Source organism: Onychostruthus taczanowskii, unplaced genomic scaffold (genome assembly GCF_017590055.1).
Source record: "Onychostruthus taczanowskii isolate IOZ18803 unplaced genomic scaffold, ASM1759005v1 scaffold16, whole genome shotgun sequence".
In the NCBI taxonomy this organism is placed as follows: Eukaryota; Metazoa; Chordata; class Aves; order Passeriformes; family Passeridae; genus Onychostruthus; species Onychostruthus taczanowskii.
Window position 1 is genome coordinate 10,476,016 of NW_024498795.1, and position 71,912 is coordinate 10,547,927.

A 71,912-nucleotide genomic window follows, 5' to 3' on the forward strand; every position below is an offset into this window, starting at 1 on the left:
TCCTCTGGCAGCTCTCTGTGGAAACCCCAAGCACTGGGCCAGAGGAGGAGAGGGCTGAGACAACACCTGGTGACGTGGATGAACAAACACGAGCCAGCAGTGTGCCCAGGCGGCCAAGAAGGCCGGTGGCATCCTGGCCTGTGTCAGAAATAGCGTGGCCAGCAGGATCCTGTACTTGGCACTGGTGTGGCCATGAGGCTTGGGCCCCTCACTTCAAGGACATTGAGGTGCTGGAGTGTGTCCAGAGAAGGGCAGCAAAGCTGCTAAAGGGTCTGGAGCACAGGTCCCATGAGGAGCTGCTGAGGGAGCTGGGGCTGTTTAGCCTGGAGGAGGCTCAGATGAGACATTATTGCTCTTGACAACCACCAGAAGGAGGTGCAGCCAGATGGCGGTCAACCTTTTCTCCCAGGCAACAAGTGGCAGGACAAAAAGAAGTAGTCTCAGATTGTTCCAGAGGTGGCTTAGTTTGGACATTAGGAAGAGCTTCTTCACAGAAAAGGTGATTAGACATTGGAATGCCCAGGGAGGTGGTAGCCACCTGCGCTGGAGGTGACAAGGAGAGGTTGGATGTTGCACTTAGTGCCGTGTTCTAGTTGACACGGTGGTGTTAGGTCAAAGGCTGGACTCGACGATCTCAGCGGTCTTTTCCAACCCAGTTCATCCCGTGACCCTGTGACTATGCCACCCCTGCCACCCGAACTGCCCGGCGACTCCCGGGCCGGGGCACTCACACCCTCACGCTCCCCTCTCTCTCGCGAGAGCCGCGCGGAAGCCTCGCGAGAGCGGCCGGCGGCCCCGCCTCCCCGGGCAGGGCAGGCGCTCGCTGCGGTTTTTCCTTTTTTCCCGCCGCTGGCGCGCGGAGCCGCCGGGAGCCAACCAGGTAACGGCGCGCGCTCCCCTCATCCTCCGCCGGGGAGCGGCCGCCAGCGCGCCGCCCCCGCTCCGCCCCGGGGACGGGCCCGCCGCAGCCCCTCCGGCCCCGGGTCCCCGCCGGGCGCTGCCCCGCCTGCCCGAGGGAGCCCCGCTCTCGCCGTCTGGGAGGCTCCCGCCGCTCGGGAGAAGCGGCGTGTGGGACATGCCATACCGCTCCTCTGGCGTCCCGGCGGCGGGGTGTGACCCGAGCGTGGCGGGAAGCTCCCAGACGTTGGTCATGGCAGGATTTCCCAGAGCATCCCGGAGTGTCTATCGAGTGAGTTTTCTGTGCGGTGCTCGTGCAAGAGGGAAAGGAGAACAAAGTTCACCGCCGGGAAGTGCGGGAGAGTTGAGTTTGTAGGAGCCGCCGGTGGGGATCAAGGCGCCGTGTGCTCCCCCGAATCCCGGAGGGGCGGCGTGACCCCGGCGGGAAGGTATCAACACCGATAAGCAGCCCCGGCGCGTTTGTCGGTGCTGATGGATTCATGGAGGCAATCACTGATGAAGCCGTGGAAAGCCTGACCGTGCCGGAGGGAGCTGGTTTGTGGAAGAAGAGGGAAATGGGCGCTCTTAGGTGGTTCTATGAAAGCGGCAGCCGGCAGGATAGCAGCAAAGCAGGACATCCGGGAGAGGGGCTGGCGCTGTGCTTCCACCCCCGAGCAGCTTCCAGTTCTGTCCCTGGCTGCAAGTGTCCGTACATCCAGCTCTTTTTCCCCCCTTAGGACTGGAAAACACTTCCTCAGGGCTGGAGACTAAGCCATCACTTTTACACCTGTGCAGCTCCCCAGGCCTGTCAAAGGCTCGACTTGAACGCTTCTTGCGGGCCCTGTGCTTTAAGGGAGGTTGAACACCTGCAGGAAGCAATGGATCATTTTGGGATCTTGAAGCAGATGCAGCTTGGGAAAATGCCTTGCTCTTTTTTCCCTATTTGTAGTCGGTTGATGCACTAATAATTTGCAGAAACTTTGAGCGGGTTTTGTGCATTTGTTTTTTTTTTTCTTGCAGTCATCTTGGGGGAAAAAAACCCAAAACAAACACCACGGACACCATTTACTGTCTAGAGTCAGGTGACTTTTCCATGGGGATGACATCCCCATCTGACATCCTTAAATCTGAAACAGTAAGTGAAAGCAAGCGTGCAGTTTTCACTGCCCTAGTGCTTGATAGAGAAAAAGCTTGATCCTGAAACATCTGTTGAAGGTGCAAAGCAAGAGTTTAAAGCCCTTTCCTAATTTCACTAGGCAGTTGGTTCCACAAAGAAGCATCGTAAGATGGCTTAATGTGGCTGCACACAAAGTGGACCATTTCAGCTGCAAAGATGCAAGCAAATCACTGTTCAGCTTCTGTTGAACACTTGTAGGCCTTGCTAATTTCAAAGGGTAAATTTTTTTTCTATTAAGGATTTCTCTGGAGACAACATCTGCTAAAATGAAGCCATGTCCTGAAACAGGCTATGGACAGAGCAGGTTAAAGCAAATGTGGAGCTGCTGGCTTCATTATTGTAACAGTTAAATATCCTTATACTATAGAAAACATAGTTTTCTATATGAGTTCGAGTGCTTCTGTTGAGAATGTTTTGTTCCATTATTTTTTAGTCCGTTGTAAAGACAGTCAGACTGAAAAAAAAAGGTGACTTAAAACTGTGCACAGAGAGATGAGACAGGAGAGTGGAACCAAAGCCTCCAGGCCCTACCCTTGGTTACTGAGCACTGGACTGAACATTTTATTGTGGTGAATCTGGGGGACCAGCTAAACCAGCATTCAGATGTTCTAAGTTGTTTGAAGGCTTTCAAGATAGGAAATGCAGCTTCTTGACTAATCATAGACCTTGTATCATCTGAACTATAACTTATACCTCAAAAATTTGAGAGCAAATTGTTCCTTCCATTTGGCAGAATAGGCATAATAGTTTGCTTGCTCAAGTTGCTAATTTAGGAATAGTACATAATACCTAGCTTTTTTTTTTTCCTTACTGCATTTTATATCTAAGATCATAGTGATAGCTATGTCCATCTGGTAATGGTCCCTGTTCTGAAGTGTTTGTTTAAAATTGACTGCATAAAAATGGGGAAAGCTCAGAATGTCCAGTTTCACACAGAGGGAACTGGAGGACAGAGATTACAGGAGTATTTCAGTACTGGATACCCAGTGCCAATAGAATTGAATCTTGCCTTGGCTCAGAGCCAGATCTGAGTACCATGCTGCCTCTGTAGTTTGCCTGAGGGCATCATCTCTGTAAAAAACCCTTCAAAACAAGTGGGAATTATGGGTAAGATTTTCCTAAATTTTGTAGGCAGTCAAGCTTCCAAGACAGAGCTATGTGACTTTGATTATTCTTCTCAAATATTAATGCTTTGGAGATTTTTCTCCATCTTTTTCATCAGGGAATGGGAATCATTTTAATATAGAATTATGAACACTTTGAGGGGATGTGAGTTTTCTTTGCAAAAGGGTGTCATTTGAATCCAAGTTTATATAAAGGATGTATATAGACAAATCCATCTCTGATAAAACTTTTGATGAATGCTTTTGCTGACAACCAGATTTTGGCACTATGGCTTACTTTTGGAAAACAGGAATTTGGTATAACTCTATCTTTAGAGAGGAAAAAAAATAAAGACTCTTAAGTGTTTTACTCTAATTTTAAGTTGATAGCTTTTTAAGGGGAGGAAAATTCTGTTAGTTTGTAATTACCTGCAGCAAAATACTTAGCAGTGTCCAAGCTTTCAGGGTGACTGTCAGAGTGAAAGTGTGTAAATAAATATCCTCAGCAAGGATAGACAGTAAACTTTGCATTTCATCCATGGCCACAAGTTATGCTCTGATAAATTCAAATGTGTTATTCTGTCATTACAGATGTACACCCCTCTTCAGAAACAGTTTCATAACTATGTAATTTAAAATATAAAGTTTGAGAGTGAGCCAGTTCTGCAAGGCAAAGAAGCTGGGAGCAGAAAAAAGCAAGATGAATGCATCTGGAGGAAGCTGTGGCAGCCCTAGTTCTGCAGAACCTACAGGAGATTTCTTCAAAGAGCTCTGGTCCAAACTGAAAGAATGCCATGATAAAGAAGTACAAGGTAAATCATTGAAGGTTGGGTTTGTCAGGTTAAAGTTGGTGTTTGTCAGTTACCACAGGAAAACTTTGAACCAAAATACTCTGCATGGAACTAAATAGATTTTTAAAGTTTTCAGTTATGCAGAAAGTTGGGCCTGCATGATCCTTACAAATGATCCTTAGGGATTGACCACCTTAAGCCTGGTTTAACAGGATTAAACTATCAGCACAGATAAATTATTTGCTAGGTCAGTGAAGAAAAAGTAACACAATGTTACCTGGAGTCTCTGCTTGCCTACAAAATATCTGTGTGTTACTTTACCTTCAATGGATCATAATGCAAATTTCCAAACCATGTTATTCAATGGATTCTTTTCTTTTGCTTTTTGCTTTGGTTGTTTCAGATACATTAAAATTATTTCCATTGTTTATTTCCCCTAACTTGTGCAAAATCACACTGCAGATTAATGTCACTGAAGTGAAAATTATTTCTTTAGATTTTAGTGTTCTAAATTTTCTCAGCAAAATCTGTAACGTTTTTATAATATGATTATTCTTACATTATGTGACTCATAATAACAATTTTACTACAGATTGGCTGTTAGTGTCTGTTCATTGTTCAGTAATTCAGAAAAGATGAATTATTGCACTATATGTATTGTTATTGTAATATTGTTTTACAAAGAGTACTCATAAGGGGTTTTTGCTAAAAACATTAAATAAGTTCATATTTTGTTCTGCTAATCTAAAGTCACATGATCCATTCTTTTTGGATGGAATTAAAACAGTATTAGACTGTGTCTTCTAAGAAGTTATCCTTATGTATGAAATAGTGTTCATATTAGACTGGAATAAAAGTGGGTGAGTTTTTGTGATTTAAGACCTGTAGTTATGCAAATGGATCTTTACCCAGAACATTTCAGTGGCCTTGGTTGTTTCTACCAGCCTCAAGACAGTTTCAGGTCTGTCCATTTTGGCTAGTTATCCATCTTCTTGGTTTCAGAATCTCTTGGGGATTGTTTTATAATTAATAGATGTTACATGCCTCCTACTGAAAGTCTTGATTCAATTATTTGCAGCACTAGGCCGTGACGCTTTGCTGTCGATTATTAAAAGAACCAGACCAAACAAGCAACCAAAAAGCATATACCAACTTGGCAACTGGAAAAAAATATAGCAGACAGTAGCATTTCTTTACATGAACATATGGACTACAATTTTATATTGTGTTCCAAAACACAAAAAAATTAACTTTTTTAATAATTATTTTTTAAATTGTTGATGGTTCTTTTTGGTGTGGGTGTGATGTCAAGCACAGATAAACGCGGAAGTACTGACAGAATGGGATCTGGCAATCCGTGGCATGTCTGAACAACAAAAACTTAACAGACAAAAAGCTCTGATGTCGAGACTTCTGTTAAGTGACCCTTTCTCTAGTTTCTTGGGGTGTGCAGCACGTGATTTTCAAGTTTAGGTTTTCTTTATGCAAGCAAGATACTCTTTAGAATGCATGCAGGGTGTGGCCAGGTAATTTTGCCACCAGGCAGTCTTTTTCATGCCTAGCCCTTTGTCAGTATGTCCCACACTGTGTTAGGTAAAATTAGGTCTTCCATGATAACATCAAAGACATGCCTGAAGGATAGTTAATTTTTTCAGAAGGTGGGGATCCTCTTGTAGAAAATGGTACTGGAAGATATTTTAGAAACATCAAACACAGACTTGCCTAGACTTTGCTTGTTTCTGAAGTCTATAAATAAGAATTAAAATTGACTCATGAGTTTCCAATCTGAATGTCAGCAAAAATTATTTTAAAAGGTGGTAGAAGGTGGATTAAGGGAAAGTTAGTAGTTGTTGAAAAAGCTTCTTGCATGTAGAATGTACTGAACACTGAAATGGTGGAATTCTTCTTATTTAAAATTCATGAAAAGTGTGTAAAAAGAATTTATGTAAAGAGATGTAAAGAATCAGTAAAAAGAATTTATGACACATGAACTTGACGTGGTCAGACATGCTATACAAGTTATATCTATAGAATGTAAACCGAAGAATACTTTAAACTCATGCAGTTTGAAAGGGATTTTATTGAAATTCGATATTACTGTATTGTAAAGGGTGTGGTTTTTCACCATTATGTGAAGAAATCCAGCTTCTTGTTCTTTTAAACTGATCACTTCCAAAGAAATCCAAATGTTGGCCTTCTTCAGCCAAAATTCCTATTACTTAAATTCATTATGAAACAATGGGTAGGACACCTATATCCCAGTTTGCCAAGATGCTGGATATGGTCAGTGTCAGTTGACTTTTCATGGAGTTCAGAAGTGCTCAACAACTCAGAATAATGGTCATTAAAACTATTTGCTTTTATTTCCTATCTGTAGAATGTGTTGGATACTTCCATAGTGCCCAGAAGAGTCAAAGGAATTTAATAATGCTTTTTGTGAACTGATTTATTTCTACAGGTGGCAATTCTTACCTCTTGCTTGAAATAATTATATAGATGCTTGCTGGATGTGGATCAAGGTGGTTTCTGAGGATTAATTTAAATCTAAAACTCTGTACTAAAAATATACATCAGCATAGAAATGTGAGCAGTGTTTTATGTACGAGAAATAGCCTAGTTTTTTAATTTATTGCTTACCTCTGAAAAGCAGAAGATATCAATGGACAAAAACTGTAGTCATAGAAGGAGAGAAACTATGAGGAAAACAATCTCATTGATAGATTGCTGTAGGAAAGGAAGTGGCTGGAAGTTCCTCAAAAGTAAATAATTATAGAAAACAGAGCTGGAAGGGACTTTAGAAGGTCATCTAGTCCATCTCTGTACCCTTGAGGTAGGATTATGTCTGTGTTATTGCTGACAGTAGCTTGTCCAACTTGTTTCAAGAAATCTTCAGTGATAATGATTCTGTGGTCTTCCCAGGCACTGTCAGCTTTAAGGAAGTGCATTCAATGCTTTTGAAAATTCATCAGAACAAAAATTATCATAGCCATTAATTGAAATATTACAGCAATATAGTCTAATCAAATAGCAAGTTTCATAAATTAGTGTTTAATTAATCTGCCTAATGACAGTTTAAAGACGGTCTCTGTTGCTTTAATAGGTGTAGAGTGTCATTTACTAATGCACTTGCAAGCTTTAGGTAATGTAGATTTATATAGTCTGCAGTTTGTCTATTCCATAGAAATATTGTGCAAAAGATGAAATTGAATTGGGAAGGGACAAAGTGTAGTTCCACAGAGTTTTATGTGCTCCCTATGTTAAATAAGGAAACCTGAAAAAGCAAAGCTCCTTAAATGAGCACGCTTAAAAAATCTTAATGCTCTGGAAAAGCAAAAGGAAGAGACTACAGCAGAGGTAGTAATTCAAGGCTCTTGGATAAATGGAGCAGGCTGGTTTCCTGCCTTCTCATTGCAGTCATTCGAACTAAGAAAAAATGCAACCTTTAAGTAACTAGTTTAGTTCCTCCTGAATTCAGGTGAGAGGGGAGATACTGTTACCTGTAGCACAGTGCTGGGCCTTTTGAGCCCTGCCTCTTCAATTGGTTGCTCAGGTTGCCAAAGTTACAATCCTAAATACTTGCTGAACAGACTACCTGTTCATACAGGAGATGCATTGTTGTGCAGCTTCATTCCTTCCGATGGGCGTGGAGCAGCTTTAAAGCAAGCTTTATAAGGGTTCTAATTGCAGATGCCTAATTGACTTGATGAATAGCAACTGCTTAAAAAAATAAACCCTCTTTCTGTGCTGATCTGCATGATAGAACATAACTTCTCACAGGTGCTGAACACTTGGAGATAAAAGAAATCTTGCTGTATTTCCTAAGAATGTTTTAAGTAGTCTGTCTGCATTTTTAACTCATTGTCTCACTGGCATCTTGTAGCAAGTTTGGGTTCACTGAGTCTGTGGCTGGCGTGACATTTTAAGTGGCCTGAGGAGTGAACCTTCTCAAGCAATTAATTTTTCCCTTAGAGCTGTTCCTAGTTCATTGTGGTAGTGGAGAAAAAATAGTCTGTTAGCTGCCTTAACCTACATTTTCTGTAGTAAGATGTAGTATCAGCTCTGTGTTTAGGCTAAAATTCAAAGTAGTCTGAAGTTTTCTTACAAGTGTTCTGGTTTTAGGAGTTTATCCTGCTATTCTAAATGCATAATACTTTTTCAAGAGAGCTTACAAGACACCTAATTTCAACCTGAAGTTGGTAGAGACCTTCCATAGTTAGAAGAAAATAATCATGCTAGGAGATGTTATTTTCTGATGTGATATGAAAATTTCTCTTGGATTTCTGTTTAAGAAACTGTTCTGTCATTGGGGTCTGATTATTTCTGTTTATTTGGAATAGGAGTGGCCAGCTTGTGTGTGGGTAATATCACATAAATTTCCATAGCACTGTGTCCTGCTCGTTAAATTGTTTTGTGCATGAATATCTCCTTGCCTCTGTGCACATATAAATGCAGCCAAGGCCTTGCGAGCAGACTGGCTTGACAGTGTTCTGTCTCCTGGCTGTCACCTGGCCCCTCCTGCTGAGAACATCAGTTATATTTGAAAACCTTTTTCCTTCTGCTCAGAATATATAGCTAGGAGCACGGAACTCTTAGGGGAAGAAAGGCCACAGATGAAATATCATTCATCAATTCACCTTCAGATAGTCCAAGGAAGCTTTGACTGAGAGAGTGCAGTGGCACTTCTCCAAAGAAGGATGTGTTCCTTCTCTGCTTTAAAGCCTTGAATCACATATTTTTAATGTTTCATTTATGCATATACACTGTAAAACATTTCTCAGTTCAGTGATTGGATGCTTCATGCAGTGTTGCATTATGAATTTGTGTGCACACAGAACATATTTTATGCTACTTGTGTGGGCATAGTCAATGAAAATATGTTGACGGTGCTGGCTATTCATGTGTAGTTATTTCACAAAGGTGTTTGTTTACTTGTGTAAGTGGAAATCTGTGTGTTTGCTTAAGAAGTCCTTATTTCCTGGAGATCACAGTGACTATATTTGTTTCCAAGATCCTGTAGAACACACTCAAAAAGCCCAGAAGGAACCTTTTTCTCTCCAGATTAGTGACATTTTTTGTCTCTCTGCAGATAACAGTGGCAAACGGGGAGTTAATTCATTGTCTCACTCATTTTTTAAAATCAGAATTCTATAACATGTAATTTCTTCTTTCCACTTTTCAGGCTTACAGCTGAAAATATCTAAGTTGAAAAAGGAAAGATGCTTGTAAGTACTCATCCTAATGATATAATTTATTAAAGGAGAGTCAGAGTCCCATTCTTGTAAGATCAATTAAGGTTTCGTGGATTCTTCCTTTAGATGTGTAAGAAACTCTGCTAACTTTAATAATTCAGCTAAAGTTGTCTGAAGCTGTACCTCTTTACAGGGTGTGTTATTTTTTAAGTATAATCTATAAATTAAGTAGTTGCTCATTTTTAATCTGAAATGATTAAATTATCTCTTGCTTTTGATTTTAGCCTGCCGTATCATAAGTTGCTTCCACGTTCTGGAATCTTAAATTGATCAGTCAGTTTTCTAGATGAGAAATATTATCAGTGCTGTGACTGAACAAATACCAAATAGGTTAGTCATTGTTTGCTGGAATCTTTCTGCAGCTGCCACATTGTGGATACAGTACTGTTACATAGGAGGTCTTGTTCTCCTTGCTGCATCTGAATACCTGGGGTTTAGTATTTCATACTTGGTAATCAGCTGACAATGAGCACCTTATTTTGTATCCCACTCCAGCGTTGGAGCTAATGACTTGTAAACCCTAGGTCAGAGACTGGCCATTATGCAGTGCCTTTGTAGCCAGTCGTCTATCATGTTTGTCAGGTACAATGGAATTTTAAGGAGAGAAAACCCAACCAAGAGCCTAGTTCCTTCTGTCCTTTTACTGTCTTCATGGGGCATTTTACAGGCTTTGGGTGAAAGGCATGTAGTTTGGGTGAACGTTAATATTTATTGCAAATGACTTAATGCTATAGAATGACTTAGAATTATCTAGAAACAATTTTTAAATTTGCTATTTTAAGCCTCCTGTAAGTGGCATAAACAGAAAAAATGAGGGTTTTTTTTTGTGGTTTTAGTTTTTTGTTGGAGGGATTTTTTTAATGTCCTAAACATCAAGAAAATACAGCTTGCTTTTGTCAGACTTCAAATTTTGCCGTGGCTGGCTGTACTTGGTTAGTGAACTGAGGTAAGAGAACTTTAACATTTTGAGTTTCCCAAATAAAAGTACAAGCCTTAAATGGTTCCTCATGCTGTTTGCATGTAACTGTTTTATAGGCTGAATATGCAGTTGGAATGGCCTATATGAGTCTGTGTGATAGTACAGAAAAATAAAGCATCTGTACTTAAATTTAAAGATTAATTAAATATGCTTGTGATTGTACACTGTAGAATCTTCCAGCTGCCTCATTCACTTTATGATTCACTATGATTGCTAGTTTCTTGTACTGCTGTAATGCCAGCAATATGAAAATGTGGTTGACTAAACATATGTTAAAGGGATAGTGCCAATTTAAAAGTTTGTTTGTGTAAAAGAACTGTATCAAGTTACTAAATATGTTTTCATTTCCTGGTGTGTGTGTGTGCGCTTAACAGCTTTTCATGAGCTAATTTCTTGACTTCCACAAATAATCCATCTCAGGCACACTGAAAACAAACAACTGCTTTCGTGGATATATACAAAGGATTCCATGATAGAAAGAAGAACTGGGAATTTCTCAGAAGTTAGTCATTGTCATGTTGCACAGATTCAGGTGTTCAGCTTTTATTGAACATTAATATCCCTGTAGAAAATAATCATGTGCTTGTCACTCGTGCCATGTTTGCAACTTGAAGAGATATTGTGGTCTGATAATAACATTGAAAGGGAGCTAAAATTGAGAAGTTAACATTACTATTTTTCCTTAGCTCTTTTAAGGAGAAAATATTCTTTGTTAATTAATTAGTTCTGGTTTTTAGAGAAGGTATTTTCCGCAAGATCAACTGCTTCTGAGGGCTTTGTAAAGAGACTTCTTTTGTCTTTATTCGTACTATGGGAATACATGCTCTATAGAAAATTCCTTCTTAAGGAAGTAAAGCTCTCATGGATCTAAAGACTTTTCAGAGATTTCCAAACTTAATGTGGTTTGCCAAGCTGCAGAATTTATTCACTGATACGACAAGACCAAAATGACCTGATTGTGAAAACTCCCATTAGATTCCCCACAGCTCCACAACACAGTAAGGTGTAAGAGAAGTGTTTGAGTTTGTTCTCTGAAATTGTTGCTTGAACATTGTTAGCTTTTATGTCTTGACTGTCATTAATTCTAGTTCTTACCTGAACAAAAATCAGACATAACAGAAGGTCACCTGTATTATGAATTAGAAACTAGCTGCATCTTTCCTCTGTCATTTGCAAATTATTATTAATCAGAAACACTAGCTTCATGTATCTTCAAGATGATATTTGTGCTGATGATAATCACATTTCCCGATGATATGAAAGCAACATGCCAGAGAAAATTCTTTAGTGAAAAAGTAATTACTGCAATTTAAAGCTAGAACTAATTTTTCCTCTTTTTCTTTTCAGGGATGCAGAGAGGCTTGAAGAGTTCTATACCAAAAACCAACAGCTCAGAGAACAGCAAAAAGCACTTCATGACACTATCAAAGTTTTAGAAGACAGGTGAAGTAGTATCTTCTGGCTTTTGAGTTTGCTGAATTTTGCTCTTGCAGAGTACCTCTGGATACTTTGCAAGTTGAGTTTATTGTGTTTTGGTCTGGGATTGTTGATTTTTAAAAATTTTTTTTCAGTAAGCCAGTCCTTTTCTAATGCAATCCAAATAGTGTGTTGTAGAGAAGGTGTAGAATTTACATTTTTCTGAAGAGCAATCAATAAATATATAACATATATATTTATCTCTTCTATATAATTATAAAATCAATAATGAATATAAATAAATAACAATTTCTGTTGTATTGTTATTTTCAAAGTGCTTAGCTTGTTTAGTTCAGTTTCAGTAGAAGTTAGACTAGAGCAGCTTGGAAGGCAAACATACATTTTAAGGTTTGTTCTTTTATATCCATCTTTGTAGAGTTAAATTTTATATTTATACAAGATGTAATACAAGTACAAACCCAAAGGCTATACTATGTTGTGAAACTAATGATATAACTCACCAGGAAATGTTTCAGATTTGAGGGCATCTTTTTTACCAATTGCCTGTTTTACCTAAATTTGATCACAGGTTCCATCTGTTCCCCTTTTTCAGACTTAGGTGATCTCCTCACATTTTGATCTATTCTGCCTTTTCCTAATTTGTTTCTGTTTAATCTGGTACAGCAAAGCAAAACTAATATAGGTGAAATTACAGTGCATTTTTTCTTCTTTAAAAACGATACCCGTTTTGGAAAGTATATGTTAAATATTTGCTGTTAATAGGCTCTCAGAAGCTTTCTGGGAACAGGAGATCATTTCATAGTAAATGGTTTTCCACTATTCCTGTGTTACCTCAAATTTCGAGCTGTGATACTCTACTTTTACTTTCAACTCCATTTCTCTGTGAAAGGCATTAGGGATGAGCTTGTAGCCATGCAGGTAATAAACTTTCATACCATGTAAGTAGAGAGGCATTCATGGTGTGGATGGATCTTTCTAATCCCTTGGCAGATTAATTGCTCACATTGTGAAAAACAAAAGAAGTATTTCAACTGATTTAATACAAGAAGATTGTAATTCTGTGTTTGTTACACATTCAGATAAGCTAGTATGAAAAGGCATTTCAGTATTTTACTCTTGCCATATTTCCACAATATTAAAACACCAATAAACAAGTATGGTTTTTACTTCCAATATTCAGCTCTGAAATTGGAAAGTGACATAGTTTGTTTTGTTGGCATTTTTTAATACTTGATGTAGTAGCATCAGCAGTGCAGAACTTTTGACTAACTGGTTTCTTATTTAGCAGGCAAAAGAGAGTCTGGTTTTCACTTCACTGTTACCTTTTTTGCTGTATCCCAGAAATAAATACATTCTGTTTATCAACTATAAAATGAACGCATATTTCATTGCACGAATGAATGTGTTGGGTAAGATGGAGTGATTCTAACCAGTCCTTTTCTGATCATGGATGTGTTTTAAACAGCTAATCTAAACTATTAGAGGCAGTGGAGTCAACACCTCTCATGAGCTTTTGGATCCACTTCAATTATGGGTGCTTACATAAAGATAAAGGGTTTCACATTTGCTTGGCAGCTGTTAAGAGTGAAATTACTAATTTGTCCTTTTTATTATTTTGCTTAATGACAGTACATATCCTTCTTAAATGAGGTAGTAATTCTATTTACTGAAGTGATTTGCTTATTTGTATTTTCTTGAATGAACTTTACATAAAATGGTGATTTATATCCGACAGTGTTTTTAGTAGGATGCCTTACAAAGGATTTCAGTGGAAAAGTGTAGCATGCTCCACTTTATTATATAAAGTAATGCACGTTGCTTTAGAAGTATCCAGTACCTACAATCATTTGTGCAAATGTTAGTGCATATAGTATTGGATTATTCGGAAATCTCAAAACATTGCTATGTGAACATATAAAACCACAATACTTAGTGGTGTTCTGCATAGTTGTCAGAAGTTTTCTGGTTTTCGTTGTTGAAAAGGTCTGTTAAACATTGGTATCTGCTTCATGCATGGCAATATTTTTTTAACAGAGGGACCTTTTTCTCTTCATTTTATTGTAGATTAAGAGCGGGGTTATGTGATCGCTGTGCTGTAACCGAAGAACATATGAGAAAGAAGCAGCAAGAGTTTGAAAATATCCGGCAGCAGAATCTCAAACTTATAACTGAGCTTAGTGAGTTTTATCCCCAAGCCTGAAGACAAAACATGCTATTTTGTCAACTAGTTCTCCAGTAATTCCTGTAACTTGATATAATTTATATGTGGTGTGTTTAGTAAGCCCAAAAAGTTCAGTCAGGGGATACTTAACTGTACAGTCTGAAAATATGTAACATACCAGTGACTAGTCATTTGACCCACCTTCTTAGATTGAAGTGCTGATACTGAAAGTGAACTGACGTGGAAAATCTTACACTGTAAAGTAGCTACTTTAGATAAAATGTGACTGCTTCTGTTTATTCCTACAGCTAGAATGATTGCCAGCTTTCCTAAGAAAACCCTGACTTCAAAAGGAATTGGTGATTGCAAAGTATCAAGCTCAGACAGAAGTGGGTCCAGCTTGTGTCCTGTAGTTGGTCTTGGACTTTAAATGCAGTAAACCCATAACTGTCTCATAACCAACTGAGGCCACAAAAAATAGCTTTATACCAGGCAGCTTGTAGCCAGTTCATTTTGAAATCAAGAAATAGAACATGTGACACAAATTAAACTGTTTGTTTCAGGTGATACACAAGCAGGACAGAAATATGTTCATAAAGAGAGTTTGGAAAGATTGACTGTATAAAGTGTAGAATAATAAAGGACAGAATTTTTGAATGTTAATGTTATCTTTGCCATTAAGTATTTTGTATCATTTAGTTGTCTTTATTTGTCAAGAACAAGCAGACATTAAATGAGATTTAAATAGGGGTAATGCCGGACAAAAATAGCTTTTTGGTGCTTAATTAAATTATGGAAATATTAAATTATGGAAATACTATGCTAATACAGAACACATCAGTGTTTCAAGGACTTCTACGATTGAGCACTTACATAAAATTATTCTGAGTTGTGAGTTTAATGATGAACAGCAAACAGGGTACAGCCAATCTCTAAATATAGCTCTGAACCTTAAAAATCAAGGTGGCACCTATTAGGTACAAATCTTGAGCTGTGACACAACAGTAGGCTCCCATGGGTTTGGGTTGAGATCTGTGTAATGATGGAAAAAGATCATTTGAGGAATCTAGAGGCAAAACAGACAGAGCAAAATAAAAACAAAACCATAAAAATTAAAGTGGACTGAAGAATTGGAGTTATCACTACATTAGTTTGAGATAGCATGGAAGAAAGGCTTAATGGTTACTTTAGTGGCTAAAACCAAATTCAAATTGCTTTGTATTTCATAGGTTATCCTTAGCCTAAGGTAGCAATTTTGTCCATGGAGACAAGTGAAAAATTACTCATCTTTACAACACAGCCTGACTTGTGTGTACGTGAACAAAAGTAATTAATGATTGTGTAGAACTAATGTTGTGATAGAGTAGTTGTGCCACCTTTGTCTTTTCCAACATGTCATTTTACTACTTTTTAAATTGCTAGCTTGAAACTTAATTTTTGTAAACCACAGAGAAGGTGTATGGTATTACATTTTACAATTGGTTCTGTTTCCTTCAAGGACCTGACAAGATTATCATGTTAACGTGTGTATATTGATTTTTTAATACTTTTTTCTGTAAATTTCAGTGAATGAAAAAAACAACTTACAGGATGAGAATAAAAAGTTAACTGAACAGTTCCAGCAATTACAGAAGGAGCTAGAGTAAGTTTTGGGTCGTTTGGGATATTCCCCCATTCCTCTGTAGAAATGTCTGGGAATATAAATATCAGCTTTTAAGTCTTTAAATCTTGTTTCCCCTGTGTGACAGATAGTGTGATGAGATAGCCTACTGCCACAACATAACAACACAAGCCCAGTTGCCTTCTATTGTGCAGATTTTTATTTTCTTTTATCTGTGTGCATCTTGTTTTAAACTGGGAGTAAAACTCAGAGAAGTGAATTTATCATAGAAATTTTGCTTGATTTCTGATCACAGTGTGTAGCAAAGCCTTATGTCTCATGCTTTTATTCCTTGGTCGCCTCTTTACCTTTTGTTTCCACCTAGGCTAAGATTTCAGAAAAGTAGTTATTTAGATAGTAAGTCCCAGGATCTTGCAATACATTTTTAAAATAAGCTTACTATAATTTTGCAATTTTAAAAGAAAAATACCATAGTAAATTTTGAAAACAAGACATAGAAATGGTGAGCTACAAATTGACTGTGAAATTTTAATCTGCTGTAGTAAGAATGTGTCATCTAATGTTGTGGTTAATATGTGAATGTGGTTGTACTGTGCAAGGCAGAGGTAGTGTTCCTTTCTTCTTGTGGTCTGACATCATCTGAAACTTATCTCACTTTTCCCTATCTGTGACTAAGTTGTGTACATGCCTCGGAGAAATGGGACAGGATGTGTGGACTTGATACAGGAGTTTATGCATGTGGTTTATTTCTTGTCTCTGTCAGAATTCAACTTCAATAGCGAGTGAAACAACTAGAGTTCAGTACAGAATGACTGTAGTCCTATTCCTTTGTATTTCTTGGTTTGTCTCCCATCTTTGCACCTTCATTGTCCTTTCTTTTTTCTGTATGCACTTAATCTTCTTGGGGTAACATACTTCATGACCCCAGCTTCCAGTAAAAATCTGTGGCCAAGTGAGGAAAGCTGACAATAACCAATGTAACAATTCGTTATTTGCTCTGCATGTTAGGTGATCATTGAAATAAGTGCAGAGTTGAGTGGATAAACAGTAATTTACAAGGATAGTACTGCTGTTGTAATACAGTCACTGCATTTGGTTGTTTTGGTTGAGCTATAATCATGGTACTTTATTTAGAATTAGCAACTTAGATTGATATAACATCATCACATTGTAGGTGCAAAGTAGCAGATTTTTTCTACTGTATGATATGAAATCACATTTTTGCAGTCTTCTGTATTTTGTAACCAAGTTATAATAGGAATAAAAATCTGAGAATTCTCCATATAAAATCTCCATATAAAATACAAGAAATCAGAAATCAGTGGAAGTGTAGAAAAATTGTATTATCTGATGCTTTATGACATTGAGATTTCATTATGCTCGGCTGGGAGCAGCAAGGAAATTTCTGCAAAAACCTCTTCTGGGGTCTCAGATAAATCCATGATTCAGAAGTTATTTATTACATAGTTATGATGTACAGTATGTATGGCAGCTGCTTCATTTGATGGTTTTTTTCTGTGATGGTAAGTAGAAACTACCTCTTGGTTTATATAGAAGTAAGGTGCAGAAAAATGTATTTTTAGTAGGTTCATTTGTCAAACAAGACCGCGTGTGCCAGTAAATTTAAAGAGAACTCTAACAGCTAACTTAAATTTGAAAAGTAAATTGATTAATATATTTCTCTGTTGCTTATTTTTAATTTGTGTCTTGAGATATTGCTAGTAGATAATACAGTTTTCCAGTGCTTTCTTTGTAAATGTGCTCGAAAAAAGGAATTACAAAATCACACAAGGGATTCGTCAAGACTTGAGAACATCAGTGCGTCAGTATTTGTCATTAAGTGTTCAAAGTTAGTAGTGGTAAAAAGCCTAACTGCAAAAATGCTTTCTGTCTCAAGCCAGACAGCTTTTTAAAGTTTTCCATTACCTTATTTTATAAAAGATGTTGTGGTTCAGCTTCAATGCAAGCAAAAATTTATCTGTATTTCCTCTTCTTCCCTTAAATCAAAACCTTATATCCTTCTCTTTACAGTTAGGAAATTATCTTTTGGCCTGTGTTTTCTCTTGAGAATCGTAAGGAAAAGTGCAACTGCAGGAAGAAGGCTGTGTTAGATTTCTGTGTGCTTTTCTTTTACTGCCTCTTCCATGTCTCACTGCCACCACCATAGGGCAGATAGCCTCTTATGAAGTACTAAACAAACTATTTAAATTCAAAGATCCAAAATCAGTCCTTTTTTGTTGTTATTTCCTCACTATGGTTAGATAGAGTTTTTGAAAAGACAATGTATTTTATTACACCAGTTATTATATACTGACTCTCCAGCAGGTAGCTAGAGCTGACAGTGTGACAGGCAGTAACTTGTCTTCATAACTTGTCTTGTATTTTACATTACTTGTTTTCCATGCTTTTTTGCATTATTCCATGATGACCTTTTTGGGTTGAGTTAGAGGTAACATCAATGCTTTGGAGAGTGATTGCTTTGAATACAGTGCTATTCAGTACTATTTAAAATTGTCCAAAAGCTTTTATTTTGTGTTTAAGGCAATATTTCTAATCACTGAATATATTCTGAATTGGAAAGGACCCAACAAGGATCAGCAAGTCCAACTCTTAAGCAAGTGGCCTATCCAGGGATTGAACCCAAAATCTTGGTGTTACCCAGCACCATGCTCTAGCCAACTCAGCCAATCTCAGGGTCATAAACTGTGAAGATGTACAGGGATTTCCATACAAGGGGGAGACACTGATCCATCAATTTCACCATTCTCTTGTTAAAGAAGCACCTGCTTGTTCTGCTTCAGAGAACAAGCTGTACCTCTACAGTACCTAGCTTCTTCTGGGAAAAAGGGCTTCCACAGTGCAGTTGTATGCTGACTTCAAATATGAAGAGCTAGGGTTGTATGCTGTTCTTGGGCTTGATGGAGCAATGGTCAATCTTTTGTTAAATGTATCTAAAAACTGCGTTGAGTATTAATTTTTTACAGTGTAATGTTTCTGAGGTGGCTGTATTTCCAGAATTGTTGGGTTCTTGTACTGCGTGATTGTCCTGCTTGCTGAAGTGAAAACTCTTCATCTTGCTGACTTGGGGTTTTATTTTACCACTTGGTTTGGTCTCCAGGGTGCAAAAGCAACAAACAGTGGATGCAGAAGAAGCTATTCCAGATTCTCCAGTTGTAACATCTTCATTTTCTGTGGTTAATCGTATGAGAAGGAAAAAAGAGAATAGGCATGTCCGATACACAGAACATACACCTCCAGATTTGGAACTTAGGGAAAGCAATGGTGGTAAGAGGGTTTTTTTGTTGGTTTTTTTGGGGTTTTTTGTAATTAAGGGCTAAACAGAAAGATGGTGTATAAACTTGATTGCAAAGGGAAAAAAGTAAAAAAAAAACCAAAAACCCTAGTGCTTTTTTTTGCTCTACCTTTTATCTTTTTGTGTGATAATGCATGAGTCCAGGGAAGAAAGTCTATAGCAGTAACTGTTACATTAGAGATATGCTCAGAACTTATCTCAGCCTTCTACTTTTATTCATCCATGTGCACATGCAAATGTAACAGTTTTCCAGCCTATTTTTCTTCTCTACTTGCAAACTGGCTAAAAAAGCATCTGTTCAGGTTTGACTTGTGCATGCAGCAATGTCACCACCTAGTGGAGTGTGAAACAGATGTTTTGCCACATTCTGAAATTATTCTGCAACTGAAGTAATGTAACTGAAACTGGTAGATATCTACATGATCTCTCTGTATTCCACACTGTTTGCACTTGTTTTGTGTCTTAAGTTCAGAAGTATTGTGTGCATTTAATTTCCAGACTTTGTTCTGTAGTGTCATAGAAATAACTCTAATATATTTTGTCTACACAAAGTATTTTTGTGAAATAAGGCAGTTTGCTTGTATTTTATTGATACACAGCAAATATCATAAGCCAGGTCAATTTGTGGTACTTTAAAAAGGTATTTTAAGTATGAATAAATATGACTAAATATTAGTCTTCACTAAAAGCCTCTTCCCAAGAATAAAAATAGGATAACTGTGGGGTGAAAAGGGTGGGCTAGTTGTTCATGCCCTTTATTTTGCATTTGAAATTTTTAGTGCTGTGAGTATTTTCTCCTTTCTAAACATACCTATGTCTCTCCATATTCTGTATAAAAAATGGAGCTACTAAATGAATCCAAAGTTTAATAGTAAGAAATAGTATGAATAGCTATCACAGTTAATGGCTTTGAAAAGCTGTTGATCATCAAGGAAGAAAGGACTACATGGCATATGTTTGTCATGATTCAGATCTCAGGTTTCTCACCTTTTTGTTACCTTAGCTGATGCAGAACATTGTTGACTTGGATGGTTTACTCTTCAGTAATTTCATTGCCCTATTAACAGGTCAAATACAGCTTTAATAACTATTTTTATATGGTCAGACTAGATGGTGGTGTCATTTTGTGTTAGTATTGTTTTAGGGCTGACTGGCTGAACTCATATTTTTGAGGAAAAGGATTAATATAAAATATTTATAATTTTATTTATATTCTGACATATCACTGTCACAAATTATCAGATGTGCTTACATTGCTAGATCTACTGAAATAATAAATCTCGCATTTAAGTGCTTTTAAGATCTGGGTCATTGTCTGCATCTATGCAAAATTATCACAACAGGATACCTAATTTCACCATGTGAAAATGTTTCCACATCTCCTAGAGTTTGGAAAGATTCCACTCTTTTCCACACAAGTGAGCACTCACCACGGAGGAGAGATACTAGTGACAGACACCTGTGATCCACAACTGTCCCCTGTGCCAAGTAAGTATATCAATAGATTTAGTTCTAATTCCATTCAAAATAAGGCAAAAATATTGTAAAACTGAGGTTTCATCTCTTTAACCCTTTTTAACACAGAAACTTAATAAAGCACAAACTTTTTTAAATACTCTAATGACTGACAAGCAACATGGAATTATTCAGGTCTGTGGCAAGTCAGGGCTGTGGTGGTTGCTGTTCTTGTTCTTTCCAATCTTATTATCTTGCCCCAGTTGAATGAACTGAGTAATGTTAAACCCCTCAAAGAAGGGAAACTCATCTCTCTGTTTTCCTAATAAAAATACATGAAAAATAATGGTTACTGTCAGGAAATATGCAAGACAAGTATTGCCTTATAAATACACATTATCTCCGTTTTTTTGTCAGACTATTTATGCCCTGGACTGGGAGTGTGAAAAGAAACTTATACATTGATTTTTAATTCTGGGGAGCTGTATTATTCAAACTGGACACATATTTCTCTGTATCAAACTGACACAGCAGTTTGCTCGCATCGGAAATTCTTTTGCCACTTACTGCTTCCAAATACAACTTTTATCTGATGGAGTTCAAACGATATCCATAAATGCCAGTTTTAATTTGTGATCCTTTTCGTTGTGTGTGTGTACCATCTCTGTGAGTCGAGCAAGATACTATAATGCATATGTAACTTACTGTGACCTTCTTTCTACTCACAAAGATAAACCAAGGGTGGGAGGATACCCTGTTCCAAAGCCATCTTTTAACTTGGCTGCGGTCGTTGCAGAAACAATTGGACTTAGTGTTGAAGAGGAATCTGTAAGTATTCCCAAATTTCTTTCATAATCAACTTTTTGGGCCAGTTGTTTACAAAAACAGTGTTTTTCTCTTTTGCATTAAAATTCTGCAAAAGTATTTTGAGTTCCAGTAAGCTCACTTTGGTTTGCTTTTGCTTAGTCTTTGGTGACTGGAGCATGAAGAGATATAACTGTGCTGACCTGTCTTGGGGAGGTTGAGGAGGGTGGAGACATGGTTCCTCCTTTCAAGTTTTATTAGTACAGTGATCTAAATCCTTGGGTCTGATAAATTCCCGTTGTGCAATAATCAAATCTAAGACATTGAGAAATGTTTCTTGGCTATGAGACTGGTTGGTGACTCAGGTGAGATTATTTGATGGTTTTGGTTGGTAACTACCATGAAAATTATATTATGAAGAATATTTTTTGTGTCCATGCATGTGAATGTTTTTTTTCAGTTTCCATAAGATTTCTTTAAAGCTTCTGGTCCAAATTTCATCTCTTAGCTTTTATGATTTTTCAGAGTTTTGAATGTTTTGATTTGAATGGGTGTTCAAAGTATTTATGTGCCAACTGAGCATATTTCTAATTTTAAATCCTGTATCTTCTCACACTTCTTTTCTTTGTTTTCCTTCACCACTTGCAAGGAGTCCCAGAGTGTACTGAATCTTCCCCTCACTAATACAGTTCTGAGCCAGGCCTCAGAGAGCATGCAGTCTGAAGACTCAAGAAAACATCCAGCTTGTGAATCAAGAAATGACGACAACAATTTAGGGTGTGTTTCCACTGAGTTATAATAGTTATAATTGTTTTAAGCAGGCTTAAAGAAGTTTGGGTCTTTGTAGAATTTCAAACCATGCAGCGTTTTGCTTTAAAGGTATAGAAATGGAAATAAGTATTTTGTATCAGAGGGGTTTCTTTCAAGTAAATAACATGAAAAGCAAAGAAACTGATAGAGTGCAAAACTGTAGGCTTTTACTTAATTCACAAACTTCTGGTTTGGGCATCTTGTGTACATAGTCCCTTCTTTCCTAACTTCTCATTATTGCAAGGTATCTTCTGAGGCCCATAATCCTGTTGATAGTGGGCATGGAGCTGGAATGAAAGAAAGATTCTGTTGCTGTGATTAAGTGTCAGACCAATTGACTGTTGCCCTTCCCACTCTCCTCAGGATATTGAGGTGTAAACTGATTTTTTTTGGCCCTATTTGTTGTCTTGAATCTATGTTTTGTTGATGACAAGCAAAAAACAGTCCCTGAAAGGAGCTTGCACTTTTTTCCTTCACTTGCAGAAGCTTTGAGAATCCATTGTGGTTTTAAGATGTTTATGAGAACCTAAATAGACTTCTATTGCAACCATTCTCGCTTTCTTCCTTTTTATTGCACTGAAAGGTAGGGAGTCCTTGGATAGAAGAGAAACTTAGGCAAGCTTAACTCTGTCCTTGGTTCTCAATTGAATGTGAAACAGAATTTCACACCATACACCAAAATCAAGGACAAGATCTGTATTTTGTTGGGCTTCTACAGCTCTAAGTACAACAGTACCTATCCCTAGAATTGGTGAATTTTTGTTTTTCTTTCTGTTTTCAGTTAACACTAGCAGCTCACACAGCTTTAAGGCAGATCAGCAATAGGAAACATTCTATTTTTTTATATCTCTTTCTCTTTCCCTCTGTACACGAGAAAAATCTCTCATGTCTCATTGTATTCAGTATTTCAGATCCATCTCATAACACTCCACCATGTGATGACTGGGATTCTCGGGTAGCTTCTCCAGTTTTTGGAGCTGCTAGCAGTGTGAAGAACAACTCAACTACAGTTCATGCTCCTTGTATTTTAGATTCAGGATTGAAGCCTCATCTCAAAACCAACCTCTTCAACAATCCATCCAGTTCCAGATCTCATAAAAGTAGATCAAAATCTGAAGACGTTGCTTTTGTTGCACCACTGAATCTTGGGTCGGAAATCAACTCAGTTATCAGCCAGGGCTCTGTCCATAGGCAAATGGTTGTGAAAAATAATTCTATTGAGGCTGTAACCTGTGTTGGAAACACCTGCACAGCTAAAAATGAGGTGATCAAGAGCGATGTCCTTCTTGTATACCAGAAGCAGCTAGAAGGCAGGTGTGCTAAGAGGAAGAAAGCTGAAGATGATCATGCAGTTAGCTGTGAGAAAACATCATTCAGCAAAGAGAACTCTGTGCCCTTTCGATCTGATGTTCAGCAGGTTAATGGGGAACACGCAGGGGATAAGCCCTTGGATCTGTCTGATCGCTTCTCTGCAGTTCGTGGTCAAGAGAAAAAACAGGGAAGTGAGGAGACGTATAAAAACAGACTGAAGCAAGTGACTCTGCATGACATTTTTTCACACATAGGGAAGACCATTCCTGAAGGTTCATCATCCTTGCAAAATGCCAACAATGAGAACTGTTTGTTTGGCAGAGATTTACAAGAGGAATCCTGTGTACAAGAGGCAGTACTGGGAAAAACATTCCCTGACAGGAAAAACCAGATCCCAATGAAAGAAGAAGTTCCTCCCTTCAAATTTGCACCACTGCCAAGTTCTGCAGAGACAGAGGAACTTTTTGATGATGTAAAGGTATGGTTTTCTGACTTTTTTTTTCTTCTCCTTTGAAGTATTTTATTTAAGTTTTGGGTAATAGTAAAATTGCAATATGTTGTTAGGTTGCCAGTGGCCATGTACCAAATAGAAAGAAAACAAGGACAGGACATGGAGAGTCTGAACCAGCATCTGTACTTCAGCCAAACCCTTGTAGACTATCAAAAAGTAAAGCACAGCAAAATGAGCAAGGTAACTTGATGAAAATGTTCCTTTTACTGCCTGCCTACCCCCTCAGCCTGTGCTCAGATTGAATAGAATTTTTTCCTATCTTCCTTTCTTCTACTTTAATCCCTTTGTTCTGCTTCTAACTCAGTCACATTCTATTTGGATTTCTCAAGATCATCCCCAACATGTATCTGTATCTTCCTGGCATACTTTTGCCACTGTATAATAAATATATCATTGGTATTCAGGTGCACATTCAACAGGCTAGGAATCTTGTTCTTTCTTGTTTGTTTAGCATTGTTATTTGTTTCAGTGTAATAATAAAATCTCATTAAGTTTGAGTTTATCTATATCAAATACTCGAAAACTACTCAAGAGTAAGCATAAGTAATTTTCTTAATATTTTTCATTATTCCTAATGATCTCGTAAGGAAATTTGTACCTTCATTGATAATGAACACAGCCTGTCATATATTCTTTCCAGAGCATGTATCTTCTTTCCTCCTAAGTGCTCCCAGTTGGAAAACTAAATTTTTGAGCTAGTGTTTTAGAATCAAAGCTTCTGTACTCCTCAGCCAAGCTGTTACTCTGCATACTTTATTTAGAAATAGTTGCATCATGAATTTAAAAGATACTTGCCAGTAGTTGGTATGGCCATGCTTGGAATCTAAGTATTCCCCTCAGAGATAAATCAAGAGGTATCTTCGGGGCAACGACCAGACACTTTTGTACTCTTTGCTTAGATGTGACACTTGTCATGGACCTAACTTCAATAGTGAACCAACTGAGGAAGCCACCCCCTGGATCTGTTGTTTGTAAGCAGAGAAGGACTGATAGGTAAAGTGATGGTTGGGGGCCATCTTGAGTACGACAGTCACAAAAGGATAGTTTTCCATTCTCAGAGAAGTAAGAAGTGGGAGGTAGCAGAGCTGCTACCTTGAACTTTTGGAGGGCAGACTTTGGCCTGTTTAGGAGATCACTTGACAGTCCTCCCTTGGGAGGCGGTTCTGAAGGGCAGAGGAGTCCAAGAAGTGTGGTCATTCTTGAAGGAGAGAATCTTAAAGGTGTAGGGGCCGGCTGCCCCTTGTGCTGCAAGAACAGAGAGCATTGGCTAGAACTCAGATATAAAGAGTTTATGACTTTTGGAAGAGGGGGCAGGCAGCTTCATGAGAACTAGAAGGATGTTGTGAGGTTACACAGGATAAAAATAAGAATGACCAAAGTCCAGCTAGACCTTAATCTGGCTACTGCCATAAAAATATTTCTGTAAATCCATCAGCGACAAAAGGAGGGCTGAGGAGAATAATCTTTATTGGATTTGGGGGAAACATAGGGACAAAGGATGAGGAAAAGAATGATGTACTTAGTGCATTTTTGCCTAAATCCTTAATAGTAATTCTCATGGTACCCAGGCCCTGAGCGGGAAGACTGGAATAGGGAGCAGAATGAAGTCCCCGTAGTCCAAAGGGAAATTGTCAGTGACCTCCTGCACCACTTAAACACGAATCCATGGGGCCAGATGGGATCCACATGAGGGTACTGAGGCAGTTGGCAGAAGTGCTCATTGAGCCACTTTCCATAATTTATCAGCAGTCCCAGATAGCCAGGGAGGTCCTTTTTGACTGGAGGTGAGCAAATGTGACACCCGTCTACAAGAAGGGCTGGAGTGAGGATCCAGGGAACTACAAGCCTATCAGCCTGACCCAGGCTGATCCCAGATCACCTTGAGTACCATCATAAAGCACATACAGAACAGCCAGGGGATCAGATGCTTCTGGCAGAATTTGATTCTAATTATTTGTCCTTTTTTTCTCGTATTCTGTACATACAGACCTGAAAGATAAACCTTCTTTAGAAAACTTCCAGTGGAGCATAGACCCAGGAGCTGACCTTTCACAGTACAAAATGGACATTACTGTGATTGATACAAAGGTGAACTTTTATAATAAGTCTGCATGTTCTATGATGTTGGAAATGCCTGCAAAGCAGTATCATGAACATTGTTCTGGGCAGACCAAACCCACTTTCTAACAAAATTTGAAATTGGGCTCATTTGATGTTTGATCATGCTATAGTTATCCTAAAACATGTCCACTCTTTAGTTGTACTTCATAAACTCAGCAGGCATATTCTCAGTATGAAAGTGGACAAATAGTTGTGAGAGAGATTTCTAAGGAGGCTGTAACCTGCAGGAGAAAAAATAAATCAGTGTCCAAAAAGAAGCCACTAACTGCTTTGAAAGTGTTTCAGATACACAGCACTGACACTGACTACACCAGTTGCTTCTGGGTACAATTGTCATGCTTGCTTTTTTTTTTCCCTAGGGTGGTTCTCAGACCAGAGTTGGAGGGGAAGTTGTTGATATGGATTATACTTATGTTAGTGACAGTGTGCTATTAGAAATGAAAAATCAACAGGAAAGCAGTCCACGTAAGTTGTTTTTTTTTTTTTCTCTTCAGTTTGGTTTGCTTTTTTGTGGTATGGTGGAGGTTTGGGGATTTGTTGGAGTTTTTTTGTTTGGTTGGTTTTTTGAGGAGGACAAGGAAAGAGTAAAAGAGCTCTTTTTTTTTTTTCTGTATGGCTAGATAGTAAAAAATGGTTTGCAGTAAAAAAGTGGTGATGAATTTTTATAGGTTACACAGGGTCAGTCTGCTTACTAGAGAGTTGGTGGTGGGTTTTGAGGTTGTTTTTTTTTTTTAACATAGTTTAAGAAAAAATACAGGATTTGTGCTGAGAGCCAATAGCTAGCTATTCCTTTACAGTGCTTAAAGGGTGAAATACTTAACCATATAACAGTTCTAATCTCACCTGCAGTAAACAGCTTTGAAAGTTTTCTATGAGAAAGTTTGTATGAGAAGACTAATTTTATTTTTAATGACATAAATAGAACTAGTATGTTTAAAATAAATCCAAATGTGTTTATATCACTTTTGCCATATGGTATGTGGTGAATCATGGCTGCACAGCAGTGACTATTTCCTACCCACAGCAAGTGTTTCCTTTTGCTTGGATAAGTCCATGATTACAAGAACAAAAATTTCACGTATCCAGTATTAAGGATAAAGGTACCTCACGGTGATTTAGCAGTTAATCAGATTTAAGAAATGGGATCCAAGGTATCTGAAAAATAGATGAGCATTGGCCACATTTGAAAGATTGACAGAGAAGTTTCAGCAAGAATTGAGGTGTAGCTGGTTTTGAGTACTGGAGCAGTAAGTAAATGTTAATTCTTTTGATACACATTTAGTCAAAATGCAATTTCTTGACTAAAATCATTGAGACACTGATTTGGATGTTCTTTGTGCTTTTAATAACAGGAGGAGAAATAACAAATATATTTGATCAGACGACCCATGAAGAATATGAATCCTGCCTACCAGAAGATAGTCCTCCTACATGTGATGAAAAAGAAACTCTTCATGATGAAGAGCAGGATAAGGGAATAACAACAGCAAGCAAGAAACTAAAGAGTGGGATATAATTTGGTTTTGTCTTTATTAGCTTACCCAAACTACAAGAGTTGATTTGAAATCAGACTCTGTTCTTTAGGAACAAATATGCCAAATTAACCACCAGTTCTTTTTTCATAAATTTGTGGTAAAGTTGATTACTTGTAAGGACAAAACATAAAGTAATATGAATTTTTTTTTTTGGTCGTTCATTTATCACCACACAAATGTGGAATGCATAGTGGAAGTTGGCACAGCAGCAGAACATTAAATTGACTCTTAAAAGAAACACCAGGTTTTGGCTACAGTTATTTACTTTCTTTTTTCTCACTATTCTAGGTTCTGTTGAAGATTTTACAGTATTTTGTATTTTAAGCAGCTTTTCCTTTGATGTTCTTCCTGTCTTTTTTGCTTGTGTCACTGCTGCTTTCCTTCTGCTCCAGTAATGCTTCTTGATTGATCATTCTATCAGTTTTGTATTATTTTTTGTACCTATTTGAATCTGTTGTCTCAGACTGAAATGTACATGGCATTTTCTTAACAGTTAATTTACAGAAATTTCTGCAGGCAGTCTGATAACCTTATATGTTGTTTTGCATGTCTGTTTACAGAACATGAGGATAAACAAGATAAAGCCAAGCAGAAAGCTTTTGTGGAGCCTTATTTCAAAAGTGATGAGAGGTAATTTAGTTTGTTCTCTATGGGCATTTTAAGGCTCTTTATATCTTCCCTATAGGAAACTTGATCCTCCATAAAATAAAGGTGTTTGTGTGTAACAGCCTAGCAGTTGAAGATGCAGAAAATCTACTACATTAGATAAAAGACTTTAGATAAAAATTGGGGTAAGGGAAAAAATGTTGAGTTGCCCATTACATTTGCTGAAGAGAAGGGATTGCCTCCTCTGCTTTTTATAATTTTAGTGAAAGCAGTATTTTGTAATCTGTGTGGTTTCTTACAGGCGTGTGGTCATGCCTGAATTTATGAGGCAAGGACCTGTGGGCTGCTTGTACAAATGAAAACCTTCTCTGGTGTTTTTGTCCATTGCTCTCTAGGCAATAAATGGTGTTCAACAATTGCACCTCTTAGTGCCTCCTCTGTTGCCTTCCAGTATAATCATAATTAGACGTCTGAGCCTTCCTTTTATAATGATACCAAGCCCTTCAGTTAGCTTATATTTTACCTGTGCATGTTTTCTTTGTATGGGAAAACTTGTTTCCTGTTTTGAAAGCAGTTAAGTTGAAAAGAACCTACTGATCTTGAACCCCAACATATGTTCCTCTCATGGAAGTCATTGCAAGCACAACTCTGTCTTGGACAAAAATATTCTATGGAAGATCTCTATTTGAGTAATTTCTATATAGTAATTACTTTTACACTGTGAAAAGCCGTAATAATGAGACACACATCTCTGGTTATGTAAAAGTTCATTTTGCATTTGAAAACTGTTTTATTTATAGAAATTGCCCTATTCAACTATGAAAGGCAGTATGATTTGGGTTTTGTTTATGTTGTCTGAATTATTTTTTTAATTTGTCTGTCGATCATTGTGTTCTAAAAGAATGAAAAATTCCAGTCATGTAGAAGAAATAAATGTACTATTCCATGAAAACATTTTTGTTTTTCAGAAAGAATACTATGTTAGATTTTCCTCATATTGAGGTTATTCGAAAAAAAGAAGAAAGAAGAAAATTACTTGGCCACACTTGTAAGGAATGTGAAATAGTAAGTAGAGCTTTAAAATTTGTCAGTCTTCAATTCTTCTAACTCCAGACAATATCTAAGTGCTGAAGTGCTGTTTTTAATTATTAATCTGGTTGCATCATCATCATTACCTACAGTAGCTGGGAAGTAAGTCTTTACCAAAGCTGGATAACCAAATTTGCAGGTGGTTTGTTTAATTTTAGTGCAGTAACCACATATAGCATACAAAGATTTGGGTTTGATTTTTTTGTGTGTATCTGCATGACAGAAGAGCTTCTTGCATCATGGTTCCAGTGAGATTACTGTTAATAAAAAAAAATACACGTTAATGCTTGTCAAAAGGTATGAAATTTTCGATTTCACATTACACATTTTTTTCCTCCATTTGTATTTACTAAGCTGCTTTGGTTACAGATACTTGGTGTAGAGATAAAATATTGATGTAATTACATGTGTAATAAGAACACATTTTATTTAGCCATTAATAGTTATGATCTAATAAATGATGACTCAGTAGAAGTGTGGATTAATGACTGAACAATGGTGAATTTTCTGGAATCTTTCCACTTAATTTCCACATGTATATAGAACCAACATTTTTCAGAGATTCTCCTGCTATTCACTTTATAGTCAAGTCCCGTTTACTTAGCTGAAGAAATTTATTAGAGTATGTTTCTCGTGAAAATATTTTCTGAAAAATATTGGTAGAACTCATTAAATACAAATACTTAATTTTTACAGTCAACTATAAATACCATTTTTAAAAATATGTTTGATTTAAAGAGTTTGAAAGAAAACAAAACAGCCCCCAACCTTCAGTCTGTTTCATGGTTCCAGAGCCATGTGTTAAGCATTTTAATTTACTGTTTCTGTAAGCTACAGATCTTCCTTCTGTAAATCCAATTTGTGTTGCTTTCTGTCAAATTGGAGTAATAACTATAGTGTCTGGAAATATTCACAGCTCCAGTTTTGTAACAGTAGGTTTCTACATTAAATGCTAGGAAAGTTTGGGTTTGTTGTTGGTTTTGGCTTTTTTGGGCTTTTTTTTTTTAAGTCTACACCATTCAAAATTAATGTCTTGGAATGTGTGGAATTCTTGGCTGTGTCATTGCACAATAATAAAACTAGCTTTGAATTAAATGGCTGTGGAAGAAGGGAGTATTGGATAAAGCATAAATGATGCTTTAGAAAAGTCTTGGCTTGCTGATTAGCCGTATGGGTTTGAAAAGCTGCCAAAGTCTAAGGGAATATTTAGGGAGTGGATAGAGATCAGTAAATGGATGCTGGCCCTGTACTGCAAGTGGTGTCAGTGGGGTCACTTACTGTCACTCTGAGAAGACCTGGGGTTTAACTTCTGCACGTGCCACAGCAGACTGATATTAAAGTTCTTTATAAGTGCTTATCTTAAAGCTTTGTGGAAGCATCTCATTCACTTTACAGTGTAGAACTTTTGATAAGAAGTCTTGTTTTGTTTTTTTTTATGACCTTGTGATGCTATCAGAGAAAGATTGTAGGCAGAAGTTACAAGTAGCTTGTAAAAGTAACATTTGTTAGTGTGGTTATTTAGTGTAGCTACACTTAGGTGAGTAGGAGGATCACTCAGATGTATTTTTATAGGAGTTTAGATTACAGGAATTATTCTGTAAATTTTTTGCTAAACTAATGGGAGGAATGTTTTTAGGGCTTGTTTACTTTCTGAAACTGCAAATTGTAGAGTTCTATAAACAATTCTTTTACAGGGAAGACAGGATGAGATTGCAGTATCTTCACACATGGAAAAGCCTAGCTCAAATGTTTTGTGTGGATTAAAAATGCTGTGGACAGTGAGATCAATCTAGAAAACAGCTGAGAGTTCTTTTTGCTGTTTAGCTGACATGCCTAACTCTCATTCTCTGTCAACCCTAATAGATTTCTAAAGAAGCCAAAGAAGAAGTTTCTTTCTAATTTATTTTTAAAACATGTTTATCTTGATTTTTGATTGTTCTTATTTTCTGTTCCTGTTAAACTGTACTGTATTTTTCATTGTTGGATCTGTAAATATTCCTTACTAATCATAAATTGTTTAATTAAAAAAAATGCAACACACTAACAACTTTTAGTAAATTAATTTGTAAAGTTTCAGGCTATTTACAAGACAAAATAAGGAGCACTGCTAATTATCCCTAACTAAAACTCAGTAATATTTTTCTTATACGGACACTCTAGAATTCTTATAGTTAATTTTGTTGACTTAACACCTCGTTCTTAACTTCTGTCAGTACAAGTTGAATGAGCATACTTTACAATTCCAAGTAGGTTTTCTGAAATCATGCCAGTAGCTGAGAGCATGAAATAATCTCTTTTGACAGAGGTATCCTGTTCTCTTCCCTAATTCCCCAGTCTAGGTCACTTTCCGTCTGATTGAATGAGTTATAAACTTTAATTTGCCTTTTTGAATTGTAACACTGCCATTTCAGTAGAATTGTTTCACCATTTTCACAAGGGTCAGGTTTCTTGTGTGGCTGTAACTGTTCCTTACCACTTGAATCAAACAGTGCATTCACTTTTAAAATATTTTGACCCTCTGCTCTAAGGTCCAAATTTGTATTTTTAGGAAATACAACTAGAATTACAAATTAAAACAGTAGAAAACTGCATGGAAGAAAATATACTCTAACTTTCTATGATGCTACTCAGGGAAACACCCAGTAAAAAGGTTTGGAGGGAGCATATACTTTTCTCATTGCAGGCCCCAGTACAGCTGGCAGGGGTGATAGAGTGTAGCCAATCTACTATAGAGAATGCTCAGCTGGCAGATAATTTCTGGAGTCCCAGTGTCAGTCCACTACTTAAACTTACTCTTTATTTACTTCTAATTTGAGGCTAAGTAAGTAGGAACCATTTTGACTTAAGTTTGCAGCTACTGCTGTAAATTTGGATACTGGAAATAATTCTGCAGCATGGGGTTTGTTGTGGGGTTTTTTTTCCTTTTTTTATTTCTAGATGCAAGCTGACACTTAATAAATTTTAAAATTCAGATCTCTTTCAACACCTGTGCTACTTAGCTTTGTAAAATGAGTCAGTAGACTATTGATATAAGTAATTGTACACGTGCCTCAACCTTGTTACTTATGGTATGTTAAAAGACAGAAGGTTAACAAATTGTAAGCCACGATAAATTTGTTATACTTAGTCTGTAAATTCAGTAAGCTTTTAGGATAATTGCCAGGTGTTTGTCACTTGGATAATGAATCTCTACTCTGGCTGTCCTCACCATTGTTTTTAGATAACTGTGTTAATAAACACGATGATTGATAATGTCAATTGTGTGAAGCAGTCACTCTATTATGTATAAATTTGTTAACTGGGATTTTTTCCCCCCTTACATTCAGTATTATGCAGACATTCCAGAAGAAGAGAGAGAGAAGAAACTAGCTTCCTGTTCAAGACATAGATTTCGCTACATTCCTCCAAATACTCCTGAAAATTTCTGGGAGGTTGGATTTCCTTCCACCCAAACCTGTGTGGAAAGAGGTTTGTGCCAAAAAAAGCTTGAAAAGTACTTTTTAAAGCTCTTTTTTTTTTTTCTCCCTGAAATTATCTCTAGTTCATATAGCAGCCTTTCTCACCCATTCTTGTTGAGGTCTGTTTATCAGCAGCCACTGCAGCCACCATTGTCTGGCTTTAGCAGTTCCTGTACTACTAAGAAAGGAATATAAGGAGAATTTCTTAGAGTCTAGATAGAGAAGGCAGAAATAATTGGGATTTTCATAGAACTTAATTTAAACCCTATATATCTTTGACCATAAGCAGCAATTGGATTTTCAGAGGTAAAGGCCAAGAGATTGTACTTACTTAGGAGAGACAGCACTATTGATGTCCTTTGGCAGTGTTTTTAGTGTATCATTGTACCAGGTGATGGAAATGTTGCAGGCATGGTGTAGTGAAACAGTTTTTCATACATATACCCTGCTTGTTAGTGACAATGAAAAGATGTGGTGTTTGGTTTTGGGGTTTTTTTAAACTCATCTTCACATAGAAGTTTGTTCTTTTTAAATAACTTTTCAAAATCTTAGAGCCTAGTGTAAAAATGAGGTTTTACAAATTATGTTAAAACACGGTGAGTTTGTAGTATACTCTATGTACAGTTCTTCAGAAGTGGTGAAGTGCTGGAGTGAGGAGGCCTATAGAAACTCTCTGAGTTCCTTATATCTTGAAACATTAACATTTGCTTTTATCTGTTCCTGTAACAGTGTCAGGTCAGGCATAGGAAAATGTAGCCAGAATTGTGTATGTGTATTCTGTGATAGTGTTGCAGTATCATCCTTAATCTTTCACAACAGGGAGCTTTGATTTTTATGGACCATATAACTTGTTACTAGCCATTTGGAATCTGCTTGCAGCCTCATTAAAAATTAGCTTCTTGGCTCTCTCCTTGTTCTTCTGGAGTAAGAGCTGTCCAGTTAATGGTCTCAACAGCATATCAGAGGCAGAATTTAGATCAACCCGCCCTTGGAAAAGGAAATATTTTATAGCAGTGCAGCAAGTGAACTAAAACACAAGAGAGAGTTCCCATGATGAGCAATTGCTCCTGCCACTCCAGTGTACTGGGGTACAACAAAGGTATTTTCTACTCCTTATTGGTATCTTAAACCATCTGTTTGTGTTGTTTTGGTTTTTTTAAAATAACTGAGTTATGTAGACATAATTTTCCAACTATGAAGTGGAAATCTACTACTCTCATTTTGGTGGATGTTGTTGCTGATCAACAGTAAGGAATTGACAAAAGCCAGGTGCTGAAATTGATTTGCATAAAATGTCTGTTCACTGTCAGTGTTAGCTACGTTGAGAATGTTATAGAATTTTTCTATTCACTTTTCTTATCAGAGAGCTTTCAAGGTGTGTTTAATCTATAGGCTCATGTTCAGCTTTTCCCAGTCTTTAATGAACCTGGGTGCTCTTAAAACAGAGGGAGGTACTGTTTATTCCTACAAAACACATGTGCCTGAAGTTTCCTCTATATGACTAGGATTTACATTTTCAAAAGTGATTTTTATTAGTGAATTGAATTGGCAGTTATTGCATACTTTGTTACTCTTATGTAAAATCCTTGGTAAAAGAAAATGGCAGTGCAGTTTTGTTTTGAATAGATGAACAATTCATAGTTTCCATTCTGTTTTTCATTGTCAGCTGTCTGTATTGCATTATTGTGCAGTCACCTACTAGAAAGCAGCTGTGTATTTTAATGAATAATATTTGCACAGTGGGATCTCCAAACTTTTATGTGAAGTCAGAACCACTTGCCCCAAAAGGAGAAAAAAATTCACAAGTTATTTTTTGACACTAAACACACAGTAAAGCTAAAGTTATGCCTGTTTTTATATAGTATTTCTTACCCTAGGTTTTTTCTTTTTAAGGCTACATTAAAGAGGACCTTGCTCCCTGTCAACGTCCAAAAAGGCGGCAGCCCTATGCAGTGATGTTTTCCCCAAAAGGAAAAGAGCAGAAGACATAAAGGATGGGGAAGTGAGAAGTGCCAGCCTGAAGTGGATCTCTCCTGCCCGTAGATATTTATAGTTAATATAAACTTGAAATAAAGAACTGTGTTTTCCACAATTATAGATAAATTGTTTAATTGAATATGTAAATTTTATAAAATTCATTTGCAAGTCTGATGAACCAGGAAACAAAACTATTTAATATATGTTTGTTTCATATTGTGTTAATACATTTTGTATTCGTTTTTGCACCTGTCAGAGAAGTCTCCTACTTTTTTTTTTCTTTAAGGCCAACAGCTGAAATTCCAGCAATTCCTGTCTGAACTTTGTGTCAGTGAGTAACTGCTTTGAAGTTACTGAAATCAGTTGTTCTTGCAAGAGTAAATGTCTGTCAATGGGAACAGAAATGACAATTTTCTAGGGTGCTTTTATTTTGCTCTGGATTTTCTTGTATTTCTTTTCTCTTGTTGCAATAATGGTTGTATCTACTTGGAATAAAGCTGTATTAAATATGATATGTATCTACTGTTCATAGTTTGGAAAACCAGGAAGTCTAAGTGTCTTTCTTCAATTCTGGTGTTAAATGTATAGCACCATGTTTTCCTCAGTTTAAATTAGAATGTCCAATATTCCTTTTATTTTTCCCCTGAAATGTCTTTGCATATATGTGTCCCATTTATTGATAGAGATAAGCATTGTTATTTCTAAATTTGGGTGGCGGCTCTGCCCGGAGTTCTCCTAGTGGACGGCAGTAGTCATCACCTAGGTTACAAATGATTGTCCTGAGATATTTTAAATTAATCTTTTGTAGCAGGGGATATATTTCCATACTTGTATTGGGAAAGTAAGATCATACAGTATCACAGAGACAGGATAATACCTACATAGGTAGGCAAGCCAAAGATCACCGTAGGATCCTTAGGAATAAAGGAGCTACAATCAGAGTTGGGTTCAAGCACTGAGAACTCTTTTAAAAAGAGATCATAAAGCAAGCAAACTATTGAAATGCCTGAAGTAAAAATAAAACAATAGAAAGTACAGATACATCTGGGGGTTTATCTATATATATATTTATATATAAAAATGTATCTGTAATTTCTATTCTTATACTTTATGTATGGGTATAAAAATATATTTAAAAACTTGGTGGATAGGACCATTTAAATTCAGCTGTATTTATCTAGGAATGGTGGCAGTAGGAATGGTGGCAGAGGTTGTAGCATAGGCCCAAGAAAAAACTAAATCACATGTGATCAATTTAACTGTAACTCTAAGAGACAAAAAATCCTTTAAGGCTGAAGTAACAGGCCTTGCAGAAAAGTAGAAGAAGGGGTGAGAGGAGGCACTGTCCCCATCCTACCTGCTTAGTTGGTTTACTTCAGCATTTCACAGGAGTATATCCTAAGGAATGCCAAAGGCATAAAGCCAAATAACAACGAAAGTCTTTAGTCCTTCCCATAGATACTAATACATGCTGACAATAAATGTTTACAACACTGTAATATCATTTCTTGGAACAGACAGTCAAAGAACTCATTCCAGGGTAAGTCTGGTTTCCTGGAATTTTTTTTAATAGGAAAAAAAATTGAATTCTTGCAGGTATCTTGAAAATTGTTTTAGAACAACTATTACATGGTCTGCATAAATATTTATCCATTGAAAAATAAGTTTTAGCAAGAAGAATAGGGTAGGAGACTGCTTTTTACTAGGGAGAGCCTTTACACAGTAGAAGCTACATTCGCCAAAAGAAAAGTAGAACACTGTAACTTGTCAAATGTAAATTTTGCTATGAAGCAGGCTGTTTTGATGCCTTAAGTTTTAGCTTTCATATTTTCCAGATTCTGTACTGCATTAGTATTTAACTCTGAACTTCATATAAAGTGTTAGCAAGTTTTCTTCACAGCTTAGTTAGACAAAACAATCCTTTTCCACTCTGAGAACCATGGACATCATTGCAGCTTCAGGCCCAAAAAGTATAAACAACAGCAAATTGAGGAAAGCAAGCTGGGAGGATGGGACTTCATAACCTGAAGCTGTAATTGGACAATTCACCCAAATATGTAAATGGACCAAAACTTATAAAAGTGTGAAAACTCAGGACCCACCATCCATCTTGGCTGGAGCCATGGCAGGGCTCTTGTACAGCCCAAGGTGTATCCTTGATAAATAATAAATAATAAATACCTTTTAATAAAAACCTACTTTATTCCGTTAACACCATCTAGCCTCTGTTCTAGGTAGCCTCTCAAGGCATCAGTTTGAGACAATTTCTGAAAGAAATAAAGTGAAAGGTAAAGTAAAAGATCAAACAATAATGGGAACATTTAAAGGTAAGATGACAAGAGCAGATGGGATTTTTACAGCAATGTTCATTATGGAAGTGCCTGGGAGCCTTTCTTTGCAGGGTGGGTGGGCAGAGCTGTTGGAAACTGAAATGGCAGAAGAGATCAATGATGTGGGTGTTGACAAGTGGACAGGATTGGAGCCTGCTCCCATGGATTGGAAGGTGAGAGAAGCAACTCCTAAATCCCTCACTCTAGCATGGAACGTGACAATCAAACCAGCTGTGGTGGCAAAGGAGAACAAAGTAATAATCCTGTCTGGAGGCTTTAAAGAAGACTCCAAGGAGATCAGTGTGGCTGCAGCCTGGTGAGTTTTGTGGAGTCACAGGAGCTGGGCTAATTCGCATCAGTGTAACAAACAAGATTTTCAGACCTTTATAAATACAATGTGAAAGGATGACTTTTTACAGCTGCCATTCTGATGGCCTTTTAGATACTTTGAAGATGTCAAAATGTGATTTATCTGACAGTAGAACTAACTTGTCTTGGTGCAGAAGTTCTCTCCTAGAGGATGCCTGTTGAAAGGTACATAAGACATTACAGTGGGATCCTAAGTACCATTTTATTCAGCCTATTTGTGTTCTGAGAAAGGGTGAAGGGAGAAGTCTGTTAAATTATTAACTGAACAAGTGGAACTGGGGTAGAGAAGAGGAAGAAATTGCAGAGCAGAACCCCTTCACACACAAGAAGGGATGTGATGGATGCTGATGAAGTCATGAAGAGGAAAGAAAAGAGCAAGGATTGCTCTCCAAAGGCAGCAGGTTTAGTCACAAGAAGAAAGGAGCACGTAGTGTCTATGGGGATATTACTGCTCCACTAGAGGACAGTAAGGAACTGCTTTTGAGCTTAAAGCAGTGTAAGAATTACTCTTTCTTACCCTTTGATAATTGGCCAGTTTTATAAGATTTATATTGATTTTAAAATTGTAGATCTCTTGTCTAGCTCTGCTAATGCCAGAAAAACTATTTTGCTTCATCTTGAGAAGCAAGAAATCAATTGTAAATATCAAGAAAAAAGAATAGAAACAGACTGATTTCTCCTCTAAAAATAAGAATAAAGAAATACCTGAAGTATTTCTAATAAATACAAAGCAACATTTGTATACCAAAAAGATTATTGGAATTTATAAATTTTAAACATTTGGTTAAATATTTCTATTTGCAGAAGTTACTAATTATGACTAACCTGCATTTTTAGGACACTCTTGGAATAATAAGCATCTTTTGCCCAGAAGGAATGGAAGAAAAAAAAGAGCAAATCAGAGCCAGCAAGGAAAGTCTGCTAAAAAGAATCACTTTAAATATAGTTACATTTATACATATTGGCTGTATTTGTCCTCTTTATAGCATGGCAGCACATTGTTATTGCAGTCAGCTGTGCTGTCAAGAGGAGTGGACTGTATTCTTTGAGATTTGTGGGGTTTTCCACAGTTGATAGTGGAAAAAAAATCAGATAAAAACCATAAGCTGGAGTAGGTTTTTGTCTTTGGAGGAGATTGGGGCTAAAACCAATGTTTGTGAGCTAAATATTCAATGGCTTCTTACCTGAAGGCATTACTCAGAAGCTGAGACAGTGGGAGAAATTTCTTCAGGTGTATTGAAGTCTCAGCATCCAGATGGGAATCTCTGAAGAGCAGTGCCTATTGGGTCATACACCCACCACCTGGCAGAACAGCCAGGATAGCCACAGCTGCCTTCTAGTTTCCTGTCTGTGGCTGGGACTACATCTTAGGATCCATGCTGCCTTTTCTCATTTTATGAGATAAGGGAAAACTTAGTAATCAGTGCTAGGATTTGTGCATCTTGCAGTTATGTAAATAAATACTGATATAATATTGATCATGACTGCAAGAGCTTGAGGATTTGACACTCATGTAGGAAGTGCCCCCAAAGAAAGAGTAATCTCTAGGAACTCATCCATTTGACAACAGTGAAAATCACCCTCCCTGGAATGGGTTGAAAACTGGAATGGGCTTCTGAATTTTTCTGAACTTAGATCAAGGTAAACCTCTTGGCTTCCAGTTGAGCTTATGGCCTGCTGGAATACACACATTCCTAGTGATTCTTAGCATATATTCCAGCCTGTGACATTCAGATGCTGGTGTGGACCCAACAATTGTACAACTTCAAGTTGGTGGCTTAGTGTCATTCCCAAAAACATAAAGATGGCAAAGTCATGGCTTTAGCACTTCCAAAGTGTTATCTGTCCCCTCTGCAAACAATCCCAGCCTGAGAAGGAAGCCTTTGATCAAAAAAAGAAAGGCTTTTTAGACTGCTTGGAGCACAGAAGTCAAATTGCTGGTAAAATGTCCACAGGCAAGCTGTTTCCTGTGCTGCCTATGAGACCAACTTGGCTGCTAGTTGCTTTTAATTAGTTGTGCTTTTGAACTTTGCCTTTCTCATGCAGAAAGGAAAAATTCCTTGTCTCTAATGAAGCAGAAGGAAAACTATGTCTGTGTGCTGGTAATTAGAAAGTCCTGTCAAAAAAGAAAAAAAAAAAAAAAAGAAAGAAAGAAAAATAATACAAGAGCAGAAAAATCATAGGCCAGGGAAAAACAGGAGAGAGCAGAAGAGCATGATGAGGCTCTTGTTGGTGATACATCACGGGGTATCAGTAGACTCTTGTTTTTAGAAATAATAAACATCAGCCTTGATCCTGAAGGGAAGGGGTTTGCTGTGTTCAAACAAATCAGTTGTGCAGCATTTGGAAGAAGAAGCTGCCACTTCCTTTGTCCCTTAGAAAGACTGCTCGGTCTCAGCATAATCTGTCTTTGTTGTGCTCCTGCACGGACCATAAAGTTTCCAGGAGTGTTCTCTGTGCACAAATACAGACACCTAATTATGAAAGAAAAGGTAGCAAGACACTGCAGAAATAAACCCAAGGTTTACCTCATTGGAAGATGGACCTTACTTTAGGTTTAGGGTTTTTTTCAGTAAAACCTAAAATGTAGAGTGTTTTCCTCAGATTTATTTCAGCTTGCTTCTTTAGTCTGTGCATTGCAAACTGTATGTCACTGTATCAAAAAATAATGTACTGTAAATGATAAAAACAGCATTGTCCTCTGCGAATTATTTTACAGGTTACAAAGTGACAGCACAGGTTGGGTTGTTGTGTCTTAGAACAAGGATGTGCTATAAGAATATACAATTCATTTTGATCATCAAGTTCAATTATGATTCCTCTAAATACCCATCAATCTCCCCTCAATGATAAATATGAGTTTTTTTCTGAATTGCAATTGTCTTCTGTCTCACTGCACTCCTTTAAAAAGCTAGTTCTTCTTTTTAGAATATTGTTTAGGATATATATGTGGCTAGATATTTTGCATCCTGGGCACAGTGCCTGAGGTGCAAGCACCATCACAGCAGAGCCACACGGATTTCCTGGGCTCTGGGAGAAGTTGTGTATTGAGTTTATTGTGAAGAGAGCCTCCAGTCAAGGGCAGCGAGGTCTGTCTCCCACACTTAGCAATGGTGGGAGATAACCCTGCCCAGCAGGAACTTGGAGAAGGACATTTGAAGACTGCTTGTCCTTGGGTGGCTTCTGTCGGCATTCCAGCTGCAGCCATGAACAAGGCTTATCAGCCTCAGTTATAACCAAGGCTCCTGTTTAGCATCTCATTAGGAGAATTAGTTGGAGTTTAGGTCAACATGGGAGAAAGGTTTTTTCATTAGAGATAGGAAAGCTGATTTTAAGCTAAAAGTGTGTATTTATTGGGAAGACATCCTCAAACTAGAACATGTTACCAAATCAGGACGGTAACATTTGGTACATACTTGCTACACCGGTAAGTAACTACACTTGGAACTAACCAATGCACCAACAAAGTTATCAATACAAACTGCTATACATACATGACATATTCAGACAAGAAAAGTGAGGAAAATATCCCCAGAAATAATTGCAGGAAGAGTTCCATATGTACTTCTATTCTACTCCACGTCTTCTACAAAGATATTACACACATGTGGTGATAACGCACATTAATACATTTCAGGTACTGTACCACAAATATTAACAACAATTTAGAAATACAGAAGATCTCCATTTCCCCCTCTTTTTTATTTCTGAATGGTCTACCCAGGCCTTTAAACTTCAAAGAAGAGATCAGATTTTGGTTTGGGTTTGGGGTTTTTTTTCACTTTTGATAGTCACTAACTTTAACAACTGTTTTGAATTAATTTATTTTCAGTTACTTATTACCTTACTTGACATGGTTACTACTTAAGACAACAATTTCATGTGGATAATGCTTTAAGAAAAAAAAATGTAGTGATACAAAGGACAGAACTTTTACATGCCTGTATTCCAGAGCCAATAGGAATAGACAGGAGACTGTGCTGTGGATCAAACACACATTAAACAAGAAGCAGAGGAGACAAAATTCAGATCTAGTCATCAGCTCAAATCCATATGGTGATAAAAGCCACACAATTCCCTCACAGTCAAAATTACCAACTCTATGAGTCTTTTTAGAACAGTTTTAAATAAAGTGAGAATAAAATAAAGCTAGATAAGAAAGAAATAACAATTTAGGGGCCTTTAGGAATATGTTTTGTGTGCTTTACTTGTGCCCTTGGGTAAATCAGTTGTGGGAAAAGATAAAGAGATTAAATACAGTGTTTGAAATTACATTCCTAATGACTCACCATTTCAGAGAGCTTGGGAATTTAAGCTGCAATTGAAAAGAGGCATAAAATGAAAAAAAAGCTAACATTATCTTGGATAATGTGTATCAGATAATGAGTTGATACTCTTTTAATGTTGAACAGATGTCCTAGAAGAGGCAATTATTTTAATTCAAATTTTCTTTTACTTAAGCCAGTTTGCAAAAATACAGGTACTCTCTCACACAAATGTAAGGACGAATATAATTAGAACCAAGACGCTATAGCTGCAAGTCAGAAAATCTAATATTCTATTTCTACTCTATGGAAATATCCTGCATCTCAAATTGTAGTAGTCTTACACTTTGGAACAAAATAGCAAAATTTTCCATTAAATGAAATCTAAAATAATTGGGTTTGAAGTATTAGACTTCTTGAAGTATTTCACTCTGCCCTAGTAACTGAACTTATATCATTACTGTCAAATTAATAGAAGCCGGCAAGAAACTCAAACTCATCATGACAACCCTCACTGTGCTCTTTATATGTGTTTCTAAAGTGTTTTGCTTGCTGGATATGAAATGAATACTTTCCAGCTTGCTAGCCTGCCAAGCACACTCTATTAATTGCTAATAGATCAGTAAATGCTTGGCAAACCATCCAGAGAAACCAATGGTACTTTTGAAGTTTAATCCTAATAATTTGACTTCAGGAAGGAAAAAAATAAATGTAAAATGTTGTAAAGAATATTTTTTTAGCCATACTTCCTTCTACTTCTTTTTTGGTCAGTAATAGAGAAACACATGAAATCTTTGGAAATATGATTCTCTTCTTCTCAAACTTGTGTTGGAAGAGTTAACTATTCAGGGGGGGTGTCAGAAAGCCTTTTTTATTCCTCAGCCTCTGAGTATTGACAGAGAATATTTTCTCAGCAATTCTGGAAAAGTATTATGCATTCCCAAGAAAAGAATTGCATTTATGTCTCATCTGTTCCATCTTCTGCTGTGGTTAACAGAGAGCATTGAGCCAGTGAGCTCTGGGATTGGTGGCACTTCACCCCAAGGATAAGCAAAGGAGGCTTTTTTTTTTTGCAAGTCATTAAATACCCATGTTGTTCTGATACAGTATTGTGGAAATATATCTGGAAATATATGAGTCATTTCACAAGTCATTAAATCTGATCAATATTTCTTTTAAAAGACAGGTATGTGCTGTGGAGACTGGTGGTTTGCAGGCAGTGCCAGCTCTTTGAAGTTACTGCATGTATGATTTTCTCACAGAACTGGGTTCATTTATAAAAAGGCATTTATGTTAAAGCAAATGTGAACTGGCACTGAAACAATTGCTATTAAAATATGTTTCCCTTTGCGATGTCAACAATTTCCAACTCAGTATGTATAAAAATAGCTGTCATGGCTTTCTCAGAAGAAAACTTCTGCAGAATCTGCTTATCCTAGGACTGACCTGGGAAGGACATGAGAAGAGGAACAGTAAGATTTAAGGCATTTGTTACCCAGAGAGGCTACAAATTGTTATTCCAAATGGGTCTGCAGACTTGACATGACCTATTCTAGGGGCTCTCACCCATGTTCCCAAAACCCATGGCAGCTCTTTTACACCCAGCAAAGACACCCATGAGCTGTAGCACACCCTGAGACATTCTGGAGGGAACTGCCTTCAATTTGCAGTTATGAGACACACAGGAGACTCCCAGAACCAAACATTTCTTCTTTCTGCCACTCTAATTTGCTACCTAGAGGCAGCACCCTGCTTTATTTTGCTCTTCCAAGTTCTAAATGTACATCCACTTCCAGGAACAAAACCGATGTTGCCAACCAAGGACCATCAAGGGCCTGCATTCCTGGTGGTGAAATCTTTTCCCTCACAATTCCCCATCTCCCACAGTTCTGGATTCGGGCTTTCAGCTCAGACTAACTCGAAGTGTTTTAAAAAGGGGCCCTTATTTCAAAGGGCAAGGGACTCAATATGCTCTAAAATGTGATGGAGTTCAGCAATCAGAAAGCAAGGTGCTGTAATTCACATCCCATTGCAGAAAGCTTGGATATAGGCTGGGGCACTGGCAGAGGGCAACTCACATGGAGGGAGTTTTGTGTGAAAATATTTCATTTTATCAAAGAAGCATGTTAAATTTAAGATGCTCCAAGACCATTTTGGTCAGATCCTGACCTACTCTACTGCCACTTTCAAAACTCACCCCTCTGTAAAAACCTACTCTAGTAACTTTCCTTGTGCCATCATGCAGCTGGTGGCTGTTGAATCAAATGCTTCAAACTGGCTTACTGTATTTTGAATCCTATTGCCTATTTGCTATGGTTTTAGCACTCAGACAAAGGAACCTACATCTTTTGTACAGATTTATGCCATATAGTAGCCAATCATGCAAGTGGAAAAATATCAAGGACAGAGTGTAGAAAAGTAAGATAATGTGATTATGTGTGTGGCTGCTCTCTTTGCACTCCTCAAAGAGAAAATCTGCTGCTCTGCACATCTCTCATTTTTTTGAAAGCTAAAAAAACCCCTAAAAACATAAAAGACCTGCTATTCCTTAGCCATGGCTGAAGCTGAAGGGAAGAATTTTTCAGGGAGGATTTCCAAGCTCCCACTCACTAGCCTATTCAATTTTTAAGGCTTTGGGATAATAGAGACTCATTTATTTCTCAGAAGTGGCCTGCTTGTAACTTTATATCAAGGAGGTTTGATGAATTTTCAACATGTGAAATTCCAGTGTTTTCCTGGCCTACTGCCAGCACTTCTGAGATCTTCCTCTTTTACTGCTTATGTGTGTGCAATCAGGTATTTTGGTTGTGTTTTCAGACCATTCCCCTTTCATCTTTTCGTTGCTGCACTGCTTTTGAGGGTCCTGATCTCACCACCAAACCCACAGTTATTGTATCAACAAAGCTGCAGCCCCTAAAAATCCAAAGATTGTATAAATGTCTGCTTTTTCTTCAGCAAAGCTTTCAAAGTAACCCGAGAGGGCAAAAAGGCTTTCATATGCCAGACCTAGTGTTGTTGTGTGACAAAAGGTAGGGAGATCCTGATAACCTCACTGGGGACGTGACCCCTCCCTGTCCTTTGCTGGACTGTCCCAGGGAACCCTTAGCCCCATGGGCCAAGGGTGACATCCATTGGGATGAGACAATAGGAGACGCTCACCTGAGGGGTTTGGCACATTATGGGGTGCAGGGGAACAATGTCTTGGGATGCAACAAATTTAGAGGATGTTGTGGGGGGCAACCAGAAGTGGCAAAAGGGAGGGATCGTGGTGGCTTGGGGAAAAAATGAGTAGGCAAGAGTTAAGGGATGTAAGAGACCAGTCAGTGCCCCTGTCTGGCCATGCCCTGCACCTCATTGCTGCCATCTGTTCTGTCTGATCATTAAACCGTGTCCAGCCACATCCCTGGATAGAGGTTCCCTACTGTTGCTGGCAGGAAAATGGAATAGGTGGCTTGGGAGACAGATATCAAAACAGAAAAAGCCTGGGCCAGATATTTCTTCATCTTTACCTGCAAAAGAGCTGGAGGAGTTGGCTACTCATCCAGGCCAAGCACAAGGGGGAGAGTGAGGTCTGGGGCTCATGGTGAGACCTGTCTGCATATATGTGTGTGTGTGTCTGTCTGTCTGTGTGTGTGTGTGTCTGTGTCTGTCTGTGTGTGTGCTCGTGTGCCCCCCAGGTGCCAGAAGGTGCTGGGTAGATTGGATAGATTGGATATATGAGCACAGTTCCTGCCCCCATTGTGTGCCTGCATGTATTTACAACACACAGGACTTTGTGTGGATCAGACACAGAGCAGGACAGGACTAAAACTTTTGTGCAGCTTGTGCAAGTGCTGTGTTTTCTAGGTGTGCTGGTTTTGACTGGGATAGATTTGGGGGTTTTTTTCAATGTAGCTGTTGTGGGGCTGTGTTTTGGATTTGTGTTGAGAAGAGTGTTGAAAACACAGGGATGTTTTTGTTCTGCCTGAGCAGCACTTCCACAGAGTCAAGGCATTCTGTGCTCCTCATTGCACCCTGGCAGCCAGAAGGCTGGGAGTGCACAAGGAACTGGGAGGGGTCAGCTAACCCCAGCTGACCAAGGGTGTATTCCAAACCATATGGCATCATGCTCAGCATGTGGAGCTGGGGGAAGAAGGAGGGAGGGAGGGATGCTCAGAGTGATGGAGGTTGTCTTCCCAAGCCACCATCAGGTGTGATGGAGTCTGGCTTTCCTGGAGGTGACTGAAGACCCACCAGGCTGTAGAGAGTGAGCAGCTGAGCTGCCAGCTGGCCTTAAACCACCACACTGGGCTGTGGTGTGTGGCCACATGTATACAGGGTTTGTGCATGTGCCAGTTTGGAATTCATACTCAACCTGCCTACAGATTATTTTTACCTTCTGGGCTGCTGAATCCAGTGGCCTCCAATCCCACATGCCCAGGTCTCTGCTCTGTTCAATGCAGTGGGAATAAATAAGTGGCCTAAAGTCTGATATTAACTGAGTTTTAGACTATTGGGGTGTCTAAATGAAGGATTTTTTTCTCACACAGGGAAGGCTTACAGACACATGGGGTCCACCCATTCTCTGCTGGTGGCTGCTCAAGGACCTGTACAGAGGAAAGCAATTTCGGGCAGCTGCTCAGCCACCATGCAAAAATTAGAGAAACAAACTATGGAGGAGAAACTTTTAGCTGCCATTAGTGTAGAGGTTGTAGCTTCTCCCATCAAATTTAACTCATGCAAGGCCATGCCTCCAGGATGGCCATGCCTGTGGGTTTCCTTCTCTCATGCTGAGAGGGATTGCACAGCTTCCAGCTCAAGATCATAAGATAGGTGACCTGGGGCTGCAGGTCCCTCCCACTATCCAGTTACCAGGAATTTTCCAGTAAGTGAGTCCCCACAAGGAGGTGTCAGTGATAAAAGCCAACCTGAGAAGAACCCTCTCAACATCAGCACTGAGCACACTAATAAATCATTTAGCCCAGCACCTTCTAAATACCAGCCCCAAAGCAGCAATATTTACACAAGTTTCTCCAGCCCATGCACAGATGGTCTCTGCTCACACTCTGAGAGAGCTCTCAGCATGAATAAGAAGTGCCCTGGGTGGGGGAACAGCTCAGACTTTTCACAGGGACAGTTTGCATGGTTAGCTTTGGGTACTAAACAGTGCAAAATGAAGCAGAGAGTATTTCCTATGAGTCTGGGAATTCTGACCTAATTCTAAACAAGCATCTGTTTGCTCCAAGCATCAAAGCCATGAATAAGCACAGCAAAACCCTTCTTCTGAAAGCAGAGTGATGGAAAGCTTTCAAAACCTTTAAAAATCCCTGAGACCCTTTAAAATTCCCTTTCAGACTCCTGCATTGTGGTATCAAGCAAAATGTCACCTCAGCACCTGCTAGGATGGGTTGTCTGTGACGCTGTTTGGAACACCTGAGCCACTGCACAGGTGAGCAGAGACAGGAAATTGTACAGGTGATGCCTCATGTCATCCCACCAGGATAGCAAACAGCACAGTGGAAGCAGGCCAGCCTTATCTCCTTGTCTGCCTTTTGGTCCCAGGTGGAACAGTTTCTCTCCTGCAAGCATTGCTAAGTGCGAGTAGTTTTGGTCCACACTCTCACTTTCCCTCAAAAAAGTAAGCTTTTTTAAGCCATGCCTTGATACAGGGCAGGCCTATCAAAGGAGATGCATGCACAGCTGGGGCTGTGACATGTTCCTGGGCTGGAGGCTTCAACTGCAGCCTTAGGTTAAAAAAAAAAAAAAAAAGCAAAAAAAAAAAAAGAAGCATTAATTTCTGATTTCTAATATTTTCCATGAAAGAGGCAATACCAAACACAGGAAAAAAAACCAAATCAAACCAATCAAACAAACAAACCAAAAAAAACCACCCCACACAAAACCTACAGAAAAAAAACCAAACCAAACCAGCAACAAAAAGGAAGCAATAATCATGTCAGTTCCACAGGGCTGTTCTGGAGGCGTCCTGGGGGCAAGCTTGGGTTTACCTGATGGTGTTTGCAAGTTGGGCATACAGCATCATACAGCCAGGGTCAGCACACCACAGCCTCTGACTGTGCAGGCTGTAAGCAAAGGAACAAGGATCCCTCTAGCCTCCACCTAATATTCAGTCTGCTCCCTCAGCAGATAAATACTTCTGGAGCAGGGATTTCTAAATTATGTGCCAGAGACACAGGACAGTGAATTACAGAGGTCAGAATAAGCAGTCAATGCTGTGACCCAAATGCAAAATGGTCTGGCACAATCTGTTCCACACCAGCACACTGAGCATCCATTCGTGCTGCAGGGACAGTCTTCCTCACGCAGGGACAGACCCCAACCAACCCCCCCTTTCACCTGGGTGGAAATTTTAAGAATGGAAGGCAGCAGTAGGAAGAACACTTCCACTAAACCACTGCTGTGCCTTGAAGAAAGAGTCTAGAAAAAGAAAAAAGTGTAGCAAAAATGTAGGTAAAGTTTAGCAAGCTCTTTTTTCCTGCAGCACAGTTTCCCAGCTTCCTGAAATTCAGAGATTTCTTGTACCAGAGGTTATTCATTGGACCATCATCTCAATATACAGCTTGCTCTTACCCTCCATGGAGGAGGGAGGCTTGCCCCCATGTGAAATAAGCAGATCTCTCAATGCAAGTGAACAAAATGTCTCCAAGGGACTCTGCCACCTCATATGCCCCAACACCAAGGTTCATCAGCATCCTGCCATCCTGCCAAATGCTTGTGCAACTTGGAGTGAGCTAAAGCTGTGAGTCAATAGCAGGATCCCTGTGCCGGGCATTAAAGGAAATATTTCCATATTTTCCTTTCAGATTGTGTTGAGACTGCCTCTGTGCTGTGGGCCTGACTTGGTAATGCCTGCTCACAGCAGAAAAAACCCAAGTGTCAGGTGATGTGCAGTCCCTTCTAGGTCTCGCTTTAGGTCCCTCAAGCAGAGGATGAGCTGCGGTCCAGCTGTGGCTCAATAAGCCAAGGAGAGGGAGCAGGCCAGCCAGCAGAAGCTGAGAGTATCACAATGACTTGTAACCCACCTGGAGGTCCCAGGAGCATCTCAGGAGGTGCAATGCTCAGTTGTAGAGAGGTATTTTTCTCCCTGACAACCATGATGCCAGCTTGGGGCACTGCTGCTTTCCACCAGCTGAGCTAATGTTAAAAGTATAGACTGTTTCCTTGAAAAATCCTCAGGGAAAACAATCTCCTGCCATTATGCTGAGGAGGAAGAGGATGCAGTCCCCAGAGAAGGCCTGCTGGCAGCTGAAATCTGCCCACCAGACCTTACCAGCTGGATTAGGACAGGCAGGGGAGGAAGAGGGTTTCCTACAGCCGTTCGTCTCCTCGTTTTGGCACGTGCATGGCTCCAGACACAGGCTTGGATCTGTGAAGGCTAAAATTTGGTTTTAATCATGTCTCCAAGAGAATGTAACAAAAAGCTGTTAGCATATTTGTTTATGGCATGAATAACTAATGGAGCAAATACCAGCCAAAACTGAAACTGTTGTAATTAACCACTGTGTAACAGAGATTTCGGTTCACCATCACATCACTTTTAAATCAGAGGCTTATCTGCACATAAATTGTAAGTATTATTTAGAAAGGGAGTAATCTTAGAATAATTTGATTTGTTCTAGGAACACACACTGGAAGTCAAATTTCTCTTTATTTACAGACAACCAAAATGAAAATATTATGTCTATTTTCATGTGACAGGCTCAGAAAACAAAAACAGTCACAGGAAAAGCATTTGTGATGGAAAGTTACTGTCCTCTCACTGGGACTTCTCAGACTGTGAGAAAAGACAGAAACTGGAGGGAAGGAATATATATATATATATATATATATATATATATATGTGTGTGTGTGTGTGTGTGTGTGTGTGTGTGCGTATATATAGAAATATATATTTAGTGCGTGTTTATTTATGTATATTTATGTAGAGAAGTAAGAATCACAATGTTAGGAGAAACCAATATGAGTATTTTTAGTTGACATGAGAATAAATAATACCATTTCTTAGGCTGGAAGGGAGCAATGTGTGCACACAAATGCACACATCCCTGGTGGGAACTGGAGGCCTGAACTATTGTAGTTTTGATGCTGGCACAAATGGAAGACAACTAAGTCTAGGTTCCAGTTGCCACCATAGCTCATGTTCCAAGGACAAGGAGGGTGGCTGGGTATGGAGAAGTATGAGTGGGGGCTGCAGTTCTTCCCCAAGTTTCCCATGAGGCGCCTTCAGAGGAGATATGTGGTCTGTAAAGATCTTATAAAGATCTTATACATGGCACTCTGTGAATGTGGAAAGTGACTATAGGGACAATTATCATACTTGTCTCCTTTCCCTGTAATAAGGAACATCTCTAAGAGAGAGAGACGGGGTGGGGAGGGCAGAGAGAGAGCAAGCAGGTATCTCACTCAAACTCCTTCGTTCTGCTGCACCCCATATTTCCCCAGCTTTGATTAAGCCAGTCCCAACAAACACCAGCCCTGACCTCGCTTCTCCCTCCATCTGCCCCAGGGGCTCAGCCCCTCTGTGAGGAAAGACAGAGAAAGAGACAGGCTGCGGCCCAAAAAACCAACATGTCAAAACACCAGCCAGTGTTTTGATAAATAACAAGGAAGAGCCATGGGATCACCCCGAGAGGCCGGGGCGATGCTCGGAGCCCATGCGTGTGCGCAGACACGGTGCCACCGGCCCGGCTGGGTGTGCAGCGGGCAGCGAGGCAAACCTCACGTGCAGCAATGCTGCCTGACTTGTGGGGAACAAAACCCTCCACCAGCTCTCCCAGAAAAGAAAACAAAAGCCTTGAACAAACCATCCCCGGGCCATTTCAGCGAGCAACAAAGCTAACAAGCAAATCAAACAGAGAAATATCCCAGCAGACCTCAACTGGCTGAACAAACAAATGGAGAAACTCAGGTTCCAAAGAGCAGGAGAGCTGGGTTATGAAACAAGGTTTTTGATACAAAAGGAAGCTTACAGCTATCGCTGGTGATTAGACATGGAAGAGAAAGGTCACCCTGGGTGTTAGACCACACTTCACACTCTTCACACACGCACACCCCCACACACAGAGGTTATTCTATCAATATTTGTCCTGGAATCACATGCGGCAGAAAAAATTTCAAGTGAATGGTCAGCAGAATTTAATGCTCACATTCATTCATGTTGTGCTTTTGGATGAACATGTGTTTTTATATCCAGCACAATGTAAGCTTTAGAATCCAGGAGGTTTTAAATGAAAATACAGGAAAATCTTGGAATGAAACACTACATTTGTATATGCCTTTCAATGACATTTTCAGCAGGACAGGAACACCTCACGATTTTAGAAAGGGATCTGTGATAGGAGGGTGATTATTTGAATCTCCAAGTTCTGGAACTAACAGGAAAAATAATTCAGTTAATGCTCCAGAAAGACAACACTGTCCACAGAAACCTCCCCAAAGCAGAAGGGAGGGATTTATTCCTGCCATCACTGTGTTCTCTGGCCATGCTGCTGCGCTGGCATTACAGGTTTTATTTAGGGTCACAGCAGCAACAGCGGGAAGATATAATCCTCTGATGAACAAGCAGCTGTTACCCCCTGCCTTTGTGAAAATGATGATCTCAGGTTGAGGATATTGTTGCCTTGAATCATCATATTTTTTTTATCCCCCTGTGAGTTTGTCACAACAGATTGTTTGCTTATATTCAGATTATCAGGCCATGGCTCAATTTTCTCCCCTCAGCAAGATTTAAAGGAAATTTGACCGAAGGTGCTCTAACCATGGACTTTAGAATTTGGGTGCAAATAATGATGGTTAAAACACAAACAAAGCTAAACAAAGACAAAACCCAACCCTCTTGCCTAGTGACTTAATTACAAAATATTTGTGAGGCACAGCAGAACATCCAGTTCGGGTTATGATATACCTCGTGGGTGGCATTCAGAAGACTCTCGCAGAGACAAGATACCTCTAAGTCCCTCGAATAACGTCATAGTGTGACTGAAGTGAGATATTAGTGCTCTCTAAGATTGCACAGGGGTTAATTTCAGCTGCACAGGGGATAGCCTTGGAGAGGGGAGCTCCAGTGAACATCACAGAGAGTTATAGAACAAAGGCAAATACAGGGTGGCTGCTTCAAGGCAGAAGCTTTCGGGGAGAAGTTTATTTTAATATCCTAGCTGGAAATTCACTGGAAAAACAGCTCCATTGGCCCTGGTTAGGAAGAATGAGAGGGCAAAGATTACGTTCCTCTGGCAGTCGGTCCTGATGAAGCGCCCGTGTTCCAGCACAGGACAAAGCGTTGTCACCTCCAATGGCTGTGCTTTCTTCCTCATGTGGCTCATGCTAAAGAAAAAAAAGCCATGAGTTGGTCACACTGCATTAAGGATCGCTTTGATGGACTTGAAAGAGCCTGCTGGAATCATCTGCTGTGCACGCAGTGCCACGCTGCTGCCACAGGAGATGCTGCAGGAGGGCAGGGGACTGAGCGGGAGCAATGCCCAGGCCCGGCACCACGTCCCGTTCCGTTCCTCTTGCAAACCATTTTTCTTCACCTGCGCACCTCCTCACCCTCAGGGAAATGCTGATGACCCATGCTGGTGTTGTCTGCGCAGAGGAAACTCCCTATTCAAAGCGGGACACGTTGGCACAAACCAGGGTTAATCCTGCAAATGGGCTGGCAGGCTTCACACGGGGATTTGCTCTTTCTAGGTTTCACCCACACGAGACTATTGAATTTATATTTTGTAACACTTGTAAGGGAATATTCAAAGCAGAGAGGGAAAACAAAGGTTGTCCGTGAATGTGATTTGTTACTCTCGGAGATTTGGCTCTCACTCTGTTTGGCACTGAGCACCACAGAGCCCTGTCTCGCTGCTTCTCTGGCTCTACATTGGGGCAAAACTGCACATATTCAAGCATAATTAAAATTATGTTTCATAGGAGTCACACAATGCTCTGTAATGTATTTCCTTAAATAGCCACAGATTTGGTCTAAAATTACTTGGCTTGATGCCCTTCAGAAATGTCCACTTCAGAAACAACTGCAAGGTGAATTTGAGCATTTGAAGTTCTGGGACCAATTACCCTACATGCGTTTGTCTTCCTCTTACCTTTACGGGCCATCATCCTCCTGCTTCTCTCTGCAATCCAGGTATGCTTTGTACAGAGCGATAAAAACAAACATATCCCTCACCTATCTCATTCTATTGGCAAGTAAATACTAAGGGCTCAAGACCAGCAGATGGCTGTTCAAACAAATTCAGGTCTTATCGAGCCTAGAAAGGATTGACACACCCATGTTTTCACTTTGTGGCTCTCCTGTGAGCTGTAAGCGTTGTTTTTTCCAAGGGCAGAGTATGCTTCATGATATAGTATCACAAACTGCATTTGGTCCATGGAAATGCAGATTAGGTGTCAGACAGTTTAAAATTCCTGTGAATTCTTAAGAACAAAAATAGGGAGAGGTGACAACATGTCATTATTGCTTAGAGCAGCATGAAATTTAAACTAGGAAATTTCTTGATGTTAGAAAGAGGAATTTCAACAATAATTGAAGTTCTGCCATTTTTAAACATTTCCCTATAGCCTGTTCCTCTTGACTACTTTTTTTTTTTCTCACAAACATGCTTACACCTCCCAAAATACACAATCACTCAGGTGAAACTGTGCAGGCAGGTGGCACCTCAAGGCCTCTTGTGAGCTGCTGAGGTGGTCGAAAACACCAGTACCACATAAATCAGTGAAGACAACTCCTGAAATGTGCTTCAAGTTTCTCAACACCAAGTGTCAATCCTACCACAAGATGACCAAAAACCTCCTTGGATGTTTTCACTTCTGCCTTAAACATAAAGGTTTCTTAGGCACCTTTAGGATTTTCTTCTTAGGGCCACCTCACCACACTCTTCCCTAAGGGTGACAGGGGAAATGGCACTCATAAATGGTCCCCACGCCTGTACCATGTTAATGTCTCATCCTGGCCCCTCAGAACGTCAAGCAGGGTGCAAGAGAAGCTGTACTGATTTAAGAGCAGCAGTGAGGCAAACCAGGGCTATGTCAGCAGAGACAAGATATAGATGAACCAGGACTAAGAACAGAGCTAGAGAAGATATTTGAGCAGTGGTTAAGAGGGGTCTTATCTTGGAGTGGTAAGACCCTGACTGGAAGACACAGCTCTGACATCCTTGTTTCATTTCTTTCCATTAGAAAACTGGTATTTCTGCACTCCTAGTACTAAACTGAACATAATGAGACCACACTTGGGGTTTCATTTACAGATCTACCCTTGATGTACAGGACTTCTAACTCCTTTTAACTGCGTAATTCCCCCAACTTACAATCTTGCCTTGAAATCCGAGTTCTAGTCTCCCTCTAACTTCCAGTCTGTTCATTCATTGCCTGCTGGCAAAGAACTGCAGGCAAAGTTCTGTTTCCCTCATATCCCTTACAGACATAAAAACTACTTTGCTGGCAATTGTAGCAGCCAGGAGTTAAAAGTGAAGCACAGATACCTTTGATCAGCTTCACATCAGGGAATGAACACTCAGAATATATATTCAAATAAGTATTCAGCCAGCTGCAGCAATTGCTCTGGTCTTTGACCAACTGGTCAGATGAATGTTCTTCCCCAGAATCCCTTCTTTTCAAGGCATATCATAGAACCGCAGAATATCCCAAGTCAGAAGGATCACTCACAAGGATCACTGAAGCACTATTCCTGACCCTGCACAGGACAAACCAAGAATGGAGTGCCATGTGCCTGAGAGCATAGTCCAAATGCTTCCTCAGCTCTGCCAGGTTGGGTGCTGTGACCACTTTCCTGGGGAGCCTGTTCCAACCTCTGGGTGAAAAACTTTTTTCTAATATCTAACCTAAACCTTCCCTGACACAGCTTCATGCCACTGCCCTGGGTCCTGGTCACCAGAGAGAAGAGATCAGTCCCTGCCCCTCCATTTTCCCTTGAGAAGAAGCTGTGCACTGCTAGGAGGTCTCCCCTCAGCCTCTTCTTTTCCAGTCTGAACAAAACAAGTGACCTCAGCCACTCCTGGTACAGCTTCCCTGCTAGGTCCTTCCCCTTGGAGCCTCCTTTGGATGCTCTCTCATAACTTTGTAACTTCCATATGTTGTGTTGCTCACACAGGGCTTGAGGTGAGGCTGTCCAGGGCAGAGCAGAGCAGAGCAGGACAATCCCTGCTGGCAATGCTGTGCCTGGTGCACCCCAGGACATGACTGGCCCTCCTGGCTGCTTCATATCCAGCTTGCCATCAACCAAGGCCTTCATGTCCCTTTTCCACAGTGCCACTCTGCAGTTTTATTCCTGTCTGTACACAAATCCAGGTTTTCCCTGTTCCAGGTGCAGAATCCCTCACTTGTCCTTGTTAAACTCCATACACTTGGGGATTGCAAAGTCTGATGTCACCCCACTCACTCTAAGCCTTTGCACAAGGGCTGTGAGCAGCTGCTCATCCATCCCTTGATGATGCATGTTTATAATATTCAAGAGAGCTTTGAAGTTCCAGAGTTTTCTTCTAGAAACACTGTTCCTGCTACAAGTCAACATTAAGACAATATCAACCACTCAAAATATATAACACAAGACCTTGTTTTTCAGAAGAGATCTGTATTTAGGGCAAACATTAACCTAAAGCCAGACTCCAAAGTGCTCCCTCCCACAGAAAAGTACTTAAATCAAGCAGTAGTCCCATTAAAGCCTATGGGATTACTCCTGCAGTAATGTGCTTTTCAAAAGGGAGAGCATCACTAGGCTGCAGCTCTGAGAAGTAACACTGGGGCTGCATGGAGGGTGCAAACAAGCTTTTACTACCTAGGATGTTCTAATTAGTCCTAATGATGGTTTGAATGTGACTGATTGCATCATGCCTCGTTGGCAGAGTAGAAAAGAACTATTTCAATTAGTTTTGAAAATGAGTGGATTTAATTAGAATATTGCAGAATGCTTCATATTTAAAGAATATTTAATTTTGTGCTAAACACCAAGTTTTTAGCCAGGATTTTTGTACTCTTGCTATAGAATCCTCTTGCTTTGAAGGAGCTTGTTCCCATAGGAACACAGTCACACTGACCACATGGAGACAGCTCAAACATTTCCAAAATCAGCCAGCAGAATAATTCTGCTATGTATTCCTTCTACTGCTCTGGTTTGAGTGTATGTATTATGTCCTATTATATCTAGTTGGAATTACATGTCCAAACAGGACAAAGTGAAATAAATATATATATACACACATATGCACAAACACACACACACTGAACCAAAATCTTGTTAATTCTTTTTGCTGTGCATCTGAACTCTTTCCTTTTTCTTCTCTTTTTCCTGAGGGACTGGCCCAAAAAACAGCCATCTCCAAAGACATTGCAGTAAATTAGAACTAAATTATTCGCTTTTACTTTGGAAGAAGGAATTACCAGTGCGTCAAACATCCCAACAGAGACACCTGCAGATGCACCAAGTATGTACCAAATGCCATGCCAGGAGAGCTGTACCCTCCTGCTACATTGCCATTTCTTTCAGTTTCCTCTCTGGCCCCTAAGTAAGTTTTATTTTGTCATAAGTTTTAGGATTTATCAGACAGATTCTTTCCAGGTCTTACTCTTCCCAGGTCTTATTTCTTCACAACTTAATGGATTTATCCTTTCCTTAGGGCTCAAGGAAGCATGAATTTTAGTCTTTCAAGTTGAGTGCCATCTCTCTCTTCCCTTACTTTCTTCTACACTTGAATGCTTCATTTATTTAACAACCTCATTGATCTCAACATGAAAATTATTACACTGAGGTGCTATTCAATTTGAGCAGAGAAAGCAGAAGACTTTGGATCTGTCTTGCTAGGGGATTGCCGTTCCATTTATGTATTTTCCATTTGTTGCTTTCAAAACTTTCCCGCCAAAACATTCAGAGCACAAATGCATCCCGTTTAGACCAATTTTTAGCAGGTTTAATTGCTATCAGACTATGTACAATATGTATGTGGCAAGCTGTGGTTATTGGGGGTAGGGTTGAGCTGCTGTTTTCCCCTGCAATGGCAGTGAGACATCCCCACCCCACAGGCAGCCCCTGGTCCTGGCAGACCCCACTGTGCTGCTGGGGCCATTCCTCTGGAGGTAAATTTGCTGCTCCTCCAGCAGGTGCCTGGACTGCCTCCCATGGCAACCTGAAGGCAAGTGGGAGGATTTGGGAAGTGGAGGCAGCAGCCCCACGTGAGCAGCACAGCCGCGGCCCAGGGCAGCAGGGAGCAGTGAAAGACTCTGGAAGGCTGTGATGGGAAGCCTGTGACTTGACCTGTTTGTGATGAGAACTGCAGCCAGGCACATGCCAGATCAGAGGTGCACAGCCTTTGGCAGCTCACAGGTGTGGGGAGAGAGAAGCTGCCCATCATCTTCCTCCCACCCAGCCTGCAGCTGAGGCTGGACTCATATTTCCCTGCCACCAAAGTCACTGCCATTTCATCTTCCATTTCAGGATTTCGGTCACTTGTGCCAGCTTTTCTGACCACCCTGGAAGCGAGGCAGAGCTGACCTGGCTGGGTTTTATCATGTTGGAGATTTGCCAGTGGCAAATATTTAGCTGGGAATATTGCTCAGGGGATCCAGGCAAGATCTGTGCCCTATCCTGGGGGCAAGGTAAAGTGGCTGCAGACCCTTGGGACTCCCATGCAGGTGGCCCAAGGTGACAGACCACAAAGATGCAGGCGCAGGTTTTATTTCTCCCCTCTGACTGCAAGTTTTCCATACCAGCCTGCAGTGAGCACTACCCAGTGAGGATCTTCCAAAGTTAAAATGGCTCCGAAACCTTCCCTGAAATCTTGGAATGAACCAAATGTGGTGCTGGTGGGATATCGTCTTGCCTGCAGACCGGAAAACGCCACGAAGCTGAAGGCAAAAACCCAGCTTCTGCCACCAGAAGTTTTCCGTTTGCTTCCTCCGTTCCCCTTGGAGTCACACTCCTTGAATATTTTCAAGAGGAGGAAAAAAAAATCCTTTGAACATTTTTTCTTTCTTTTTCTTGGATATTAAATATTTCCAGTCAAGCTGAACTTGTAGGAGAGTGTTGGAAACACTCCACCAGCATGTCCCTCTGGGAACTTTAGATTCTATTTATTTAGTGTTTTTATGCACTGAAGACTGTGTCTGAGAAGGTGTCAACAGCGTTTTCCTTCTCATCCAGCTCCTTGGTCAGACTGTCCTGTGAACTGGAGGGTTTTCTTAGCCTCAGCAACCAGCAAACTGAAAGACTTGCCAACATGAATGTTTCAGAAACCTGCAGCCTGTTTTAAAATTATCCCGAGCTGATTAAAAATTAACAGACACTGTGACAAAGATGAATGTTCTTCCAGGCTTCCCTCTGAAATCTTAATGTCCAGCGATTCTGTACTTGATTCCAAATTGCCTAAGAATGGTAAAGAACAGGATAAATCACTGCTGTCACTTAATGAAAACCTTAAAACAGTTCGTCTTAGCAACGAGTCATTCTGCTCTACTGCAGTTAGAAGTCGATTTTTATTTACACCACTGCCTAAGGTGATTTCCAAGCAAACAGGACATTTGCCCCTTCCTTGTTTCAATAAAGATGATTCTGTTTTGAACCTCACACCTATGTTAACTTATGACACTGAAAAAAACCCAAAACCCAAACTCTGATTTCAAAGAATAAAACTGCAGGAAGACAAGGACAAACAGAAACAGGGGTTGTTTTCTGTACAAATGCCCACAGTTTTTGTTTTTCAAGGGAGGGAGGAGCTATGTGGCACTGTTCCCATTTAATCACTCTAGTAGAAGCCAGTAGGAGCCAGCAACAGCCACATTCCTACGCAGTTCCTACATGGCCACCTTCCTTGTTTTGTCTAGTTATCCTGCAAGCTCACTGAGACATGGGAGAGTATTTTAGCAGCACCCAGTAAAATGGAGCCTCAGGTGTAGTGTGGGTCTTTAAGGGATCCAATAGTATATAAAGTGGAAAAACAACAGCAGCAACAACAAAAAAACCTCAAACCCAGCTTAAGTTGAATAAGGAACTTCAAAAATTCAAGGATGCAAGAAAGAAGTGAGGAGAAATTCATGCTGGATGTGCAAGCCCTCAGCCCCCCTGCCGTGTGCATGCATATGTTTTTCATGGTCTTGCCCTTGGAGCTCACACAACCAGTTTTTGACCAGTTTTCCAAGAAATGCTTGGCCTGAATCAGATCTAGCATGGATCTAGCAATGAAAAATATTAAGTATCCTTAGTGAAGATGCAGTAAGTTGGAGTAATGATACAGAGGCCAGTTTTGACTTAACTAGAATGCCCTAAATTCTACCACCTGTGTGTGCACTACCAGCTTACTGATGATCTCAGGAACTCTTCAACACAAACACAAACACCATGCATGCCACACCTCTGACAACCAAAATAATTGGCAGGCTGGGTGCCCTGACCATCCACACCTCAGCTGATCTGAGGAGACACTGTTTCATCTTGGCTGAGGGCACCTGCTTCTGTCTGTGGGTCCTGCCCCACAGTCACACACACCACTCCAACCATGATGGTCGGTGCCCACAGATTTCTGTCACTTTCCCACTACTGTATTTGAATTTGGTTTCATGTCAGCTTGGTGATGTTGGGACCTACCCTGAAATGATGCAAGCAAAATTAGGTTCTGCACAGAGAGGCAAGCGTGGACCAATCCTACCCAAGGAACACTGCTTTTCCAAGAAGGTGACGCTCTTCTTAGTGTCAAAATTCTACATTTCAATTAGCAAAGGTGACCCTTAACAAGCAAAACATTCAGGCTCCTCAAAAATCACCAGTGAAAAGCACAAGCACTTAGCATTTCCGAGAATCAGGCTAAATTTACAACAGACTGAAGGTTTGGGCCTGGCACTAAAACAGGTCTTGCTATCCAGATGCAGTATTAGTCTTTTGTAAAGAATTTTTACTGTCTTTATCCAATTTCCATTCTTAACTATGGCTCTCAGTGAAATTTGTTCCAACTCCCCCAACTTTTTTTCTGCCAGACACTCCTAAACAGAAGGATTATTAAATTCACATTCCAAATCTTTCTCCAATGTTACAACTGCTTTCCCCTTTTGAAGTGCAATTATCTTCTGCAAAGTAAAGGAAAAAGAAAGTGTTTATAAAGATTGGATTTGGATTGTTTCTCCAAAGTCTTGCACAGCAAGAATAGAGTTCTCACAGGCTACAGACACTCTGCCTGGCTACGGGGATCTGATAGTGATATCCAAGACCACTGGTAATAATGATCTCTCTTCTCACCTACAGGAGCACTATCGCCAGACATCTTTGCTGAACTTTGCATAACAGCATTACCTGAGCCTGACATTCAGAAAACAAGACTCTTAAAATTACAACTAACAATTGCATTTATTCTTCCTTCCCCTAGCTGACTAGGTCCTGCAGCTCTAACAAGTACCAGTGACAATATGAGACTTGGTTTTGTCCCCAAAGCAGGCAAACACTATGCAGAGGCCACTCAAGAACTAGCCTGGTGACTCACGCTGGTGACTCAGGACCAGTTATTCCCACAGAGTTAACTCTCAGTATAACACAAATCTTGCCTCTAACTCAAATTCTGTATGAAGTTTTCAACTCATCTGCAAAGATATTTTTAAGCTTGGCCTGACAAACTACTCAGGACCCCAACTTCAGCTCAAGGTCTCAAGGTCTGTGTCCTTTCTGACTGGCTTTTCACATCCTGCTGGCCACACACTCGCCTTGCAGCAGGACTGCACCCACACCAGTTAAACTAAACTAAAGACAACATGAGGATTCTCCACGTGTTAACTTTCCTCTGAGGGCAGGTATGTAGAGGCACTGTTTCTCTAATCCCATTATTCAGAAAGGTAAACTGCCGAGCTTTTGGTTTTGTTCAAACTCCCTCCACCCTCTTCAATCTCTACAAAGAAAGCCTCTCCATCACCTGTGTTAACAGGATCCCCAAATTCCATGCCGCCTCTGAACACCCACAATGATGAGTCTCTCTTGCAGGTCTTGGTGCAGTGGGTGAAAAAGCCATCATGCTCCATCACTCCCATTACCATTTGTCATCTAACCGCTTACATAAGCCTGTGACCTCTGAAATAAAAACATTTACTTGCACTTGGGTAGAGCTGGTTGGTTGGAAGAGAACTTGGAGAAGGAAATGATTGGAAAAACAGTCACAGAAGCAAGCTTCCAGAATGTGCCTTTTTGGTTTTCCTTTCAACTTTGCTATTTCCTCCAGTCAACCACTGCTTCTCCATCAAACAAAAAAGTTTCAACCAGCAAAATCAATTTTTTTAACATTTTCACATATCCTCCAGCACACAGGACTTCTATAGCTCATGAGATCACCTAAAGTTTTGCTAAGCACAGATCAAGAGGACATAAGTAACTGGAAAAAAATTCATATTATGTTGTGCACATTAATTTAAATGTGCTACTAAATGTATAAATAGGTCTAGAGAACCGGGTATTTCAAACGTGCCAATTATCTTTGTACTGTGGTACCCCACTCGTTATCAAAAATAGCTTCACTTCAGACTGGAAAAGTAATTTTCTTCTTTTGTACGTAGCTTTCTCAAATGGGTTTATTTTCACTTGCAATTGAAGAGATGTTTTAACCAACCTTCAGTGTGATTTTTGGAAAAGACAGTATCCTCCAGAGGCAGTTTGTGCATATTAGACCAGAGCATCTGTTTGGGTCCATGGGAGTATTTAGGCTGGTGGGCACAGACAAGCACTTTGCAAAGGGACAAAGTGAGTTCAGCTGGATGAGCCAGGCCTGGAAAGACCTACACTCTATCCTGACCACTCTAATTTTGATGCAAGGAGGTTGATAGGCTCAACCATTCACATAAGTGTTCCTGATGGCAGAGACTGTAAAAAATTATTTTGTAGAATTCCAGTGCCAAAATCATTCAGATGCACACGTGGACAAGGGAAGGGCTAACACTTGCCTCTGGGTCAGCTGTGGAGGAGCTCTAAAACAGAGGCTGTGGCTTCATTTAAAACAATGCTTCCAACAGATAGGAATTTATCTCATCAAAAGAGTAATCCTGTGAAAGGAGTGCACACTTCTGACCTCATAAAAAATGTCCTAAGTTTAACCAACCTCTGGAACCCCCTCCGGCATTTTGGTGGTGGCTCTCTTTCCCAGACCTGTGTACTGTGAGAAGCTGAATTCGGCAAATATACACCAGTACTCAGTTGCCATACAGAGGTTTTGAGCTCCAGAGGAAAATACACACTCTGTTGCTGCTGCCCCTCAGAAATGCAAGAGGGAAAAAAATATCCCAGTGTCTATCTTACTCAGTTCTAATGTGGGAGGCCTGAGTTCCATGACCTATTTACCATTTGGTAGTAGTCCCTGGACCAGGGGTCAGCATTCAGTAACATACCAACTGCCAGGCTACAGAATCTGCGACTCAGGATTCCTCCTCCAAAAAGTCCTGAACTCTTTTGGAAGTGGGGAAAGAAGCCTGGAACTCCTCCACAGGAGCCAAGTGTATCAGTGCCCTGATATCTCACTGGTTGCCACTGCAGGGACAATGCCTTTGGTCAGAAAAAAGCATTGTCATCAAATGAAGGTGGCAGGCCTGAAATTCCTCAGCCTTCCTCTCCAAAACGGAAGTTTGAAGGAACCACTTTGCAACCACAGGGGTACAGAGCATCTTTTCAATAGATGGGACATGTCAGTTAGGCCTTTTCTCTGGGGAGGAGAGTTCAGTACTCTGCCCTACTCACTTTCCATCCAAATGATCCATCCTTGACATGCCACAGGGACAGGCACAGAAGTACCCTCTGGTAAGAAATACAAAATCAGTATAAACCTCAAGAGACCAGACTGAAATGAGAATGTCCATCTCAAAACAGCACTCACCTACCTCTCTAAGAAGGTGTGATCTGGAAAACATCTCTTTCCTCCATCATTTCCCCTTCCCTTCCTCACTGCTCTTGCTCAGGATGCTGCCCATACAGTGTCCCTTACAAGAAAAGTAGCACACCCCAGAGACTTGGTGCCTAAATTTGGGGGTTGTGGTACTCAGTAGAGGCCAAAGGTTCAGAAGTAAATACAGGTCACAGAGCACAATCTTCAGATCTTTGAATGTTCAAAATATCATTCTTGAGAACACATACCTGGATCCATAGCATCCTCTAACAATGGGATCAGCTTCTCCTTTCTGATCAATATTTTTTTTTTAAATCATCAAATTAGCAAGGTTTTGATAAAATTGTAGGAGACATCACAATATTTTGTGACAGTTTGGGACGGCTTGTGAGTCATCCACCAGCTATAACTGGAATGCAATACAAGCCATTGTAATGCTTTATGAAGAAAGTGCGTGTTGCTATCTTGCGACAACCATATGTTCCTCTGTTTGTATATATCTATTATCCAGCCCTTACATAAGCCGTTGATGAAATTATCATCACAGGACAAGCACGCTTATAGCACGGTTGAGTTGGTCACAATAAAGTAACGAAGGAATGAAGGAGCTCCATGCTGAGGTGGACCGGCCGCCCGCCTTCGCAAGCCACAGCTGCAGACCTGCAGTCAGCTGCTCAACAGCCCTCACTTTGGGGACGACACGAATACAGATATTTGGGGCTTAGGCTGTATGCTCTTTTGGGAAAGAGCAAAGCAAATGTGCTTCCCTCTGGAGAGGGAAGGGTATGGGACGGAGTTGAAGGAAAGGCTGGGGAGGAGGTTGCTTCGATGTTTTACGGAACCCGTGAGATGTTACTTGCACACACAGAGGCACTCGCACGCCTCAGACTGCAGCAGGGACCGGGACAGCCCAGGTTTGCCGCATCGCAGAAGGCACCGTCGGCATTCAAGCGCATCCCCGGGGGCCGCTCCCCGACCCCGACTGTCCTCCGTGCCCATCGGGCACTGCCAGCCCCTGCTCCGGGCGCCAGCCCCCACCGGGGAAAACCAGCGGGCAGCGCCAGGGCCGCTTGGCACGGCACGGCACGGCACGGCACGGCTGCATCCCGGTGCCGCTCCCAGCGCTGCTCCCGGTGCCGCAGACGGGCCGAACCCAGCCGCAGCCCCGGGTCCGGAGCGCTCGGTGCCGGGCTCCGAGGGCCATGTGCCGAGTACTACGGGCACAGACTCCACCTTCCCCGGCTCCCGCCCGCCCCCACGCATCCAGGAAGGGAAAAAGAGGAGGAGGAGGAGGAGGGAAGGGGGTGAAAGGGAAGGAAAAAAAAAAAAAAAAAAAAAAAAAAGAGAGGTTGAAAGGAGGGAGCTCGCCGAGACCCACCCTTCTCCCTCCTCCTCCTCCGGGCTGCTGGCCGGGCTTTTGTTTTCCTCCAGCGCCCCGTTTCCCACACGTGATTGCCGTGTTATTGCACAGGGCGCTCCGCGGCTCGGCTGCTGCACCTATAAATACGGAGCGGGCGGGCGGCGGGGGCCCGGGGCAGCGCGGCGCGGCCGGGCGGAGCGCACCCCTCGGCACCCCCATGCACCCCGCGGGGACCGCGGCGCCCATGCCCCGCCGCCCGCCCGCCTGACGGGCCGGCAGCGACAGGCAGCGCCTGGCCAGCGGCGAGGGGAGGGGGAGCCGCCTTCGCCGCGGTGCAGGTGCCGCCCGCCGTCTTCCTGGGCGCCGCGGCGGCGGGCAGCCGCTGCCGCCTCAACTCCTTCACGGCGGGGGTGCTGCCCGCGCCCTTCGGCCGCACCAGCCCCCAGGGCAGCATCGGCGGCAGCGGAGACCTGGGGCAGCCCGGCCCCGCCGCCGCCTTCGAGCTGCAGCGGTCCCGGTAAGCAGCGCCGCGGGGATGAGGGATGCTCGGCATGCGGGGATAAGGGATGCGCGGGATGGCGATGGGCTCGGTAAGGGCGGGCACGGCCGCCGGGCGGCCGGGGGAAGCCGTGGGGAGGGAGGCCCGATAGCCGCGGGGCGGGAGCCTCCCTCTGCTGCCGTCCGGCCGGGGAGCAGCGGCAGCTGCGGGGATGTGCGAGCGTGCAGGGGCAGGTCCGCGGAGGTGCCCGAGCCTCCCGGGCGGCAGCAGCCGGTCTGTCGGTCGGTCCCGCCTGGGCGCGAGTGGCTGAAAGTTTCTCTCCCGCTCAGCGGAGCGGCCGCACAGCCGCCGTGCCCGCCGCAGCCCAGCCCAGCTGCGCCCCGGCTGTCACCCCGCTCTCCCGACCGGTGGTGGATTCAGCCCGCCGTGCTGCCTGTCCTGTAGGACAGCAGGCTGGGAAGCGGCTCTGAGTCAAGTGAGCTGTAGCCAGGTCTGGTAGCCCACAAGGGGGAAGGAAATCTTTGCATCGAAATCCACGGATTACGATGCGAGCGCATGGTTTAAGCAGCGTCTCGCTACCACCCTAAATAAGCTCTTTATCTCCAAGCACTTTGTTCCTCTGGGTCGTTTCTTGATACCGGGTACTCTTTTGCCTTTTAATTCCGGGAGGAGCAACCTCACCTGCTTCAGCTCTCAAGCTGAGACTTCTGGCTAAGAAGGTGCAATCATGTAAAAATGTGTGAATGCCTGTGGATGCAAAATCATCTTCCTTTACTTCCTCAACAACATACTCAGATATCAAAGACGGAGGGGGGGAAGAAGCTGGAGGAAATGACTGTGCTCCCCAAGCCCACATCGGCAGCCACTCCCACATTCCCCATTTGCCACACTCCCTCCTTGTTTCTCCCTTGGACAAATAGGTAGACTTTGAGTCACATGTTATTGCAAGGGTTTATAAGGGTAATTGAGCATAGATCGCTGGAGAAAAGTCCCTTTCAAAACCAACCAGCTTGGAGAAATTGGAGGTATTCCAGGGGAAAGTTATGTTAGCCGCATGCCCCACTGTTGGTTGTTCCCCCCCCCCCCCCATCTGGGTTGTTTTGGGGGCTTTTTTGAGCCCCTTTTCAGGTGCTGTGCTAGAGGGAGCCGCACCTTCCCAAGCAGAATGCCTGCTGGTGAGTTATCACCCTTCTGCTCCCAGTCATGTGTCTCTCAAAACATTTTCTGCAGTGACAACCCTCTAATTGCTCTGTGGATCAGCTGCACAGCTGTGTCACACACTCACACTCCTGCATTTCATTCTGTGATGTGATTCTGCCCACAGCCTTGTGGGGGAGAAGTGACCCACAGACCATGATTTGGGAATTGCTTTCTTACTCTTGAACTTAGCATTCAGGAGACTGGGTTCTTCTCGACCTTCTACTTAGTGAATTCATTATTGATGCAGTATTCCAGTATTACTTTTCTTGATTCCCAGGGATCATCCTTGGTTTTTGTTTCTTGCATGCTTTTATGCTGTGCTTGGTTCTGGGAAGGATACTTAGATCTCACTGGTATCACTCTACTCCAGTCATTTTTTCCCCTTGCTCCTTTTTCCCACTTTCTGAACGTTTCCTTCCACAACCCATAGGTTGTTTTTTTTTTTTTTTTTTTTTTTTTAATTGCATGAGAACAGAGTGGAGTTTAAGAGAGAAAGGTAATTACTGTTCTTGTTTACAACCTAGAAATCCAGAGTCTGGCAAGTTCATCTGTGCTGCTAGCATGCAAACAAACTGAATGGATAACCCAAGTCCATGGCAAAAGAAGTCACCTAAGGAAACCTTTCCAGGATGCTCCTCTAGTCCTGTAGCGGCTGTCATTTGTGCCATATTTTTGCTTGTGATGCAGGCTGCAAGGAAAGTGCCGGTTTTCTCACACTGTTTTGTTTTCTTCAGGGCTAGATTCAGTTTGCATTACTCCACTGAGAAGAATGAGTCTCTCCATTGTAGCACTTGCTAAAGGCTGACCCTGGTGTGGGAGAGCTCTGGGTAATGTTCCCCACCTTTGCTGGCTGTCGTGATGCTGCAGTCCAGGGCAGACTTTGCCTTCAATAGATCTGTTTCTGTTGTGGAAAAAGGATGTATTTTTAAACACCAGGAACGGGCAGCTGCAAGACCACAGAGCTTGCACAGAATGTTAGTGGCTCATCTTCTTAATGAAAAGGTGTGGTAGGAGCTCTGGTTGCTGGGCTCACCCGTGGCTGTGCTGAAGTTAAATCGCAGGCATGCACCGGGCTGGCACAAACCCAAGAACAGAGGGTTCGAGCAGCCCTTCTCCTGCTCTCTTAATGGAGAGGAAGGAGCCAAATCCCTAGCACACAGCCAGCCCTTCTCAGGGTGACAGGGTGAAAGTCACAGCACCTGCCTAGGGACAGGCATTAGCTCATCTGAAGGATGATGCAGAGAGGAAAATCAGATTTTTTTGGTAGTTCACGTGTGCACTGGCTGCCTTTCCTCCCACCCTTCTGCTCTCCTTGCAGTGAGTGAGCTTGAAATTGAGTTTGAGGAGTTGTTTGACAGACTAGTCCTGTGTGCTGAGACACGTAAGTTATAATGTGAAACCTTTTTCTGTTACAGTGTCAGGCAAGACAGGTTGCTGTATGTTGTTATTTTTATTTGGTTTTCAGAAACCATTGTGAACATATAATCAGAGTTCCCTGGCTTTTTTGTTTGTGTTAGCAGTTTGTATAATTGCACACTAGTTTATATTTAACAAGGTTATCATTAATGTGGTTTGGGTTTGTGCTCTATGTGTATTCACAAGAAACAAACTATACAAAAAAGGAACATGGGGCTTGTAGCTGCTTGGAGGCTAGTATGTAATTAAATATGTAAATGGCAAAAAATAGGCTTGTTCAGAAGTTGGCTGGTTATTGCCAAAGGCTCCTGTCTTCCTGCAGGAGTTTGTTTCAATTTGTGGTGAACAGGTGGACAAGGAGTTTATTAGAAACTAGGGCCAGGGTTTCTTTCATGTGAAATTATAATTCATTTTAATAGAATAATCTGAAATTAGTGAAGAGTTCTGTGAAACCAGGTTTCAGCAACACTAGTTTAAAATAATTGCACATCCTGTGGATTAGGTGATGGTCGAAGTAACTATTTTTGTGTATGCCTAGAATTCTTGTTGCCATAGTTTTCTTTGGGAAAAGTATTGCTGTTTCCATATGTGAAGTTTCCTTTTCCAGTGGGCCAGATGGTTAGAAACAAGCACATGCTCTTTTTTTGTGTTGTTTGGTTTTGGATTTTTTTCTGTTTTGCTAAGGAAGCAAATTGGTGATTGTATTTGGAGTTCAGACATTGCTTACAGTTGCATTTGTCTGTGTCACCACTTCAGGTTTGAAGGCAGATGGGCAGGAGAACTCCTTCTGAGAGCAGCAGGTGCTGGGAAGCAAGGAGAGAGTATCTGCTGAGAAATCACTGAGGAGAGGGCCACTCAGAAGGACAGTGAGGTTATCATGGTCCAAATAGATTTTTCTTCAGAATTTACTGACCTACAGTATATTTCATTTCCTGATTAATTCTAAAATTAATTTACAGTTAGTAAAGCTTGTGAAAATTCAATTTATTTCTACCTATTAGAAAGGACAGATATGCCTTTGGCCTCAGTATTTATCTTCTGGAGAGATGCAGTGAAGGGAGATGCTGGAATGGTTGACTTGCTTGACTTTTTTAGGGTTTGCAAAGTTCACTGGGTTGATAGTGCTGGAGGAAGCCTTCCAGATGCTGAATCCCGCCATTAAGTATTTGTGATGAAGGGCTGAGAGGTCAGAATCCAGTTCCCCATGGCCTTGGGCAGGCAGGCAGTGCAGTTTCAGCCCACAGCAGAAGATGCCTCCAAACTGAACACTCAAGAGACAAAAGAAGAGTCTCTCAGAAACAAGTGTCTTACAGGCAGAGTCCTGAAAGGGGAGCAGAACAAAGAGCTGGGGGCACCCTCCACCCCGTGGGGTCATCCCAGCATCAGGAGGTGGCTTGTGAGCTGCTGGAATCACATCAGCCCTTTAGTGTGTGATGGACACTCTGCTATTCACTGAACCTAAAGCCCTTTGGGTAGCCTGAATTTCAGAATGATGTGTACAAGCATAGCATGAAAACAGTGATTTAATGGTCTGAGAAGTCAATGGGAAGTGCGCATGCTAAACAAAGTCTTTTCTTAGGTGTGTGACCTTGTATACCACTGATAGCTGCTGGCTCTGAAGAAGGGGATGCTTGTTGACCTCAGCTGTCCCTTCAGGAGGCTAAATTCCTGTGCCTCCCTGAAGGGGGAATGTTCAACAGCAGGGCTTAGACTCGGGTAATAAGGACTGTTTCTGTAGTAGGACAGAGTGTACAAGCTCCACGAGTCCTGGAAGGAGCACATCCTTCACCCCGACCATGCTGAGAGGCTGGGTCCTCACGCTCCCCACGAGCTGTGCAGGGGCACTCGCTGGTGCTGCTGGGCTCTCTGAGCTGGGCACGTGCTGAGCACGGCCAGCCCCATGTCACACAGACCAGCTTTCACCACCACTGGTCTCTGCCAGCCGTTTCACTTGCTCAGGGCACAGATGTTTGTGCCTCCCTCTGTTACTTCCTTTGAAAGTGGTGGAAATGGGGTCAGCTTCCAGGTGTTAGTTGAAGCTGACCAGTGGTTGACACATTGTTGGAGTAGGATGACACACACATGGATGGACACCACAGGTGCAGCACCTTTGTTCCCTTAGTACACAAGCTTTTAAAAACAAATCCCACAGGAATTTGCTCCGGCATATTTTAGGGCTCTTATTATACTATTTAGTGAGCATTTCTGTCAGATAAAAAAGGTTAATATTCATCAGACAAGGAACAAACCCCTTTGCTGTCAATTCTGAAGAGCAGAACAGTGGGACAGAACATGGTGTTCATGGGTACTAGGGAATTAATTAGAGAGCTTCACAGAGGGACAGAGGCTGAGAGGCAGCTGTGTCTGCCAGAGCCTCAGGACTCTGCAGGTTTCGGAGTGAGGCAGCCTTGGAGCTGGACAGGTGAGAGGGATGCGCCTGGGTGGGTGCTCATTAACCCCTGTGAGGAGACCTGAGCTGGTAGCACATGAAGAGTCCTGTTTGCCCTCACTGGCTGCCAATTCAAAGCTTTCTAGGTCCAGCCCTGCCATGGGAGGTGCTGTGGTTATACCACACAGGAGCTTGGCTGGTGTGCAGTGACCCCTCATTAGCTGCCAAGAGAGCAGAAGGAGCAAATTTCAGCAGGTTTGCTTATGTGGTGGGTGGATTTCCACTACTTGATCTTTCTTTTCACCCTTTTCTTTACCTGCAAAGCTCCTGTGCAGGCAATCAAACTGGATCTTTTCCTTAGAAGCCTGCTGCACAGCTTTTGTCTGCACCATGGTAGTGTTGAGAGCACCTTGAAATGAAGATTGGTAGCAGCTGTGTGAGTTACTAGCCCTCCAGACCATGACAAAAACATAGTTCCATGGTAGATAAATGGGATAATGACAGATCATAGTTTGATGAAAGCTTTTGAATATGAAGTGTTTAGTCTGCAAGTATTATGACTTTGAGAATTCTTCTGGCGGAAGATACCGCTTAGCTTGGAACAGTTCAAAACACCTAAAGCACAAATATGAGATTGCCAAGTGCGCTCGCTGAAAAGAAAAAAAAAAAAAACCCAATCCTCTAGTAATTCTGTGATTTCCTTGTTTCCAAAAAGTAGATGTCAGGTGGGCTGTCTGGAGACTCAATAGTGCAGCGAGTATGATGGAAGGTAAAAATGAAAAGAACCAAATCTTGATTTATTTATTTTTTTAAATTTCTTTTCCTTCTGATTTCAGCTGCACTGCTCTTGTAGTGTAAGTTCTCTGCTACACAAATGAAAAAGGCTACTCTTTATAATTTAACCTAAAAATGCAGAAGTTTGGTTTATATGTTGGGGCTTTGATACACTGAAACTTCTGTAGGCACCAGCTTGTCCCTTACGAAGCATGGGAAAACAGATTCTATTTGCAAGTGGAACAAGCTGGTGTCTAGAGAAATCTATATGCAAATATCCACAGAATTCACCCCTGAACATTTGCCAGTACCTCTGAGGGTGTGCTCAGCCTTTATGACAAGCTCTTTTCTGGACCTAGAATTGCCATGGATGGCTGTGGGGCTGCCACCAGATACCAGACTTAGCAACACAGCAGGTGCAGCAAGACACAGAGCTGGCTCTTTTCACAACCCAACTGAAAAAACCCTTGCCAGTTTGCTGTGAGAAGTATTCTTTCTAGAAAGTGGAAATGACATAATTTGGCATATGGAGAGTAGCTGCTTGCTGGCCTGTCGTTTGCAAATAACATGCCGAGAAATTTAAGGAATGGTATTTGCTTTCATAGGAAGGGCTTTCAGAAGTTTTGGGGGTTTTGTGGGGTTTTCTTTGGTAGTTTTCTTTTTTTTTTTTTTTTTTGGGGGGGGGGAAGGGCCGTGGGTTTTTTGTTTTTTGTTTGTTGTTTGTTTTTTTTGTTTGTTTTGGTTTTTTTTTGTTTTTTTGTTGGGTTTTTCTGCATCAAGGGTAGGACAGATCACCTGGTAGAGCGTGTAGCAGAAGAAAATTTAATGGTAGTTGGAGAAAACGTGATGTGCCAGTGGGAAGCTTCTAGGACTCCTGGGGTTTGCTTTTCAGTGTGCAATATGTAGATTTAAGGGGATACATATTTAAGGAGCTGTGAGGTTCCCTTACAAGGGCTACTGTGTTATGTTCATAGCAACTGCTTTCCTGTCATCAATGCTAAATGTATTTTCTGTTCTCATGATGTATTTCAAAGCCAGCACTGCTTTTAGAAGCAGTGTTTCAGGGTGTGTTTGCCTAAGGAAGGTTTTCTGTTGTGGAAAATTGGGAGGTGAATGAGAAGTGAAGCAAAGGCTATCTTCTTTTCTAGAAGAAGTATTAAAAAAATAAAATAACCTTTCACCTTATCTATGAATATAAAGCACAATTGCATGTTCTTAGCAAGCAGTGGTGTTTTCCCCTGTGTTGTTATAGATCAGGCTAGCAATTTTGTGAAATTGAGGTTTGGGGAAAGATTCACTCACCACAATTGAAATGTTTTCCACTCATTGTCTCGGATAACAGAGGAAAGTATGTCCTCTGTGACAAGAGATCCCGAAAAGCCTGGGCTGTATGTTTACTTTTATATAAAACTGCTCAGTTAAATCAAGCACCAGTGTATGATATTTTGCTAGGAAGTAAATCTCTGCAATATCAGGGATTTGACTCTATAGTAGTGGTGGGATTAAAAAAATGGAAAGCTAGAGAAGTTTATCATAATTTTTCAGTCAACAATGGATTGCATTTTGGTGCTCCTAGAGATAATCATATTACCAAGATAAATATGATTAAGTTTTCAAATCTACATGCTGTCAAGGCAAATCAGACATAGGAACATCAGTTTATAGGTAGAGGCATTCAAAAGAAGCATAAATTTTCCTGCAAAGAAAAAAAAAAATGCCCTTATTGTGTAACGGGAAAAATCTGTAAGGACATTATGATGACTTCTTTCTGCACCATGTAGCTGGATGAAACAAACAGGGATGAAGCTCTTGAGATTGCTTTTCCCTTTCTCTGGGTTTTGGGTAGGATGCTGGGCACCAAGAATTCATCGGTGCCTCTGGGTTAGCGGCCTGCTGGCACTGAGCTGTTTTTTCTGCCATCCATGTGCTGTCTGCTGTGTGTGGCTTCGCCCATGACTGTGCAGGTCATACCTGCAGATTTTTTTGTGTACGCAAGGGAGAGAGAAGTGATACTGGGATGTGGTGGTGCAGCCTCAGTAGGTGCCAA

General features: G+C 40.8%; 2 protein-coding genes across 2 annotated transcripts in view; both read left to right on the plus strand.

Annotated features, from left to right (window-relative positions):
* The first annotated feature begins 3,771 nt into the window (after positions 1-3,771).
* Positions 3,772-34,419, plus strand: RBBP8 (RB binding protein 8, endonuclease). The gene is made up of 18 exons (XM_041399312.1): positions 3,772-3,989; positions 9,148-9,190; positions 11,544-11,639; positions 13,698-13,810; positions 15,361-15,436; positions 18,534-18,700; positions 20,115-20,216; positions 20,914-21,011; positions 21,637-21,764; positions 22,701-23,586; positions 23,673-23,799; positions 25,607-25,707; positions 26,100-26,205; positions 27,093-27,245; positions 27,836-27,905; positions 28,850-28,946; positions 32,297-32,438; positions 34,322-34,419. Exons 1-18 carry the CDS (start codon positions 3,878-3,880, stop codon positions 34,417-34,419), a joined length of 2,715 nt encoding a protein of 904 aa, XP_041255246.1. The 5' UTR covers positions 3,772-3,877.
* Positions 34,420-36,836: 2,417 nt separating this feature from the next.
* The window catches only part of CABLES1 (Cdk5 and Abl enzyme substrate 1), a 96,815-nt gene continuing 61,739 nt past the window's right edge, over positions 36,837-71,912 (plus strand). Inside the window, exons 1-4 of the mRNA XM_041399220.1 lie at positions 36,837-37,051; positions 61,882-61,998; positions 63,096-63,438; positions 63,731-64,104. Of these exons, the coding sequence (XP_041255154.1) occupies positions 36,837-37,051; positions 61,882-61,998; positions 63,096-63,438; positions 63,731-64,104 (1,049 nt within the window). The remainder of the gene's footprint in view (positions 37,052-61,881; positions 61,999-63,095; positions 63,439-63,730; positions 64,105-71,912) is intronic.

Excerpts from the sequence above, each read along its gene's own strand:
- RBBP8 (XM_041399312.1), top strand. The coding sequence starts at position 3,878 with ATGAATGCATCTGGAGGAAGCTGTGGCAGCCCTAGTTCTGCAGAACCT. Across the intron at positions 3,990-9,147 it reads CCATGATAAAGAAGTACAAG|GCTTACAGCTGAAAATATCT; the intron begins GTAAATCATTGA and ends TCCACTTTTCAG. Across the intron at positions 13,811-15,360 it reads CAAACTTATAACTGAGCTTA|TGAATGAAAAAAACAACTTA; the intron begins GTGAGTTTTATC and ends TGTAAATTTCAG.